The 72,089-nt window shown below is 32.6% G+C and overlaps 2 protein-coding genes across 5 annotated transcripts in view; both read right to left on the minus strand.

The window, feature by feature from the left end:
* Window positions 1-14,132: 14,132 nt before the first annotated feature.
* LOC139485319 (sodium- and chloride-dependent glycine transporter 2-like) lies at window positions 14,133-57,322 on the minus strand. Of its 4 annotated transcripts, none has more exons than XM_071269737.1 (14): window positions 56,998-57,322; window positions 36,669-36,849; window positions 35,302-35,433; window positions 31,938-32,211; window positions 29,855-29,987; window positions 28,120-28,254; window positions 27,578-27,681; window positions 25,847-25,971; window positions 23,105-23,217; window positions 22,422-22,553; window positions 17,430-17,529; window positions 15,890-15,990; window positions 15,082-15,249; window positions 14,133-14,684 (listed from the first exon to the last, which is right to left on the minus strand). In XM_071269737.1, exons 1-14 carry the CDS (start codon window positions 57,019-57,021, stop codon window positions 14,523-14,525), a joined length of 1,884 nt encoding a protein of 627 aa, XP_071125838.1. In that variant the 5' UTR covers window positions 57,022-57,322; the 3' UTR covers window positions 14,133-14,522. The 4 variants fall into 4 exon arrangements, with proteins under 4 accessions (XP_071125838.1, XP_071125837.1, XP_071125839.1 ...); XM_071269736.1 differs by lacking the exon at window positions 56,998-57,322 and adding an exon at window positions 55,744-56,120; XM_071269738.1 differs by lacking the exon at window positions 56,998-57,322 and adding an exon at window positions 49,626-49,738.
* A 9,415-nt stretch (window positions 57,323-66,737) lies between these two features.
* Window positions 66,738-72,089, minus strand: part of LOC139485320 (LDL receptor repeat-containing protein egg-1-like) — a 16,189-nt gene continuing 10,837 nt past the window's right edge. Inside the window, exons 5-8 of the mRNA XM_071269740.1 lie at window positions 71,660-71,770; window positions 70,940-71,059; window positions 68,330-68,440; window positions 66,738-67,490 (exon numbers count right to left, since the gene is read on the minus strand). Coding sequence (XP_071125841.1) covers window positions 67,156-67,490; window positions 68,330-68,440; window positions 70,940-71,059; window positions 71,660-71,770 — 677 coding nt within the window. The 3' untranslated portion in view covers window positions 66,738-67,155. The remainder of the gene's footprint in view (window positions 67,491-68,329; window positions 68,441-70,939; window positions 71,060-71,659; window positions 71,771-72,089) is intronic.

Genomic DNA, 72,089 nt, shown 5'->3' on the forward strand with positions numbered 1-72,089 from the left:
CTCATATTTGATCTTATTCTTGAATTCATCACTTGTAGCAGTGTAATATCACTATGTATATCAACAATATTCCTACTTTCGAGGTTTACACAATGGTTCATTGCGACACCATAGATTCAGTTTTCATTCCGTACCAATACTAAGAACTAATTTCAATGATATATCGCAATATATGATCGTCATGCAATCGATAAAAAAAAAGACAACTCGTTAAAACACTAGGGCTCCGAAGCGCATTTGCGGATTTACCTTCTCCATGAACGACCAAAAGCCGAATATTTGAAGGCCAAAGGGTTTATAATAACTTCAATAGCTGATTAAACAGTAGAGTTCGAAATTTTTACGTTCAATAATTTCATTTGCCGACACAATTGCAGTTAATAGTAAAAGTCGTAAATAAAAGAAATATAAAAGCAAATATGAGGGAATACACGTATAATCAACAATTTGATGCCTTATCATGCAGTAAAAAATATATAAATAGTCAACCCTAACATAATATTTAGCTCGATACGAGTTGATTAGTTTTCACTGTTACTCCTAAATGATGGTCGTTTGTAATATATCAGAACTGTGTTGGTTTGAAAATTCTTTAACTTGATTTCTGCATACCACTATCAGAGTAACACATAACATTGTTTGTAGTAAACCATATATGACAACTGAGTTGATTAACATGGTTATGTGCACAGTAATTTTAAAATACTTTGATAAAAGTTCGTCTAAATACTCCAGTTACGATATAAATTACAAGTAAGAAACTGAATGGGTCTATCAATGCCCATTCTACGTCAATCTTTAAAGACCCAAAGGTTGCAAAACACCTATCCTACCTCCCTGACAAATATGTTGTTGTCCCCGCAGATAAAGCCCCAAACAACATCGTTTTTGTGTGTAAAACGCATTACATTAACTGCGTGATAAACGAATTAGGTATTGACACTTCTCTTTGAAACTCAACATACACCCTCACGACACTAACCATAGAGGAAATCCTGGATAATCATAGGTCTGTTTTGTGTTCCTTTGGAATTTCAACCAAAGATGAAGAACTTGATCTTCCATCACTGTATTGGATACCTAAACTACATAAGTTTCCTTACACACAACGGTATATTGCTGGGTCTTCCAATTGCTCCACGAATCATCTTTCTAAATTATTAACAGCTATTTTATCAGCAACCAAAGACAGGCTTCTAAGTTATTGTGAAACTGCCCATTCTAGAGGTGGCGTGAATCAGATGTGGATGCTTAAAAATTATAAAGATCTTTTAGAGTTCATACAATCTAACTCTCTTTCATCTTGCAATAGTATTAAAACTTTTGACTTTTCTACACTTTACACAAGTATTCCACGTTCCAAACTGAGAGACAAATTGAAAGAGTTGGTATTGCTTTGTTTCATTTAAAAGAATGGCCAACGTAAATACAAGTATCTTGTCTTAGGGAGGGATAAATCCTACTTTGTAAAGGATCACCCTGATTCAAACAAAACATTCTCTGAAACTGACATTATCAAGATAATTGCTTTTTTTATTGGCAACATACTTGTTACGTTCGGAGGACGTGTTTTTTAACAGACTGTCCAATGGGAACCAATTGTGCCCCTTCTTCTTGCCTGCTTGTTTCTTTAATATTATGAGGCTGACTTCATACGGAAAAGAGATAAGAAGTCAGCAATATCCTTTAGCTGTACTTTCCAATATAAATATAACGTTCTTTCACTTAATAATTCAAAATTTGGTGACTATGTAGAACTCATCTATCCCATCGAACTAGATATAAAAGATACAACAGATACAGTTAAGTCGGCCTCATATCTGACTTACATCTAGAAATTGACAATGAGGGTCGGTTGAAAACAAAACTTTACGACAAAAGAGATGACTTCAGCTTCAAAATTGTGAACTTTCCATTTCTAAGTAAAAACATTCCAGCAGCACATGCATACGGGGTATATATCCCCCAAATGATAGGATAGTCCCGTGCTTGCATTTCCTATCATGATTTTCTTGATATAGGGTTGCTGCTCACTAGGAAGCTATTAAACCAAGAGTTCCAAATAGTAAAGTTGAAATCATCATCCTTTCGTTAATTTTACGGATGCCATCACGATTTGGTTGACCGTTATGGAATAACCGTTTCATAAATTACATGAGCTAAGGCTCCGTGTTGAAGGCCGTACTTTAACCTATAATGGTTTACTTTTTAAATTGTTATTTGTATGGAGAGTTGTCTCATTGGCACTCACACCACATCTTCCTATATCTATGTTCCTAACGTCGTTATTACAATCCCCTTCCCTTTCATGAATGTGACCTACCGAATAAGACTATCTACCGGATTTGTTATAACATAAGCAACACGACGGGTGTCAGATGTGGATCAGGATCTGCTTACCCTTCCGGAACACCTGAGATCACCCCTAGTTTTTGGTGGGGTTCGTGTGGCTTATTCTTTAGTTTTCTATGTTGTGTCCTGTGTTCTATTGTTTGTCGGTTTGTCTTCTTTAATTTTTAGCTAGCGTTGTCCGATTATTTTCGATTTATGAGTTTTACTGTCCCTCTGGTATCTTGTGTCTCTCTTTCAAAGTTACGACCATCTTATGTCGGTTACGACTATCATCCAAGATACTAAAGTTGACATTACAACCATAACAAATTTAAAGTTACGACATTTTTTCGAAGAAAGGAAGGATTTTATGTATCAAATTTGGTTTCAATATCAATGCACTCACAATAAGTGTATATGAGAAAAGCGATTTGACTCAACTGATCCTTTTACTGCACGAAAATCGGAAAAGAAAATCTTATTCCTTGAGTTGTCTCCCATATTCAAATGGTCGTAACTTTACGTAACTACCATCTGCTTACCACCAGTGTTGTAGAAATAATTATATAATTCACTAGGAATAGGTGCAGTTTTACTTTTGTTTCCAACCTAAATTATGCTGTTTTGAAATAACTATCTATAATTAATTTGATGTCTTCGTGAGGCCTGATTTGTGCGTATCCAAACTATCATATTTGACATGAGGCATATATATCTTTCAGTTGATACCATATCTTAGGGTTTTCGTTGACAATTTTCATGGTAGAGAGTTGCCGAGCAAAGGGAATTCGAATGTATAGAATCAACAGAACTCCCATTGATAACGAAGAATAACTTTTTTCGAACGTACAAGGGACACCATCGTGATATTTTTTGCTGTACTGAAATATCTATGAAACAAATGATTACGGATATGTAACACTTTTCTTACCCCAAGCATGAAGTGACGTATCTGTATCTTGGCACTTGACACATTTAATTAACATATTGTATTGATTCGTCACAGTTTTTCTTAATTTTTACTGTAATGCTCTTTTCTTCGTATTGGATTTAGCATTCATTAGGATTTGGGCAGCACTAACAGTTGTTCTGTTTGTGAAACATGCGTTTGGCATTCCGAATGATAAGCTTGGCATCTTAGATGAGTTTTACAATTACTGGTCATTGTCATTGCTGATGGACGTTTCGACACCGATATCCTAACCAGCCCAATACTCAGCATTTATGTTTTGACAGGATATATCATTGATATTTTCTTTAACTGTAAATTACTTTTAAATTACTGTTTATAAGTATACGGAACACCACGATTTTCTACTGAGGCATAGCGTGAGAACAATATTTTGAATTGTTGGTTTCCAATGCTCTTAAATTTCGTGTTTGATTTGACTGTTTTGACAGAAGTGCAGACGTAACGGATATCCGACAAAATATGACCAAAGTATTTTAATGGGTTTGTAAACGCTGGTTCAATACCTCTTTAGTCAGACGTTTCATCCCAGATGAAATTTTCAGCTCATTAGTCAGCATTTAGTGCTTTCAAGACATGTCATTGATATGTTTACTCAATATAAATTTGCTGATTATCAAATATTTAAATATTTGAAACACTAAGCTGTCATTTCCCCCATGTATACATTGCGTAGGTCGTATTTGAAAGAACTTGCATACATTTTAGGTTGCCAATGCTCAATGATTTAAAGCGGCTCTGATGAGTTTTGTTGTATTCATACGCAAGTCTGGTATACCAAATTATCTTACCCCTATACATTTCTAGGTATCTGATTGGTTATAAGCAATTGTGTGGAGACCGTGTATATTCCATATGAAGTTAGAGGTCAGGGCTTATTTTAATACACGGTTAGTAGTGGTGTTATATCCCTTTATACAATTAACACGGTGTTTAGAATGAATGTCAAAGGTTTCCATGAAATTGAAAATGAACGATGGAAATAAATTCATAAAACACATTTGCATTTGGTTTTGTATAGCCCAATATAAGTAGGTTCCTATTACAAACGGTATTGAAGACTTGGTCACTTTTGTAGGCTGCTAGTCTAAATACCACATGATAAGATAGTCGATGAGATAAGTTGTACGCGGGTTGCTATTCATAATGAAGCTATTAAACCAAGAGTCTCAAATGGTGATGTTGAAATCATCCCTTCATAATTTTTATGGACGCAATCACGAGTTGCTTGACCGTTATGGAATAACCGTTTTACAGATGATATCGGATAATTTTCTAACGTCTTAACTACAATTCCGTTCCTTTTTCATGAATGTGACCTACCGAATTAGACTATTTACCGGGTTTGTAATAACATGAGCAACACGACACCATCGTGAGCAAGATCTGCTTACCTTTCCAGAGCACCAGAGATAATCCCCAATTTTGGTGGGGTTTGTGTTGCTCAGTCTCAAGTTCCTATGTTGTTTCTTGTGTACTAGTATTTGTCTGTTTATCTTTTTCATTTTTAGCCATGGCGTTGTCAGTTTATCTTAGATTTATGAGTTTGACTGTTCCTCTTGTATCTTTCGCCCCTCTTTTAAATGATGTGCTAGGGACCTAATACGATATTTATGGTGTTAGTAAATTCCACATAGGATTATTGCCCTAGTATCTTTTGTGGCCTTTTTTTACACTTCTGGATGGCTGTTTATTTCGTCCTTTCACCTTTAGACATAGTGTTTCATATTTTGTTTGCAATTGTCTTGTTGATTTCTTTTCTTCTTTTTACAATATCATAGAAATTACTTGATATTATGTCAGTTGCGTTCTTGTTGGGCTCAGTGTATCTCAACTCTTTGTAAGACAGTTATCGAATTAGGATGAGTATTGTCTTTGTAAAATTGTCTTTCGGTAAAATTTAACGTTACACTAGCTCTTCTAATATTTAAAAAACTGCTGAGCACATAACGCTGATTTGAATTGCACATTAGATTCTAAATTTTCTTAAATGTTATTTTCATTTCATTTTTCTTTAGGAACAAATAAACTTTGTGTAGTCTTTACATATATTACCTTAGATGTATTTGGCTAATACTTTAGAGCGTCACTGATGAGTTCTTTGTAGACAAAACGCGGGTTCTGATTACAAAATACTGATCCTGCTAGTATCTATGGTGAGTCTATTAGCATATAGTCACATAATTGGTTTTACATTAGGAACTTACGGTAGCGAAAGTTGTCTATACAATATTGTATCATTTTTTTATATTACACATCATAATGGTTCTTCTTTTGAAACTCTTTTTAAAATATGGTCCCAGAAAGGAAGAAATCACGAATTGTTCCAATTCTACAATATGTAAAACATGGTTAAAGTCCCATAACTCAAACATACTTGTGAATAGTATGATTATCAAAACATCATCGCAAAATATGAAGTATGGAACCTTACAAACGGTTAATAATGGTCAAATAATGGTCTTATTGACAATCATACAATATTTTCTTCTTTTTTTTTTATATATTACACATCATTATATTAAAGCAAATGGAACAAAGAAATAGGGTAGTAAGCATCAAGTTCATATCTAAAGGCGACAAGGTCAAATGAGCCCTTGGCTTTGGTGTATTGTAACACATGGATAAACTTTACCTTGATAAACATTTCAGTTCAGAAAAGTGACACATGACCAGTCACAATTTTTTTAAGGGCGAGTAGGAAACAAGATAACTGTTCACATATGCTTACAATTGTTCATTGGTCCTGCTTACTCAAATTGCCTTCTTGAACACGAAATCAGTCAGCTTCATTTAACAGTAATGAATACAAAAAATATACAGTTCGCGTCTACATATTGAAATTTGAAAACAAAAATATTTAAACACTTTAAAAGCCAACTGTTTTGTTTTAAATGTTATTCTATTGTTTGTCAATATTGCAACATACCGTTATAAGTTAGTCAAATACATTTGTTTTGCTAATTTGACTTGTTTTATTTGTCGAACAAGCCATTGATATCTTGTCTTAAAAGGGGCGCTTGCAGAACATGCAGAATTCATTTTTTTACTGTGTCGGTTAATGCTTCTAGTTTTAAAGAGCGTCGAATATGTAGCATACGTCATAGTTAATTGATGAACAAACATTTTAATGAAAATGAAGATGTACAATTTGTTACAAAGCATTGAAGTTTTATCCAAATGTTGACTGGGGAATATAAATGTAACCACCTTTGTTTTCCTCCGACTGGAAGTAAAATCCGTGTCCATAAGACTGTGTAGGATAAATAAATATGCAGTCATGTCCGGTGATGCCTCTTGTTGAAACGTTGCACACGCTCTATACGTCATAGCTTCTTGCAACAACTGTTTGAGGGATTCAACGATGTTTTTGTTACAAAGCCCAATTATTTATCTTCTAATAAACGATAATTTTCCATCGTCACTAGACAGTCAACTCTTCATTCTGATTGACCCTCTATTACAGAACCTATGGTTTATTTGTTCTTTTCAAGTAAGGTATGATCTTTTATTATAGTCCTGCGGCTTCATGAACAATTGTGCACAACGTGTTACAAGCATGAAACTTGCCACAAACCTTCCTCTAGTATTACTCTTTAATTTCAGATAGGGAGGCATTTGAAAAAAATGTCTCACTTCCGGTAAAATTCTAAATGGCGGACAGTATACTTAAATCAGCCCAATATCGAAGGCGGGTATGTGAAAAGGTGTTAAAATCATGCTACTATAATTATATTTGGCACGAACAATGCTTATGTGTTACTTTTGGATACAATTAGAGATTGTAAGTCTTTTGAAGCCCTACTTCTGGTAAAAATTAATATGGCGGACATTGTTATAATGTAAGCCTATTTATTTGGGAGGATATTTGTAGTGTATTTGAATGTACTGCTACTATCATCATATTGTACAGGAACCTTTCTTTGGTGCCTCTCTTGGATACAATATATAGGCCACATGTCTATAAAATCACAACATCCGGTGAAATCCAATATGGCGGACATAGAATTTTTTTTTTTTTTTTTTTTTTTTTTTTTTTTTTGAAATGTTAAAACATTTTTTTGTGCTAGTCATTCAACTTTTGACTTTAAGTTATCCTCATTCCCAAATATTCACTATATCTAAAAGAGGGACGAAATTTATCAATAATATGGCGGCAACACATTGATTTCTATTCACAATCACCTCCACAAGCACACAAAGCAGTGCACGGGAGACCTGATTTGCCACATTTACAACGACCACCGCAGCCTTTTTTACATCCGCAATGCACAAGCTCCTGACAAGATGACGATGCCTCAGAAAGTGCAGTCCAAAAGGGTTCCCATTGATCATCTTTGTCCCTTTTCCATCCATAAGCGCCTGGACTAGGTAGTAATGGAACCAATTCCAAGCTCGATCCGCATACACAGCCGCCTTGGAATATTGCACGTTTAACATGTTGGAAAAGACTAGACCGAGTCGGTGGAATAGCCGCAATTAGTCTTCCCTTTTGCGCAAACAGTTGTTTTCTTGCTTCATTAACCCCATTTGATGTGTTCGTTCGATCGTACATTAAAACCACGTATCGTTCTATCAATGCCATTATTAGATCCATATCAGGTGATGTAGGTTGATCAATCATTATTCGGAATGCTAAAGTAACATCTTCAAATGCCATCCATGTCTCCCACGCAGTCTTTTTTCCTTTTCGAGCAAACGAAGAGACGGTATCACAACCGGTAAAAGCATGAAACACAGGAAGTGTGTGTGATATCTCAATGCCTAGTGCATTTGAAAGTTCATGAATGGATATATATCTGAAGCTTTTTCCATTCCCAAACACTAGCCATAGTTCGTCTGCCCCAATTTCACGAAATAGTGACACAGCAATGACAGCAACATCCGTATCAACTGTTCGAATTATGACTCGTTTAAGTCCATGGTTTACTGCATCCGACACATGCACCATATGATTCTAGTGTCAGCCTCTTCATGTGAACATGGGGCTAAATTTAAAACATCATCATGTGGTGGATAACATAACACATCCTGATCATTTGTTGCTACAACTATCTTTTCTGCAAAATGTTGTTGAGCAGGATGCTGAGAAAGAAAACTTAAAAGTTCCTTTTTATTGTCATCATCTCTCACAAAACTTTGCCAATTTTGAGGAATTTTATTTTGACCCTGGACTCGTCTGCGTATTCCCTTCCCTCGTTTGCTTCTGGTGGCAGCTTTCAAGCTGTTGTCGATGTACACATCCCAGACTACATCCACTCTTGCTACAGTTTCCAGTTGTTTTCTAATATAAGGACAGAATATCAAATCAGCATAATCGTCAAAGGTACGAGATGTTGATGGTTTAAGCATATTCACAATTGCGGCACCGTCAATAACTAAAGCATCCACCTCAGGAGCATCACATGTCGTTGTTGTCAATGGTTCTAAACACTTACTGAGAAGATCTGATTTGGTTCAAAGACGCATTTTCCCATGCTGGCTCAATGCTGGCGGATTTATATTGTTTTCATGGGCAAAGAAGTCTTCCAAGTCGCCACCTCTTGTCTGACAAGATATATAGAGTCTTCAAAATAACGACACATCACTTTTCAGTATGCTTATTTTGTCCTTCATTGCCGAAACAGTCTTCCCGTGTGGAGTTCTAAATAATGCCAATGCATTTTTTTTTATCGGTTCAAAAATTGGAACAGTTCTTTTTATCAGTCTGTCTTCTATGTATTTTTCATACTGTGTTTTACCGATCTTCTCTATTTTGCGGATAGTATCAACGACAGATGTCGGTGCTATATCCTTTGTTTCAAGGACAAGCAAATCTTGACTATCTTCCATGAACGGATTCCCTAACTCATTCATTACTTCTACCATCGACCAAATATCCTTCAAGAATGACTTTTGTACACTTGTCTTATTTTCGTGGTGATGTTCGTCTTCTTATACCTCAAAATCACTTACAGTGCTCTCAAACTCTTTTGTCAACCTCGCCATTTCAGGTCCTGCAATCATCCATCGTCGTAAAGCTACAGGATTTTCAGTTAATCCAACTGCACCACCATCTGACTTTATTACTGCATTATTCTGCTCATGAGCATGGTCTATTGCTATTGCAGAAAACCTTTTTTTTGTTTTGTGCACAACAAACTTCCCCGACAAAAACTCAACATGAGCATCAGGATTGGTAGAAGAAAGAGCGGTCATATCACGAACATGAACCGGTAACCATCTTGAGTAGTGGATATGATCTAGTGCAAAGAACCAAGGGATGATTCTAGTAAGTGCATCTATATAGAGTTTAAAATGCCCTTCTCTTATGGCTCTGATGAAAATTAGCGCATCTAGTTCAAGTTTCAGAGTTAGGAACCAGTAGTGGAACTGAGGTCTTTCTGTAGACATTTGCAAGCACCACTCCTCCATGTCCAGTTTATGATCAAATTCCTCACTATCACTGTATTCCTGGTAAGCAGCCTTAAGCAATATGTACAAACATGCTGATATTTGATGAGCACGTCTGGTCCTTGTTACGTGACTAGCATTTAAAAATGCCTCAGCTTTACCAGAAGATGCAACATTGGCTTGTGTCAGCACAGATGTCCAACCAGATCCTTCCAACCAATCTCCAATGGTCTTAAACGTTGCCATTTCAATATGAAGTCCACCGAACATTACTATGAACTTGTTTTCACCGTAGATTTCTGGCCAATTCCATTGAATTTGCTTAGCAACTGCAAACAGAGGTTGATCAAACGCTATGACTGGATTCTGACCAGGATTTAATGCCTCGACACTAGTCTTTATAACATCAAATGAGTGCTTTATCATTGCCACAGATTTAGCCTCTTCTTCAAAGAGTGGTAGAAGTGCTGATACGCAGGGTTCAAAATCCTTGATGGGTTCATGTTCTGCATGATAGGCTCCCCAAGAAACCAATGTTCTTTCCTCTATATCACATTCCTTTGAATTGGAAACAGTTTCAAGCCACCTGTATTCGTTCTGGACTGCTTCATGTAAGTCACCAGTACATCCTTTACATGAACTATCTGTCACAGGAATTACAGGCACATTTGTCTTCAAAACAGCTGGTTTGACAACAGCATATGAATCAGGCAAACTTTCAGTCACTCGTCCGCCTTGGATGCTAGTCAATTGGAAATCTAATCGCTGTTGTCTGTTCATTTGAGTTGTAACATGTTGAAAGAGAGAAATTCCTGTTCCATGAAATGAATCTTTTGCTGTCGTTGAGCTAGCGTTATGATCAATATTATCTACGGCGGCAGTGGTGAAAAGGCCTAACCGTAACGACGGAGGACAAACATATCCGTCTTCTTGATACTGCTTACATAGTGTATTTGTAAGAGATGCTGATACTGATAAAATCCGATCATATGAGACTGACAATCCTAGTTTATACAGTTTGTCGATTAACCCTCTCTTCCTTGTTTGACAATGAATCACTATTCCCAAATACATCTGTGAAGGTGTTTCTCTTGATTTTGCATGTCTGTTGGACTTTTGAATTCTTTTATGACTATTGAAAATCAGCATTTGAGCAATGGATAACGTTTCTTGGGAAAAGGAATCAGTTGTTATGTCTGGTCCATACAGTAACATATTCACTAACGTTAAAAGAGATCGTGGTACTGATTTTTCCTGACAATCGGCAGCAAATGTACTATTGAATTCTGAAGATGTTGCCATCATATCACTTCTAACAATCTTCACAGCCTTATATATCTGCATATAATTTGAGTCAAAATCTTCCTCACATGCCCTTCGTAAGGCTGGCCCAATGTCATCTTTAAATGCTAATAAATTTTCTCGACCTTGCTTATAGGCCTCAATATCAGGTACATACGTCAATAATCTATTCTTCAGTCTCGTACTATGGACTCTACCTTCTTGATCAGCTCCCGTTTTCTCCAATCAGTTACCATACATTTTTGAAAGATCTGACATCTTGAATACTGGTGCAACATTATCTTCACTTCTAGATTCTTCTATAAAGCTTACTAATTCAGCTAATGCAATTCCGTGGCTGATTCATGACTGTGTTCCTCCTTCAGACTCGTCGTCATTAGCCACTCTTGATGCTTTTCGATAAAGATATATTAAGCATTTTACGTGATACTTTGCCTCTTGGGCTACAAGGTCTCCTGCACTTAACTTTGCTAGTAAGGCAGTGTCTTGTAGCTTTTGAGCACATTCACGAACACGATTGTCAATGCCGTAGGTCGCTGCTTCACGTAACATCTCATCTTCCTCAATAGATTCACAAAAGAAACAAACATAATCTTTCAGACCTATTTTACAGGGTAAACTCAGACGTGTTGATTTTCTTGCCTCTTGTAATAATGATGCTTGCCCATAATCAGATATGTATCTATGTTGTCTCTTTTGAGCCCTTTTGAGTTCCGTAGTATTGAATTTTAGACTACATTTTTTATGCCATTTAGCATTGCTCTTTATCAGTGTGTTCTGAATACCACTCCCATCATTTAAAACCGAGAAAGGAAATGGTGAATATGTCAAAGCGACAACCACCCGACCATAGAGCAAACAACAGCCGAAGGCAACCAATGGGTCTTCAATGTAGCGAGAATTCCCGCACCCGTAGGTGTCCTTCAGCTGGCCCCTAAAATATGCATAATAGTACAGTGATAATGGACGTCATACTAAACTCCGAATTATACACAAGAAACTAAAATTTAAAATCATACAAGACTAACAAAGGCCAGAGGCTCCTGACTTGGGACAGGCGCAAAATTGCGGCGGGGTTAAACATGTTTATGAGATCTCAACCCTCCCCCTATACCTCTAGCCAATGTAGAAAAGTAAAAGAATAACAATACGCACATTAAAATTCAGTTCAAGAGAAGTCCGAGTCTGATGTCAAAAGATGTAACAAAAGAAAATAAATAAAATGACAATAATACATAAATAACAACAGACTACTAGCAGTTAACTGACATGCCAGCTCCAGACCTCAATTAAACTGATTGAAAGATTATGTCTTCATCATATGAATATCAGGTACAATCCCTCCCGTTAGGGGTTTAGTATCATACTATCATAAAATATATGAGAAGAACATAACCCGTGTCATGCCAACAACTGTTTTTTTTAGAAATAAATGTGTTTAGTTCCGATGCAAAGACCCTATCAGTGAATCAATGTTAAAGCCAAAATATGCAATCTTTAATGACCTGACCACAGTATCGTAACTATCGTAAATAGTTTATTTAAGTCTAACCAAGAAGGTAAGGAGTTAATTTCATTAAATTGTTCAAGGTTTTCGGATAATGTTTTATATCCAGCACTCGTGTCATTCTGCCTTGCGGAGGCAGGACATTGGAGTGTGTCGAGACTATCAGTTTGACAAAATATGCATTTAAACCAGTCCACATTTTGGTCATGTCCCCCTATTTTAGAAGATGTTGGTACTTGTTCATCAAATGTATCAATGAGCTGAAACGATTTGTTGGACATCTCTAGTGTAAACAATATTTTATTATAATAATAAAAGTTTAACTATGAACACATTCACAACTAGGATTTATAAACAAGCAACACAATTAAGTACTTATATTTATAGTCTGTCTGATCAATCAGTTCTATAAATAATCGGGTGAATTTGATGTCGGGGAATGAAACGAACTATCATATACTTACTGCAAAAACATCCGAATACCAACATCTTTTTACAAAACAATATACAAAAAAATTTCCAAAATTTACCAATTTTTTTTTTTGTCTGCCATTTTTTACTTAACCGGAAGTATGGAATTTTTATAAAGGTGTGCTTAATATGATATCAAAAACACACACAAAAGAAAAGTTTGTGCCAAATTTGATGCAGTTATGTTTAGTAATACGCCTATAAACATACTTTAAGTCGAAATTAACTTGAGTAGGAGATGATGTCCGCCATTTTGGATTTTACCGGAAGTGAGATATTTTTTTTAAATGCCTCCCTATCTGAATTAAAAGAGTAATAGTTGAGGAAGGTTTTTGCCAAATTTCATGCTTGTAACAGGATGTGAACAATTCTTCTGAAATATGCTTGTAGCCACCGGACTATTTGTAGGTTTTCTTAATTAAAAAAGACAAGAGCATCGGGGAACCAAATAAAACTCAAATGTTCTAAAGTTTTCTTTAGTTTGAGATCTTTACTTCTGTTTTTTAGAAATACAATAATAAACCATTGTTTTATCCAAGAACATTCTAGAACTCGTAACTTATAGTGTCCCTTTATGCGAAAAGTGAAACTCCCTGTAGTTTATCTAAGCAAAATAGCTGTATTATACATGTATCGATATTTATTCTTCGTAACTGATACTCTGGCGGAATTACCACAATAGAATTACGTTTTATATATATCATTAAATAAAGGCTAAATTTTAATTTCAAATCTGAAGCTTGGAACCAAATGTTTTTAATGGAATCTTTTATATCTTTTTTTTATCAACCATTGTCTTTTTCCCCCATTACAGTATACAGTCACATAGTACATGTTTGTTACCTCTGCTTTTTTCTGTAAAACATATGTTAATAACAATACCAAACTCCAAGATAAATCCAAAAAGGGGAAATCCATAAAATTTGACAATACATGTACCAAATAGTAAACTATTTCATCAACGGTACCACTGGACACAACCGACATATTGCTGACTTGCATTTGGTAAAAGAATTTTCTGCAGTGGATTATACCTGTTGTATAACTATTCTAATCTCATACTTGAAATGCACAAGTTGTAACTGTTTGTAAATATTCCAAAAGTCTATACTTTTACGCTGAAAGTAATATGAATATCATACACTTTTAATACAATGATTATTAGGAACAACATTTATTTTTTTCTTATATTGGATTTTGGAACCTTAAGTTAAATGTTAAAAGTTAAATATCAAAATTGAATATTGAAACAAAATTTTCAATTCTTTAACAAAGTGTTGAATATATAAAATTTATTGCATATGAATGTTTAATATTGACCCATATGACAATACATTGTAGAACGACCTACTATCTGTTTAATTTAATTTTGCAACATATTGCATATGGGATTGTAAACAATAGATACAGTTTAAAATTGTCTTCTAATAATAAGTTATCTGCATCTTTTGGTATCTGTTAGAATGATTAATGTCTATTTTTTTTTTAAATGGTACCAAAAAATTAAATGAGGTAAATGAACATGATTACTATAGGTCAAACAGTTATTCAAATCATATTCTGCTTTTCGTTAAACACATCCGGCTGATTAGACATATCATTATCCAAACGTTCAGTTGTTGTCAGCTGAAGAAGTTCAGCTGGTTTGATACAATTTACTGCTAGGGCAGGTCCGTAGTCCGACCCTGCCGTCAGCCGAGTTTTAATTCTCTGAAAAATAGGATAATATTATTATTTGATAGTTTCAAATTGATGCAAAATGCTGTAAGTAGTATTTTAGGAGAGTAAAAAAAAACTCTTTCAAAATTAAAATCACAAAAATACTGAACTCCGAGGAAAATTCAAACCGGATATATAAAGTCCCTTATCAAATATCAAAATTAAAAGCTCAAACATACATAACGAATGTATAACAACTGTCATATTCCTAGCTTAGTACAGGCATTTCCTCAAGTGTTTTAAGGGAACAGTTTTTTTTTATTGATTTCTTCTTTAAAAATTTACGATACCTATGATTGCTCCACTGTTTAACACTTTACTTATTAATAAACCATTATGTAGTTTATATTAAATAAACGAAAATAAAAGAATAGTGTAATATACAAACGTGTAGGAGTGTTCCTTCAGCAGCCCATAAGTCTTTGGTGATATATAAAGGTATTGGTATAACTGAGGCAAAGCCAATCATCCAGCCTACAACAACTGCCCAAGATGGATACTTGTACGTGCCATATGAAACTGGTGTGAATTGAATCAAATTAAAAACCACCATCAACTAAAATAAAAGCACTGTTGAATCAAAACGTATCCGGAGTTTAAAAGGATAACCTTATATATAACTGACATAATGCCAAGGGTTTTTTTTAATATCAGGAATATTTGAAACATTTGATGATTTTGCTTAACATGCATATATTTGTCTATTAGGTGTTTTTCTTTTTTTGCCATGGCATTGTCAATTTAATTTCAACTTATGAGTTTGAATTGACCGTTGCAATCTATAGCCTGTCTTTTAGAATACGATTACCAAGGTTTAACGCTTGTAAAAGTACTAAGTTGACTGAGAAAATGTCGGACTGTTTCCTTTTTTCAACCCTAGGTTAGTCTTGGATTAGGCAAACCACGACTATCTTGAATTAACATATGCTAAGTTGTGGCCTCAAGGTGAGGACAGCTTGAATATACTGCTTTTGTTTGTAGATCATGTCGTTCTATTGGAACTCAACTGGAATCTACTTTCAATCAAACGAGTTTCACATACCTTTTAACACGCACTAATGAATTGTAAACACCGATAGCGGATATGACCTGAACAAAAGCCTTTTATAATCTTGACAATGAAAATCATTATTAATTCATGAAAATCTTTTGAAAACAATTAAGACAGAGATGACATTAAAAAGAAGTAAACCTACCACTACTGACGTTGGTGTTATAAATTTCCAAAATATACCCCATATCGGGGAGGGTCTTCTACCTGTCATCATTTCTATGTCATCATAAAATTGCTCAGTACCTAATAAAAAAAATAGTTTAAACACATGTAAGCTAATGCAGTATTTTTAACGTATTTCTGAGTATTGTTTATTTCTCATCAACATAACCTTCGTATTATTTTTTACTTCCTTAACATATGTACCTTTGTATTATTGTAGACTTCTTCATTCTTCTGTGTACTTTTGTATCTAGCGCAGTTTATCAGAAAAACGTATACCAACGTCGAATTAAACAACTTTTTAAAAGTCTTTAGAAATAAAGTTTCAACAATTCATTCCGATAGATCATTATAAATTTTCGACTTATGAGTTTGAATGTCCCTTAGGCCTCTTTTGCCTTATTTTGAGTGTGGTAAAGAAAGAATCCACACGCCTCTTCAGTCTTAACCAAGATTCTTAAAAGTATAAAATGTTAACAGGATCTTTCTTTTGGACCCATCAGTTTATGAGTCAGTGTGTGAAATTTGATGCGACTGTCAAACAAGTGAGAGGTTTAGCGCTTTGAAAATGCCTGTACTAAGTCAGGAATAGGATAGTTGTTGTCCATTATTTTGGTGTGTTTTATCATTTGATATTGCCATTGGATTAGGAACTTTCCGTTTTGAATTTTCCTCGGAGTTCTGTATTTTTGTGTTTTTACGTTTTTCTGTTATAATGATAACTGCAATTACAATTAAAAAACAATTCTGTTCTTAAAACCAACTATAGGTGTAAGATCGGGTATTTCACTTCTCAAAAAAGATATTTGCCGTAATGTTCTCTGTTGAAACACCGGACGTTCGAAATTTCATTTTACAATGCATGTATGTAATGACCAGTTCATGAAGGTCATGTGCTATAATGTCTCGGAATAGAATATCGATGTTTACTTTAAGATAAAATTTAATTTATCAAAAATAAATGTAAAATGTCAATAATATAATAAATTTGCTCTTAGGATCAAAACAAAGTATTTGATTGTTGAACTTAACCTTTATCGAAAAAAAATAATTATGCAAGTCCTTTATGAAAACAAAAATCCGTATGGATACTACACCAAATTGCATGCACAATGCATAATATAATAGTTAATAGTCTTGTTTCTAACACACGCATACAGTATGAGGTTTCTTGGGATGAGAATTGTATACTGATGAATAATGTACTCAATGATATATAGGAAACACTTTTTATATTGCTGCATTATTGAAAAGACAAAATCTCACCCAATTTGTGGAAAAAGCTTTTAAAATAAGAGAAAAATGACATCCAAAAGATATTCTTTATATATAGAATGTAATGCAAGTCGTCTATAGAATGTAATGCAAGTCGTCTATAGAATGTAATGCAAGTCGTCTATAGAATGTAATGCAAGTCGTCTATAGAATGTAATGCAAGTCGTCTATAGAATGTAGTGCAAGTCGTCATAAAAAGAATTGAAAAATATATCATACTATAACTAAAATGTATTTAATATTACCATAAATCCATCCAATCAAAATACATTCCATTATTGCAGCTATCATTGGAGTAATCAATCCAACGTACCAGTCTACAGTTTGTAAAATATAAATTCCGCCCTAGAATATACAAATACAGAAAACTTCTGTACCAAACAAAAAGTTTCTTGATATTCTGTCCAACGGTAAAAGTACTTATGTGCAGTGCAAAAGCTGATACTTCCTAATATTCACATTCAGTATAAAACAATATCAAAAGACTGAAATTATGTTTTCATATAAATATTAACCTGTTCTGGTTGGTAAAACCTAATCGAGTTCACACATTCTTTTAAAGATCAGGTACAACATGACGGGTTTCATATGTGAAGCATGATCTGTTAACTCTTGCTGCCCAGCGAGATCACCACTGGTTTTGGTTTGTTTTCATCTTGCTCAGTCTATAGTTTTTTATGTTGTGTGTACAGCTTTTTTTTTTATTTATCATGGCGTGTCAGTTTATTTTTATCCCATTGATATGCCAGCTTTAGTTGGCACTTATGATAGAAGCATCGTTTTGGAATAAAGAACGATAACTTTCTCTTCACGACCCATCTGAAAAGTTTCGTCACTCGTTAAATCTTGTACGATTATTTTTTTTAATGGCTGCCGAATTTAACGTTTCAACGCGAACTAAGAAAAAACGGAACAGATCGGAATAATTTCGATGTTTAATACGACATGAATTTTTATTTGTTTAATAAAATAAGAATTCACAAATTTTGGTAACTTGTGTATATATTTTATTTAAATTGTATTGTACAACGGAAATAACCGAAGTTTTGACAACAACATCTGACGCCATGTTTCGTCTGCTCAATTTTTCCATTTTCAGTGAGGTCAAAACAAATTTCCTAAATAATCATAGGTACTTCAATTAAAAGTCACACAATCGTAACTAATGATGACATATTTAGGGTAAAAGTTCCGTCCAGCCATGGGAACATAGCAAAAATATCTGCAAGCAATACATTTCGGAATTTTTTTATAATGGCCATGCGACATGCCGGGTAAACTCCGTTGCACTGGTTGACCATAACTACTTATGTTTAACTGCCACATACATGACATAATTCCCCATATCAAGGAACAGTGATAATGTCGTTGGTTATACTGTTGAATGTGATCACGGTTATTCGTGTAGCCCATAGACTAATGTAATTCAAAACTTAAGATAAGTTAAAAACAAAGAAAAATATTCAAATAATTCACAATCTTCTAATTCTGTACTAACAATGTATCTTTGGCAAACTCTCAACAAATCTTTTCACTGATTATGTCACATATCAGATATCTACCTTATACAGTCCCAGGAGATGAAAAGTGTTTTGTTTTCTCTCTCTAAGTTTAATCATGAGGAGACTTGCGTCTGAGTAGTACATTTAAGTACAGACCATTAGTATGCTCCTATATTGTCCAAAATTAGATTTTATAGGAAGATGGAGTTAATATGATAACCCATGATAATACCATGACTTTGATAGGTATATACAGGGCAAGTTACTTGGAAGAATGTGGGCTATATCCTTTAAAATTCAAGCTGCAGCAGTCGCCTTTATATTTAAGCAATCTACCCAGTACTTTATCACTATATCAGGTTCACATTTCAACCTATTTAGCAATACACACTTATGGTTATATAACATCACAGTACCAAAATTGCACTCAGTAACCAAATTGCATCTATTCAACAAAAAAAGCTGTGGAACTCTTACAAGTTTTCTTTCACCATGTGAAGTTATCTAATTATCATCTTTTTAAAATGAGCAAATTAAATTTCTTACCAGCTCCTTTTCTTCAAAAAATAATAGTTGAAGCATGGCATACAATTTCAAATTGTTCAAAATATTTAAAGAAATAAAACAAAACATCTGTTTATATTCCAGTTTTAAGGATTTGAAATTAAACATGTAATGCTGTACGGAATTTGGATACTGACCTCATTACCGAATCAATAACAGTTCAAACCCATTTTTCTGTGAGTCTTCATGGACTCAAAATTAAATTGATGTAACTATATTGTAAACAAGGTCAGTCTACAAAATAAGCACAGAATGGACTTTTGTCTGGTTCATAAAAAATGTTGGTGAAAAAACTGACAATATACAATGAAAGTGTAAATTGGGTACTCTCATGTAAGCAACTTCACAACTACAAATTTATTTTCATGAAGAAAATAAATAAAAGTACAAAACGAAAGGCAATAAAATGCTTCGCCATGCACAGCCTGATACTACCACAGATATATATTTAGCATTTATAAAAAACACCAAATTTTTAATGTCTGTTGAAATCAAGCATTTTAATTTTGGACCCTTAAAACTTTAATAGAGACTTATTTTGGAAAAAGTATCAGGTCAACCCAACCATTTCTATTCAGCAGCAGTCTCTAACTACATATCTCTTTAGTTTTAAATGATAATTCTACAAAAATATTGAAAATGTGTAAAAAAAAATTCTTCTAGCTTCTCTCATGTGAAAGCGGTACCTTTTTGGTCATTAATTATGTGTTGCGTCTAAATAAGAATAGTAACACTTTATAGTGACTAAACAGGTTAACCAAATACTTGGAACAGCACCACCCATGCCAGTATATGTACATGTATGAATTACTAGAGGCTCTTAAGAGCCTGTGTCGCTCACCTAGGTCTATGTGCATATTAAACAAAGGAAACAGATTGATTCATGACAAAATTGGGTTTTGGTGATGTGTTTGTAGATCATACTTTACTGATCATTCTTGCTACTTACATTTTCTCTATCTGTAATGAACTTGGCCCTTTAGTTACAGAGGATCCATTTCGGTCATTTGACTTATTTGTAGATCTTAATTTGCTGAACATTATTGCTGTTTACAGTTTATCTCTATCTATAATAGTATTCAGATAATAACCAAAAACGACAAAATTTCCATAAAAAATTACAAATTCAGGGGCAGCAACCTAACAACCAGTTGTCCAATTCATCTGAAAATTTCAGGGCAGATAAATGTTTACTTGCTAAACAAGCTGACCCCTTGTAAGATTTGCTTTAAATGCTTTGGTATCAAAGTTATAAGTCAAAATCTACATTTTATCCCTATGTTCTATTTTTAGCTATGGCAGCCATCTTGGTTGGTTGACTGGGCCACCACATTTTTAACTAGATACCCTAATAATGATTGTGGCTAAGTTTGATTACGTTTAGCCCGGTAGTTTCAGAGTAGAAGATTTTTGTAAAAAATTACAAAAATTTACGAAAAATTGGTAAAAAATGACTATGAAGGGTAATAACTCCTTAAGGGGTCAACTGACCATTTTGGTCATGTGACTTATTTGTAGATCTTACTTTGCTGAACATTATTGCTGCTTAAAGTTTATCTCTATCTAAAATAATATTCAAGATAATTATCGATAACGGAAAATTTTCCTTAAAATTACCAATTTAGGGGCAGCAACCCAACAATCGATTGTCCGATTTTTCTGAAAATTTCAGGGCAAATAGATGTCGACTTGATAAACAGTAATACTCCTTTTCAGGTTTGCTTTACATGCTTTGGTTTCAGAGTTATAAGCCAAAATCTACATTTTACCCCTATGTTCTATTTTTAGCCATGGCGGCCACCTAGGTTGGTTTGGCGGGTCACCTGACACAATTTATAAACTAGATATATCCCAATGATGATTGTGGCCAAGTTTGGTTAAGTGTGGCCCAGTAGTTTCAGAGGAGATTTTGTAAAAGCTAACGACGACGGACGACGCCGGACGCCAAGTGATGAGAAAAGCTCACTTGGCCCTTTGGGCCAGGTGAGCTAAAAACAGAATAGCATTGACGATATGTTAGTTATATGTTTTTGTAAATATATAGTGAGAAAAGTTATCAATAATTCTGCAGATAATGCAATTTTATCAAGTGTTTTGTACATTTTCTGTTAAAATTTTCACTAAATCAATGAAACATTCAAAAGGCTAAACTAAATTTTTATTACTGAAAGTTTTAAACAATGACAAGTGTTTTATTTACCACATTACTCATGTGTTTCTATGAGAAGAAAAAAGTATGTGCAATTTTGGGAATTAAAGGGAAAGAAGATCCTTTTGCAGCGCACTGACAAATGTCATTTAAGAATATACTTGCCAAATATATTTTCTTTATCATGATGCTGACGTCGATATTATCAAGGAGTACACGTCATAGGAAAAATGCACAAAATCATATAAAATAATGTTAAAAACAACCCTATTTTGTGTGCATCTCCTGAAAATCTATATATACTAGATGAGTAATAATCAAAGTAAAAATAGTAATTTGATGAAGAAAAACCTAACATTTTGTAATAAAAAAAATATATATTGTATCATAACCCCAAAATCAATTCTTAACTTCCTTTTGTGTATTGAACCTTCTAGTACAAACTTCACCTAAAACTACTACTGTGTACAGACTTACCTGTGCGGTTTGTGAAGTTTTAAATGTTTTTAGATATGTAAAAGCAGGAACATATATATCAAATAATTAAATATAAGTTATACTGTTCCAACATAAGAGTAAAATTTATTTTGCATATCTGAAAGATAAAATCGTTTTTGGTGAAGATCTGGATTCAAATATCTTTTTTTTCCTCTACTTCAGACAGAGCAGATTTTTTTTTCATCAATTTGGGAATTGATTATAAAAAAGAAAAATACCATACCCCTCCTGCTTTTAAAGTTCAATGACCGTTCACTAAACATTTTCCATCTGAACATATTATTTTATTTTAGACAAAAACTATATGTTAATGTTGCCTAGGACATTCTTCCTAAACATGCATGCAATATTTGCCACTGAACATTAAACAAACCATAACCAAACAATATATAGGACATTGTCTTGGTATAAAGCTGGCATTTAAGGTAGCGCCTTTCTCATATTATTTTATGGAAAGTAGACAGATCCTTTCACATAATAGAAAAATTACTTATGTATTGTTGTTTTTCATTTTAAATACTTACATTCATTATATACGGTATGCCTGATAGGAATCCAACACAACATATAGCAGTCATGAAAAGAGTTTTCCTGTTTCGCAATAATTTTGGATATTCGTCTACTAATGCACTGTGCACTGTTTCAATTGTTCCAAACTGTAATAGACAAGACAATTAAACATTTTCACAAAAAATTTTAATTTTATTTTTTTTTAAATATGCAAGTCTTTGAGGATCAGAATACGGCCTACTTTGGGAGGAATGATATATTTTGGCATTAAAATTAGAAAAATTATATCATAGCGAACATATGTGCTAAGTTACCAGTTGATTGGACAAAAACTTTAACCTGAATCGGGAAAGACGGACGTACGGACAAACGAACAGATTCACAAACCTAAAAACGTAATGCTCCTTAGTAGAGCATTAAACAAAAAACATTGTTCATCAAAATACTGATGCAGCTATCAAACATAATAATCTTATTCGTCTATTCCATGACGCTATTTCAAAATTATGTATTTTCTTTCACATGCTGAATGATAAAATACAAAATAGATATTAATTTTACTGATAATGCAAACTTGAATTCAATAAGAGATATGCCAAACAATGTATTTATTATTATATTGTACAAATAAATATTATATATGTCTTTTATACTGGCATAGCAAAATTTTCAAGAAATGAACAAATAGTATACTCACCTGAGTATCAATGCCTAATGTAAGCATCATAAGAAAGAAAAGGACCGCCCATAACGGTGACACTGGGAAAGTTGATATTGCTTCTGGATAGGCCACAAAAGCTAGGCCAGGACCTTTAGAATAGACAGAAGCAGTTAATAAAGCTTATCTATAACTAAAACGTATTGGGAAAAAACACTGCTTACAACCGTAAGTTATCTCCGCAGTAAGCAATTTCTAATCATATTCTGTTCATGGTGAGGGATTTAGCTCTGAGTTATTTTAAATAGATTACTGTAAAATTATCATAGATAAAGTAAAAAGGGCCAAATGAAGTACATAGTTGAAGAGCATTAAGAACCCAAACATTTCGAAAGTTTCTACCAAAAACACAAATGGTCATCTATTTATAGAATAGAAAATCCTTAGTATTTTGGAAATTCAAAGTTTTATTCAATTTAAAGGGGCACTAGCTGCCAAATTCATGTTCACTGATTTGACTCAAATTCTCATATTTTATTTATAACAATGTAAAACATTTTTACAAACAAACTATCAAAAGTATAAAATAAACAATTTACAGGACATAGTTTTAACAAGTGAAACTGCGAGCTACTGCTCACTGATGATACCCCCGCCGCAAGTGGATAATATTAATTGTGTAAAAATATGCAAGTGTTCGGTAAATAGGAAGTTGTCGAGTGATGAATCTGAAAACGCATCACACGGTATAGCTGACTTATATTAACCCTTAAACCAAATTTCAGAAATCCTTGCATTGTAGTTCCTGAGAAAAATGTGACGAACAATTTTCAACTTGGCTATCATGTGTAAAATCAAACAAGTGTTCGGTAAACAGAAAGTTGTTGAGTGATGAATCTGAAAACGCATCACAGGGTATAGCTGACTTATATCAAGCCTGAAACCAAATTTCAGAAATCCTGGTAGTGTAGTTCCTGAGAAAAATGTGACGACAAATATTCATGGGACGGACGGACTGACTGACAGACTGACGGACTGACGGAAGGACAGACAGAAGTAAAACAGTATACCCCCTTTTTCAAAGCGGGGGTATAATAAGATGTAGCTTCGTCTCGTGTGCAATTTAGCCAAGACACAGATATAAATGGAGTAAGCAACTCGTGCAATTGGACTTTTATAGGTCTGTTAAATTTTGTATTACTGATTTAAATTGGATTTCTATCGTCGTTATGAACTTTACAAGAATGATTTTTTGTGGATCGAATCAGTTAATCAAATTATTTACCTTTGTTTCACTTTCAATGTTGACATTCTTTCCCTTTAAATAACCGTACACGGACAATGCATGCGTTATTCTATCTTTCTACGGGGTTAAATTGAAGTTCACATGAATAGGGATTTAATGAGGTCGAATTATTCACTTGCAAGTGAATAATTCATTATCTCAATGTTTATTAGCTTAATTTGACAAACTTGAACCATTTTAGCTGATAAAAGCAAATTATTATTTCCCTATTTCACTTTCATTAATGATGTTTTATATATCTCGTAGCTAATGCCCCTTTAACAGTTAATTTAATATTTAGTATGACCATATCAATGATAATTCATGTTAACACAGAAATGCTGACTTCTGGGCTGGTTATACAATCCGTATCTTTGCTTCGTTTTATTGTTTTGCCAAAGTTTTCCGACCAATACAAGGTATATCACATTAGGAGTTTGTACATATTTCAATTTTATAATAATAGAAATTCAGGAAACCATGGAAATAATAACTCCTTAGCCTTAGAGTGCTCACATTTTGAGAAAGAAAGTAAAACGTGGAAGTCACTGACATCATTATTTTTGTCGACATTTTGTAGTATACAAGTGAAATAAGCATGTGTTAGATTCTAGAGACATTTGTCAGATTATTTTTTTCAAACATAAAGATATTTTTCTGCTTGGAATTTAATGATAGGTTGACTTACCTAAATATAATGCACAGCATACCTTTGAAATATTGTATGGTTACCTGTAGATAACAAGAGTTTTGATTCTTGTTTTGAGATTTGCCTACACCTCTTTTTAATCATATACAAAATTGTTCATACTGTTAAGAATATACTATCTCCTAGCCACTATAAAACGAAATATTTGTCTACAAAATTATTGGTACTTAGAGCACTAAAATAATTGATAGATTTTGTAGAAGCTAAGATATTCACAAAAACATTATGTCATGGAATCAAATTTATGGGATTTTTATTAGTCGCTCTGATCATTGACTTGAACTTGATGATTTGCCAAGGTCATAATGTGTTAACTTGAAGTGTCCAGGAATAAGGAAATTACCTCACTTTGAGCACCCCAAACAAAAATGATATCGTTCAGTTCTAATATCTAAACCATCATTTAAGGAAGTTCGCTACTCAGTTTCAATATAACAAGCCTTTCATAACACTAGTATATATTGATAGGCGTTAGATAAAGTAACCAAAGAATGCAAAAACAAATGTAGGTCAAAGTGCTTGTTTTCGAGATATTAGCCATTCTAAAAAACTGTTCAAAAATAACAAAGATTTTGTAAGACTTTTACAGATGGTTTATTGTTAGACATATAAAAGATTTATCAAAAGAAAAAATGGGGGTCAGTGGGCAATTTCTTTTTAGGCATTCAAATAGATAAAACCAGAGGATTCTGAAAATCTGACCAAATCCCAAAACATTGACAAGCGAACATCCTTAAGTACACCACACTCGACTTTTTATTAGAAACACATTTTTATATGTGTATACCTTGATCTACAACTTCAGCTACTTGCATTCCTTTAACATTTGCCATGTATCCTAGAATACAAAATGCAATGAATCCCGCCAAAATACTCGTTCCACCGTTTATGAAAGGCACAAGTATGGCCTCTCTGAAAGATGAAATTTAATAATGTTTGAAAATATGATGTCTATTATTATTTCACTGAAAATGCTGAATAAATGTTAAAATGGTTTTATTACATCATGATCTTAAACATGACACCTGGCTACTTCTAATGTAAATAGATAACACAACGAGTAGCAGACAGTTCTTTTCATCTGAAGTCATTGCATAAAATGATGAACCAATCGAAATGGTGGTCCACCAGCAGCGGCACCGAATGAGTGTTAGTCCAAGACGTGTTTTTTTTGTTAAATGCTCTAACAAGTGTTTCGGGGATGAAAATTATAAAAGAAATTAATAAAATTGAATAACAGCACTTAAATTAAACAAATATTTATGTATCTATGTATCTATATATCTATATATAAATTCAATTCCAAGTACTATCATTGTAATATTGAAGGAATTCATTCAAAATTTAATGTTACAACACAACGAACAAATAAAGGCAACAGTAGTATACTGCTTTTCGAAATTCATAAATCTATTGAGAGAAAAAACAAAACGGGTTACAAACTAAAACTGAGAGAAACACCTCAAATATAAGAGAAGAACTACGACACACCAGAAACATAACACTAAAAGTAACACAAACAGAAACGAATTATAATATAACAATGGCCATTTTCCTAAATTGGTACAGGACATTTTAAGAAAAAACGTGTGACAAGAGCTCATATTCTCTTTAAGATGTCGTTATAATGTAATTTAGTTTGTTCGGTGTTAGTTTGTAACCCGGATTTGGTTTTCTCTCAATCGATTAATTATTTTTTAACAGCGTTATACTACTGTTGCCTTATCTATATTGTCATATGCCTATGTGCACTACATATACAGTGTCTATTTTCCTTTTGTTTGTCCTTTATTACAAATTAGTTTTGTTTATAGGGATGAAGATACTGATGATACAATGTTGACTGCTGTACCCCAATGTTTAACATTTCTAACAAATATGTCTGTTTTTTCCTCACACAATGTTGTCAACATAAAGGAATTGTATATCATGACTCTTATACAATTGAGAGTTTTTGCTATAAATAGTACCATACTTTATTCATTGTTTTAGCATTAGGAAATGTATGTACCATTCGGGAATATTACAATTGTTTTGTATTCGTTTGCTGTGTTTGATCTTTTGATTTTGCTATTTGTAAAAGAACTTTCAATTTAAAATTTCCTTGGAGTTCTGTATTTTTGTAACATTATTTCTCCATATAACAGACTCTCCGGTATTTATTATTTCTCATTCTTGATTTATGAAAATAACATAGTTAGTATGCAAAACGTCTGCAGATACTATCTCGAAAAATCAGCTCTTAGCCATTTGTATCTCTGTTTATTCTTTAACTGTATTAATCTATAAATAGTTTATAGAACTATTAAACCTAATCATGTAAAAATATTGTTATGTATTACATGACTATATGGTGTCTTGAATGACGTAGTGAGTTTATCGTTTGATACTCGTTTTAAATGATGACTTTTCTTTGTATATGAATTCTATTAGTATTTAGTATTTTCTCATTCCTATTTATCGAAAATATGGCGATGTTTTTACAACATTTCAGAATTGAAAAGTAATATATTCTAACCTGTATAAGTTGTGATTGAACCGATTAAAACTGGCAAAAGTTATATAACCTCCCCATCCAACAGCAGTCGAAAAGAAAATCTGTAAAGCAGCCTCACCCCATACCTTAAATGACAAACAAAAACACATTATTCATGACAATTGGAAAGGTTGTGAAGTGAGATTTGTCAAAAACAGGGTACTTTAAATCGTATTGCTATGATATATGGCTAAATTGATGCATATCTCATCAAATAATGTATGGTATATTACTAATAGAAAAACAAAATATTTTAAGAACAAACATCTCAAGGCAAAGTTCATTCTGTCGGAATATTATTTGACGCATCGTGAATAAATGTTTTAAGCAAGTCTACAAAAGAGGAACGACAATTCTTTCGGGAAAAGGGGAGGTAAGCAGGTATAAAAAAAATGGTACTGTCATATTATAAAAGAAAATAATATTCTTCCTTACACAAGACAATAATCTGCTGAAATTATTCGACTGCAAAAAAATATTTTTGCAAGAAATTAGTCTTAAACAGTTATACAACTTCAACTTACTTGTGATGAGAGCAATTTATGCCACTTTGGAATGAACATAAATTTGATACCATCAATAGCTCCCGGCAGAGTAACTGCTCGTACCAGAAAAATTAGTAATACAACATACGGAAACGTAACTGTTACATAAACAACCTGGAAAAAAAAATTTAATGTAATAATTTAATCAAAATTGTTTGAAAAACTATTAATATAATGTGTTTTATCATTTGATTTTTCTGTTTGATTAAGGACTTTCCGTTTTGAATTTTCCTCGGAGTTCAGGATTTTTGTGATTTTACTTTTGAATAATCGAAATATGTGTGTGTTGTGTGTGTGAAAACATTGTACACAACATGTAGCTTGAAAAAAAGCAAAATTTTGTTGAATAAATTGAATTTTTAGAAACTAAGATTCCATCTCCATCAGCAAAAGTTGAACTGAGATGCCGTTTCCATTTCTAATCGGTCCCGTTTGATCACATAGCTCTTCACATTGATTAACAATGATGTAACTGTTGTAAACCTCATTCTTCAATGTCCTTCTGGTGAAACTATTTTGCATGATATCGTCTCATTTGCAATCATACCGCCTCTCAAAATGGTTTCATACTTCACAGAGCTTCTTCCTTGGTCCAAAGAAGTTATGCTATGTATGTTCAATCAAAATACAATACAAGGACCGTTTAAATGCAACACTTAATAGGTATAAGCATGAACATGCCTTCTCAAATAAACATGTGTGCATACAATTAATAGGCACTCTGAATTTGATCTATATCAGAATAAAGCATCACTTATATGATCGGACCAGTTTATTTCATATTGATGTTTCTAGCATTCATTTGTCGAAACAACTAAGCATTGCAAACACAAATTCTAGTCTATAACATAAAATGCAATTTCAAATACCTAAGGTGACTTTCTTACCAATATACTACAATTCATTTTTATTTTATCAATTAATTATTGCGGGCCCAATTTAAATACTTCAAATAATATAAGATAACACCGGTCGTAGTAAACATTTAGTTTAAGATGTTATATTATTTGCAATTTATTATATTTCATCTACTTAGTTATTTCATTCCATCACTCACTCTTCATGAGTTCTGTATTTACAGATGAATACTTAATTGAAAGCTTGATACATCAATAACATTAATTTTGTTTAATCTGAGAATTCAAAGATCGAAACTTTCAACGAGTGACTGAACAACATAACTATATGAATTTAAAAGGGCATATTTCATCTACTTAAGTTATTTCTTTCCATCATTCACTCTACATGAGTTTTATATTTGCATATGCATAATTAATATAAAACTAGATATATCAATAACATTTGTATAATCTGAGAATTTAAAGATCGAAACTTTCAACGAGTGACTGAACAACATAAATATATGAGTTCAAAAGGGCGTGCGGTGCGGCACTGCGACTGTTGTTTGTCACGAGTTCATTATTGTTCGATATGTGATTCGGTGCATTAAGTTTTATTATCATTACCTTGACTTTTAATGTTTGTAGATAAAAAAAAAATGAAAGGATATCTAACTTGTGTTAATATTCATACTGCGTTTCAATGATACAACGTCCTTGACAAGGTCTTATGGACTCAGTCATATGATTTCTTTAACATGTGAAATTATCAATTTTGTAAATGGGAAAAACAACTTTTTTCAATGTAACCAATCTTATACATTGGTTTCCTCAAAGCATTCAAATATGCTAAAACATAATAATTTACAACTCACCTTGCCAGATGATTTGATACCTTTACATAAGCACAGAAAAACAATTAGCCATGCGATAAACAAACATATTAAAAGTTCTAGTCTTATTCCTCCAATATTTTCTATACCATCAGTGATCTGTAATACTTTGTGCCTGAAAAGTATTGAAAGGAAATATGATTATTTCTTGCTACACCAGGCATAATTTATATGCGACCTTCAAAAAAGAGAGAGGTTAAGGGCATATCCAACAGTTTCAGGGGAGGTAATAACAAACGTAACCGTCGTCTATAGTAAAAGCCACCGCGATTTTGTTAGAAACATAATAAAAAGGAAATATATGAAATGTTATATAAATTCCAATTGATATTTTATCGTGTGGTTTTCTATGTTATGCTATTGTTTCAGAAAAAGGGAGAAGGTTTGGTACCATTAAAACGTTTAATCCCGCTGCAAATGGTTGCACCTGTCCTAAGTCAGGAATCTGATGTTCAGTAGTTGTCGTTTGTTTATGTAATTTATACGTGTTTCTCTTTCTCGTATTTTATATAGATTAGACCATTGGTTTTCCCGTTTGAATGGTTTTACACTAGTAATTTTGGAGGCCCTTTATAGCTTTTTGTTCGGTGTGAACCAAGGCTCCGTGTTGAAGGCCGTACATTGATCTATAATGGTTTACTTTTATAAATTATTATTTGGATGGAGAGTTGTCTCATTGGCACTCATACCACATCTTCCTATACCTATGTTCACTACTTGAAGTAAACTTATCAACGAGTGAGCATAGCTACAACAAAAAATAAATTTGGCATCACTGTCGAAATAAATACATTTATCCTGCAATTGGGTGTTCTACTATACAGATGCAGCCCTACAGATATCGCTATGCTGTATCTGTATACTATACAGATATCGCTTTAAAGCTCCGCCCCCTGCCGGACTGAGTTTTGAATGAACCTGCGTGACCTCTGAATGTGTATTGCGAGCATTCCAATGACGTATTAATTGCAAATAAACGATTACTTTTATACCATGTATACGTTCTGTTAGTTTTCAAACATTTCTTTACAACAATAAGAATCACACAAATTTTCTGATAACATACACACATGAACAACCATCGATTTCAAAACTTGAATGTGTATGATTGTGTAACAAAAACAACCATGTCAATTTCAGCATGCATGTTTAATGAATGTCGAGTCTGAAGCGTAGGACAACTCGTACACTGCTGTTTCAAATTGGACAATGTTTTGTTATTTGTTTTTACTGTTGAAATTATTTGTTATGTTAAAATAGATAATTATTCCCCTTGAGCGATGTATTATTGTTGACCATTCGAGATTCTTTTTTGCGAACCCGTCATCAGCTGAATGTGTTATTACTGTATCGTATTACTACACGGGCCTCAAGGAATTTCAAATCGAAAATAAATGCAAAACATTTGTTTTTGTGTCTTTCAAAACACAAATGATATGCAATATTAATTGCAGGATAAAGACAATAACTGTTTAGTGTCTTTAAATATCAGTTGTATTTGTACTTGGCTCGAAACAAGTGTAATAGCTCGCTAAAAGCTCGCATACACCTTGTTTCATAGCCTCGTACTAATACAGCTGATATTTAAAGACACTAAACGGTTATTGTCTATGTATTAGTATTGCTTTCTTTAAGAGTTCATATCCAGATATATGAAATCGAGAATAGTTTATTTTACGTGGTCTTCAAGATTTGGATACAGTTTTCAAGATACAATTACATTTATACATCTTTTTCTTTTCAAGATTCAATCATTTTCATTATTTATTCGTTATACTGAATTAGATATAAATTCCTGTAATAGTTTGTTCAACGGGTTTTTTTCTTCAAATATTCTGTTTCAAAATACTTTCAGTGTCTAATTTAAACCTCAATTTCCACCAGACGAAAACTTATGTTCTTTGGTGTTCAAAATACCACCAACTTAAAAAAAAAAAAAAAAGAAGATAATTTAGTACGTCCAAACAGTTTTTTATACTTCCGCTGGAAATGGGATTATTTTATTTATCCTTTTAATAGGTGTTACTTAAGTCAAGTATTATAAACAATCATTCTGTATTCTTACGTCCAAAATTCCTCACTGGCAGTTTTCTTGGTTGCGTTTGAAGTTAATGTGCCATTTTGAATACCGAATGAGCTATTATATACCGTTCCATTTTGAATACCAGATGAGCGATTCTGTATATCAAGGCAATTGATTGTATTCCATTCGTTGTTGCAATGACTCCATGGAAGCACTGACGTAAATGATTGGTAAAGAAAATACAGCACCCAGGAAATAATAACATTGACGTACGTACAGTATATAGCTGAAGCAAGCAATGTGCCGTATCCAATACCTAAAATACAAATAAAATACATGTAATCTTTAAGAACAGAAATATAAAAAGGCATGTTTATTCAGTCATAAGATGACGAAAAGTTAATAACATTAAAAGCCTTCCACAGTTTTAGTTGTCATATAGACCACAATAATTTGATATTTAGATTTTACATTTGAAAAAAAGTAATTCATTCAATGACATGACTCAGCACACGTAAACACGGGATAATAGAACAGAAAATTCGGTCTATGTTCTTTTAAACATCTATAGAATTAATACAGAAATAAAAAAAGAGTCAAAATCGTCTGATAAAAGAGTACTATTTAGCCAGTGGTACGTTATTTGAATACATATTATCTATTTTACATTGAACGTCGCCAAATCAAATAAAAACCGACGAGTGAGCGAACTAATAAAATTGAGAAAGGAAATGGTGAATATGTCAAAGCGACAACCACCCGACCATAGAGCAAACAACAGCCGAAGGCAACCAATGGGTCTTCAATGTAGCGAGAATTCCCGCACCCGTAGGTGTCCTTCAGCTGGCCCCTAAAATATGCATAATAGTACAGTGATAATGGACGTCATACTAAACTCCGAATTATACACAAGAAACTAAAATTTAAAATCATACAAGACTAACAAAGGCCAGAGGCTCCTGACTTGGGACAGGCGCAAAATTGCGGCGGGGTTAAACATGTTTATGAGATCTCAACCCTCCCCCTATACCTCTAGCCAATGTAGAAAAGTAAAACAATAACAATACGCACATTAAAATTCAGTTCAAGAGAAGTCCGAGTCTGATGTCAAAAGATGTAACAAAAGAAAATAAATAAAATGACAATAATACATAAATAACAACAGACTACTAGCAGTTAACTGACATGCCAGCTCCAGACCTCAATTAAACTGATTGAAAGATTATGTCTTCATCATATGAATATCAGGTACAATCCCTCCCGTTAGGGGTTTAGTATCATACTATCATAAAATATATGAGAAGAACATAACCCGTGTCATGCCAACAACTGTTTTTTTAGAAATAAATGTGTTTAGTTCCGATGCAAAGACCCTATCAGTGAATCAATGTTAAAGCCAAAATATGCAATCTTTAATGACCTGACAACAGTATCGTAACTATATCCCCTTTTAATAAGTCTATTTAAAGGTTTTGTTAGTTTCTGAGGAGAATACTGACATTTTTGTGCTTTATAAAGAATATTTCCATAAAATTTTGGATGTGAAATACCTGAACGTATAAGATGTCTGCATGTTGAGTTATATTTACGAATTATTTCCTTATACCGGTGATAAAATTTAGTAAATGTTTTGACCAGTTTGTGATATCGAAAACCCTGGTGTAATAATTTTTCAGTAATACATAAATTTCTCTCGCTAAAATCTAATACATTGTTACATACACGAGCGAATCGTACAAGTTGAGATATATAAACACCATAAGATGGTGACAAGGGAACGTCACCATCTAAAAATGGATAATTAACAATAGGAAATGAAAAATCATCTCTTTTATCATAAATTTTTGTATTAAGCTTCCCGTTTATGATATAGATATCAAGATCGAGGAAAGGGCAGTGGTCATTGTTATCATTAGCTTTATTTAAAGTAAGTTCTACAGGATAAATTTCTTTAGTATACATACTGAAGTCGTCATTATTTAGAGCCAATATATCATCCAAATATCTAAAAGTATTGTTAAATTTTTGTATCAAATGTTGTTTTGATGGGTCTTTGCTAATTTTAGTCATAAATTGTAACTCATAACAATACAAAAACAGGTCCGCAATAAGTGGTGCACAGTTAGTCCCCATTGGAATAAGCATATATGTAGGAATTCTATTGAATATTGGATAAAACTCATTTTAACAGACGATTTATTTTGAAATAAGTTTACATATTTTTTGTTGACCTCTTACAGTTGATGTGTTTTCCTCGGTTTTATGTGTGCATAAATTTGTTTTCACGTATTCAAATAATGACTATTAAACAGCAGTATACTATTGTTGCCTTTATTTACACCCCACATCAAATCAATCGACATTAATCGAAGGTTATGATGTCCCAAAGATAAAATTTCAAAATAATAACCTGAAGGACACCTACGGGTGCGGGAATTCTCGTTACATTGAAGACCCATTGGTGGCCTTCGACTGTTGTCTGCTCTATGGTCGGGTTGTTGTCGCTTTGACACATTCCCCATTTCCTTTCTTAATTTTATTAATAATCTTTTTTTGAAATTTTAGTCTTGTCAAGGTTGAAACTGATGTGACATATATTTTATGAAAATGTTTTGCAAATGCATTTAGCAATAGATAGGTATATATCTTCTCATCTTTTTATTTGTATAAACATTTGTTTTGGCAATCAAATCCCTTACTTTTACTACCAATTATCAAAACAGGGAAACCGTATCAGAATTATTGTAGCTTGTAGATGTTTTTTTAAACACAGTCTGTGTACAAGAAAAAAAAGACCATTCGTTTTGACATCATGTAGTTAAAACGGATTTTTTTCAGCGTGATGTTTTGTTTTGTATGAACTATTTAATAGACGTCAATTGTTTAAAAGTAGAATTTCCTAAAGATTAGTTGTTTTTAGGAAGAATACATCTAAGTTTTCCTGATTAAATAATTCATAAACTGAATGTATCAGTCAAATGATCTCCGTACTACTGGTTGCATTTTGGTGTTACTATCGGGAACTTGCAGCCAATATTGTACAAGTTATTTTCTACAGTTTATGTAGCAAAACATTATTTTGTGTAAATGTCATTTAGAGTTGAAGTTTATTACACCCAGAATTCAGTACGTAGTACTAACTGCTTATGTGATTTTTTTTGGTTTAAAACATAACTCATTTTCTAAAAGCTGCAAACTCATATAAACTTGAATTAGAAAAAATGCTATGGATTATGGTGCATATTTTTTTTCCAAGACAGATGATTTTGATCCATATTCACAGTAGGTATATAACTAGACAACTTAACAACCAATATGAATTTGTACAAAAGTCAATGTTAATTGTGTTGAACATACTGAGTAAACCTATTAGGAGGGGGTTAACCCCCATGATAATAGTGTATACCTTTCAAAAGTGGCGATATCTTCCAAACCGTTAATACACCACTGCTGGAAAACTGACCTAAAGCATACTCAATGAAGATTAACGGTAAAACACAAACAACCAGGAAAATTACGTATGGTATCAGAAAAGCACCTGCAAAGAATAAAAACAATATTTATTAAAGACCTAGGAATGCCCCCCCCCCCCTACACACACACAAAAGCAAATTAACAGCATGGTATATCTGATCAGTTATTACATCAAAGAGCATGTTACCTTAATCTATGTTAAGTATACTACTCCAGTCATACAACACACTACATTAGTGTAAATAAAAATTCTGATATATGAGGAGGTGCTCATAAGTTGTATACCAGTATAGAAAACAGGATTATATCGATGTTCAATTGTCATACATCAAATAAGAAAAACGAATCCATGTTACACATACAAACTGAGGGCATCATGAGGTTATAATACTTTGAAAACTTATGTACGACAACTGCCTGAAATTATTCTTGCCTTTTGTGGTTTGAGATAAATGTTGGGGAAACATTTACGAGTAACGAAATACGAATGGTAAGTGATTGGCTTTGCTCACATCAACTCTTTTTTCTGGGTTTTTATTTGAATATGAAAAATTTTCGGTGTGGTAAAAGTGAATGCCACAAAACGATATACAAGTTTTTGTGTTGATAATTAATTAAATATCATGGTACTGAAAAGTGTGAACAAAAGTTCAAACACTCAAACAAATGGAGAACTGACGTATTCCTGAAATGATACAGACGTTTTCTTATGTAAAAAATGGACTGAACCTAGTGTTATAGCTAGATAAACATCTCACTTATAAGCCAGTCACATGAAATTATATTATATTGACAAAGATTTGTGAAAAAAGCAAACATACATAAAAGGTAAAAATGTAAAAATAGGGGTACAGCAATCAATGTTGTGTATTAATCTTAATTACTTTACAACAAACAACTCACAGAATGTTTGAAATGATAATTTGTTTTAGAAATGAAACAATGCCTTATCCAATAAGACACTTCGATAATATTTATGAAATTAAATTGTGAAAGGGGCCATCGTATTTACAATCTCATAGACAAATCTTAGAAAAAAGGTTAAAATGATGGATGGGTTACATACGAACCAGTTTTGAATACCGCGTTAGATAGGTGATTGCTCAAGTATTCATGTTTGGAGCTAGTAAGTAAACAATTGAATGTTTTATAACTAAGCATCCATCAAATATATGAGTGACAGGATGTTCAAATGTGTATTTTTGTTTATCGGTCAAAGTGAACTGGGACAATAGTAAATTTTCAAACGATGTATACTGCCTATAACTAAACAATAATAATGTAAAGAATATTTCAAACCTCCACCATTTTTATAGCACAAATAAGGAAATCTCCATATATTGGTGATGCTGACGGCATATCCTACACAGGACAATAAAAAATCCAAATTTCCGCTCCATTTGCCACGACCATCATCTTCATTCTGGCTTTCTGTCTGACTCTCTGTCTGGCTTTCCGTCTGCAATCTTCCGTTCTTTTCCTAAATAAATACACAATATACATTTTTTTTTTAATATTTGCAAATGAACAACTGAGGTCCTGACCTTTTATTCATATGCTCTTCTCAATACCACTTACTTTCAAAACAACTGAGCTTCGTTATGTCGAATATAGTTCTGAGGAATCTCGGATAAGTCGAGGTATCGTGTCAGTCCCCGAAAAGTTCGCATTCGACCATTCTTTTTAACTCGGATAAATAAAGTTGAACGGGTTTGATTCAAAATCTCATTTCACACGTCGAGTATGTGTCGTAGTTTCCCAGATAAAAAATGAAAATAAATTAACCCCGATATAAAAAAAATATGTGGAAGGAAAAGACTTTTGTTAAATTTAAAGTACTGATTTAACTATAATTCTAAATATTTTTTTTTAAATTTAATTATAGTGTATCGATATGAGTTTCTTGAATTTTTAATATGAATTAGAATGTTTGTGTTATGTTATTGTTTGACAACAACTTTGATGATTGACCATGCCTAAACGCGAAGTTTGTGGAACACAATATACCTAAAATAATTATTGAACGCATTTATCGACCATTCTCTATTAAATCTGTTATGCTGAATGAATCCTGATGAACTTATACATCCATGACGTATCTAGTCAATAAAATGGTATTTTCATATACTGTGGATTCATTATTATTCGTTGGATACGATAGCAAATTTTTCGTGGATTTCGAGGGTACAGTTAACCACGAAATTAAATGTTCAACGAATGACAATATTTCCATAGGCTTTTACGCAGATCTCGGCAAAACCATGAAATTAAATATCCACGAATATACAAGCGTTCCTCTATCCACGAAAATTAGTACCCACAAAAATAAATGATTCCACAGTACTTGAATTGGGTCGATATTGTTGCTGGTGGACTGCTTGCCATCCAGTGTATTATCAACTCGAACGGACAAGATTTATAAAATATTATTCTTAAGATATCCGTTGATATTTTTTATATTGTATAGAAACTTACTTAATAGGTTTAATATCCCTAGGCAATAAAGAGCAGAATTATACCAAAGGGACATTCAAACTCATAAGTCGAAAATAACAGACATGGCTAAAAACATATATAGACAAACAGACAAAGTAACGGCAGTACACAAAACAATACATAGAAAACTAGAGAATATGCAACACGAATGTAAACACAAACTGGGGGTTATTTCAGGTGCCCCGGAAGGGTAAGCATATCCTGCTCTAATTTGTGTACAAATCCAGTGAAAAGTATAATTCGGTAGGTCACGTTCGGAAAAAGGGGACGGTATTGTAGTTACGACAATTGGAACATATCCGTATTTAGCTGTGAAACAGATATTCCAACACTTGGAACTCTTGGGTTTAAGTATCTTCGATTTGAGCAGGAACTATATATCAAGGATAGAATGATAGGAAATACAAGCACTGAAATATGTACGTATGCAGGTGCTGCTGGAATGTTGCTACATAGAAATTAAAAGTTTACATTTGGGAAGCTGAACTCTACTCTTTGTTTTCATTGGCCCATCTCTCTAGATGGAAGACAAGATATGAGGTATCTGTTATATCCTTTATCTTAGGTTCGATGGGATAGATGCGTTCAACCTACAGTGTAGTCACCAAAGTTTGATTATTTAGTGGGAGAATAATTTTTTTAGCGGAGAGTGAAGTTAAAGGATACTGCTAACTTCTTTTCTTTCTTCCTTAAAAGTTCCTGCATTTCATGAATAAAAGGAACAAGTCGACAAGAAGAGAATCACAGTCGGTTCTCATTGGAATGCTCATTGTTTGATGAAAAATCGAATCCACCAATAGCAACAGAAACGTTGTCAACTTAAAAATCAAGCATATTGATTATGTCAGTTTCAGAGATAAATTTGGTTAAATAAGCTCTAAAATATCTTCGGAATTTTTTAGTATCCAAATCTGACACTATTAAATAGCTTTGCCTTTTATACCCCTTTATGTCATATAGATCACCACGTTTGCTCTCTCGATCTCAATCACGAATGCACAATTTAACATAACACAGCTAATCACAGCGTATTACTGAGATACTGAAATACTTCTTAACTATTAAATGTATTACAATAACGATCAGTAATGCATTGTACACAGATGAAACTTGGGTTTCTCTAGGCAGTATATCTCATACCTCTTTACCTCAACATGAATGATGTTTCAGTAATGCCCGCGTCACACTGTCCCGATTTTTACGCCGATGGCAACACGATTATGGAAATTTACAAAATCGGGACTGATCGTATCCAGATCGGGCTATTCGTAGTGCCATCTTTAACCATCGTAGAACCATCGGCCACTTTTTCTAGCCTTCGGGGACAACTTCGGGAAGGGTTCTAAATTTTTTAACATGTTAAAAAATCCCCGAAGGTGCGTCCGATGTTGAGGGTTCGTATTGAGTTCGTATCACCATCCTCACCATCGTAATGTCACCGGGAATGCATCTTTGAACATCGTATTGCATTAGTATTTCCATCGTTTCCATCGGGCAGTTTTGACATTACGATGTCTACACGAATGAATCACGAAGCTACCCGAAGGTCTAACGATGGCAACACGACTTCGTAAAGACCTCGTAATCCCGTCGTGTTGCCATCGAATAAAAGTACGAAGGCGACAAGATGGAACTACGACGGCAATAAATCCAGCTAAATGTAAGTTAATTTTCGCGGTAAAATACATTTAAAGTGTCATGCGCGATATGCACTGGTCAGTCTTATACGACAGTTAAGAAAGGCGTTCACAAAACATGGAGCTCATATCATATAATTCTATGAGAACAAGAAAGGCGACAGCGTTGTTTCTATTAATCCAAATGGAACAAGAAGAGCATCTATTACAGGCTCAGGATTTACTTTTACAAGTAAAATTTTTTTTTTGTCAATTTTTCATATCAAGTAACATAATGAAAATCATAAACGCGCCTCGTACACCAACACTGCATGTACACGTATATAGGGAAACCAACTTTTTCTTCATTATTCTGATTTTTTTATGTATCGTCTGAGTTGTTGTCATACGAATGTTTACTCCATAACCATTTTGTTTTCTATATGTCATATTTTGCCGCATTTATTGCTTTCCCCACATCCTTCCTTTTGTCTATATTATTATGATATTCTCCTGGAAAGAACTCTTTTTGAATAAAAAGGATCAACGAACCCATTACCTTACCTTTAAGATAGATCAGTCAACATGGGAATAATTATTGGTGATTATTCAGACTAGTGCACCTATTTTACAGTTCAAACAAGGCAATGCCGAGCGTGGCATCCCCTCGTTTGTAACATATTGGGGACAAATATGGACACTATATTTGTATATGACACATGCAGAAAATGGTAAATTAAATATGCATATTTGATACATAAACTATTTTTTTAGAAATCAACCAAAACATTCAGTAACTGGAAATACCTTTAATATTGTCTTTAGAACCAGCAGGTAAAAAAATGAGCAACCAATTTCCTGTGTATTATGCTATTTCAAGGAGAAAAAAACAAGTCCATCTGCATGACCTTGACCTTTTGCCTTGAACGTAAAAAATGCCAGATCATTACAAGGAGGAACAATAAATATACCAAATGTGGTTAAAATCTTTTGAAGCATATTGGTTTTAGAGTGTCCACAAGGGTGATATTGCCTTGTATTACAACTGCCACTGTGACCTTGACCTTTGAACTTTAAATTCAATAGCGCTTAAGATATTCGTAACAAGTAACACCATACCAAATTAAATGTACAATATAATATATATTCAATATTGATCAAACAATTTAAAACGCGTGAGGCCTTCGGCATATAATTTAAATGCATCGTAAGCTGTACACGACGTCTTTTAGACATCGTATGGCCATCGTGCCATCATCGTAATCCATCGTGTAGCCTTCGTAATCTATCGTGTAGCCTTCGTGATCCATCGTGTAGGCTTCGGCTGAGATATGAAGCTTAAATACCCGTCTTCGGTTAAACTTCGTATGTCCATCTTTTGATATCGTATATAATTTCGGCACCATCGTATAGACTTCGTTATTCATCGTACTTGCTTCGGTCACTTTTTGGTATTTTAACGAGATCGGGACCAACTTCGTACGAACTTACAATTTTCGCATTCGGGTGTTCATCGTATATAAAAATCGGGACAGTGTGACACGGGCATAAACGATATATCAACATTCTTTATGTAAAAATAAGAATGTTATTTACATGGTGAACAGTTTAAATATAAGGGGTAACTTTACAATACATTTCTGTGGATTAATTCATTTTCGTTCGTATCCTACGAAGCCCCGTTATGGACATATGCGAAGCAATAATTAAATTGCGAGCTCAATATAACAGTACTGTACGAGCACGTTATTATTTAGTGTTTACAAGCAGTATAAGTTTCTAATATCTTCAGTTCTAAGATATACCAATACTTCAATCAAGGAAAAGGTTAGGGGTAACATTTGAGCAGCCAGTCAAATGAATATGTCTAAATGATTAAAGGGGGTTATAAGAATTTGCATTGGAATAAGATTAGATTTTTTAAAGTATGTTTTATTTTATTAGAATGTGTTTAGGCTATCCGTCCTTACGTATAGTTTTTCATTTGCTTTAATATTTTACTTTTGACAATGACAAAGTCATAACCACTGTTTTTTTATTTTCCCTGGGAATAAAATTGTTTTTATGACCAGTATAAAAACTTATACAAAATAAGAAATTAAGATGCATTTATCTATATAAAAGGCAGAAATAATATACATGCCAGAATTATAACCCAGCTAACACATAATATTTTCATGATATTATTGACTGGTTATATGTATGTTTGTCAAAAATATTTACCAAAAAATATTTTATAGACATTTTTTTTACATCAGAAATTATACATGAAAGATATTCTAACAATAATATTTCATCCCAATGTTTGATTGCTAATGTAAAAACAGTTTTTGTAAATATTTTTTTATAATAAATAAATAAATATTCTTTGCTGATGTTATTAAAACGTCAAATAGACAGTTTTATAAATGAGAACAATTGTATGTCGAGCAGATATTTCTTTGCAATAGTCAATCAATATCTGATGGACATTTTTATATTACATTTAATATATATATATTTTTTAGATGTGTAAAAGAAATATTCATAAAACATTTTTTATTAATATCTATGTAAAGCATAGGTTTGATGTATAATAAAATATCTGTTTGATGTAACATCAATATAATTTTCTTTTCCTAATTAAAAATATAAAAATGGTAATATCTAATGAATATTTCAATAACAACATAACAACATATTTGTTCGATTTTATTTAGAAAACATTAGTTAAACACTGTTTCATAAACATTTTAAGATAATATGATAATTAGCTATTTGTAAGATGTTTGATACAAACGTTTTCCAAATGTTTGTTAGTGATATTTGAGTGAAGCACATGTTTGATATGAAAAAAGAAATATTTTATAAACATTTTTACATAATATTTCTAATTGATATTTGTAAGATGTACGACAAATGTTTTTCTAATGTTTGTAAGTGATATTTGTGTGAAGCCCATGTTTGATATGAAAAAGGAAATACTTTTTTATATAATTTTTTAATCAGATTAATATGAATGTCTCCTCATTTTTGGTAGAAGAGTTTTAACAATTCTAATCTAACTTAGATGAAAATTCCAATTAAGTCAAAAGAAAAATTATCTAGCGAATAGCTATTGTATTTGACGAGCATTGAGGAATTAGTAAAAATTCAAATGATAAAGTCATACCAAATAGGACTACAATAATCTGTGCCTAGAACAGAAAATTCTCTGTATTTTGCCTTATTCAAAGTTTTTAAAACAGTGTTTATAAAAAAATATCATTGATATTCCATGCCAATAAAGAAATATAAGCCAACATTGTGCCAACAATATGCCAACGTATTAGGTACTTATCCACATAATTGAAAATTTATACCACATAATTGAAAATTTACTTTTTTATATTATTCCAACGTTCTGACAAAAAATTGTGCTCTTCATTCTCTTTATCTAACATTTTCAAATCTGTGTAGTCATTTAAATGTATTTACCTAAATGATTGAATAATTTTATGCACAAACATAAAATATTTAAAACCAGCCCAAAACAACAAATACAATTTGAATATACTTTCATTTTTTTCATATTATTTCAAATCAACAGATTAGTGACAGGAGTGCATTTTCTTGACAGTTGTGAAATTACTGAATATATATAATATCTACCAGTAGATTTCATGAGTTGTCTTATAATCATTCTATACAATGCATCAACATTTCATTAAAATGGGTAATTATATGGTTGACAGACTGTATTTAAAAAACATTTGGTAGACATCCATAAAACATATCCTAGACATGAGAAGAATATTTTGTCCAGATGTTTGAAAGATGTTGTCTGGATATTTTCAATTGACACTGAATAATATCAAAATTATGTTATTTCAATATAAAATCAAGATATATAAAAATAATGCTCTTTAAACATTCAGAACAAATATTTCCAGAAAATATGCTATTCACATGAGTAAAGCCAGACATATCACGTCAAAAACATGTTTTTGAATGATATTTTGGTGACATTTTGCAATATATTTTAAAAAATATCAAAAAAGTGTTTTTGTGCTACCTGGGAAAGAATTCGAAATATAAGTTTAGATGGTAGATTTAGAATATATTAGAAATCTACTTTCAATTGCGTATCAAGGATTTTGCAAAGAGTGTGCACCAAGCAGCGTCAGTAGTGGGTGGCACTTGCAATAAAACTATACATTAACATATTTATATGTATTTTTTGTGTATTCAATACTTCTGTCTGTTTTGTCATGATCGTATATTTTTGTAATCTATATTTTGCAAGTGCATAATTTATTCAATAGTTTATCGTGCATAAATTATTGATAAAAACATAAAATTTCTGCTCTATAGATTTTTAGAAATAGAATGATTAAATGTTAATAATAGGCATGTATGAGGTGTTATTTTGTAAACTACTTGGAAACTGCTCTGTTTCGCATCCATTATGGGTTTTCAAGTTGGTTAAAAAATAAAATGTTTAAAAGCTTTCAACGAGACAAATTTGTATACTAACTGCATTACAACATGTTTAAATTATGTTTTCCTAAATATAGCAAATAACTGTTTGTTTTTTTAGTCAATGTCATGCATTTGAAAATTGTATTTATTGCGCCGTATTAAAAGATTGACAAATTGGGTTCATTGCAATTGTACGCTACGTGGAAAATTGAATACCCACCAAATGAGTGTAATATTATTTCAATCCCCGAAAAAAAGAAAAAAAGAAAACAATCACGTTCATTTACTTTCAATTACACATTATACAATCCCCATTTATAACATGTAACAACAGTAAAATATATGGGAGTAACAATCCGTTCTAACTTTAAATAGGAAGTTCACATACACAAAAGAGGGGCGAAAGATACCTAAGAAAAGAACTCTAAGCTTTATAAGAGGAACCTGAATATTATTCCAACATCCATTAAGATCACTACCAAGATGCTTGCTCTGTTTGGTACTCTTACAACAAGACATCAATTGTATTGTATTGCCTCTTTGACAGTAGAAAAGATTTACGATTGGTAATGCTGTATAAAATAGATCACTAAAAAATAGAGAGATAATTCAACAAAGAAGATAAAAAATATAATTTGTTCTTTATAAATTAGTAAGCTCGTTTATCAAAAAGGTCAAAATCGAATACGGAGTCTCTTATGCCAAAATTCTAAAAGACTAATTTCGTTGCTGTTTCAAGAAATGATATCATAATAACTTAATTGACTGAATGATTTCTGTATGTATGTTCAAGAAAAATATACGAAAATACTTTTTTACACAAGGTACCCCATAATCCTTGAAATATAATAGCTAGCCTTAAATATATGAAAAGATTATCATTTCATCATGAAAATCTAAATTTCTTCTGGTTGAAGTATAAATTAAAAGCACTGCACTGCTGATTATATCTCAATTTTCAAATGTTGGAAAAATTGTGTTCCTTCATGCACCTCTATACATGTACAAAGTTGTTACACAAATCTCAGTTTGGTAAAATCTTTTTTTAAATCCACATAATGGCTCAGGAGGATGCGCTTACATTATTTATCCACAGACAGACGGCTTGGACTATTACTCTTACCCTCTCGAATTTGTTTGTGAAGTTAAAACATGGTTATTTCAATCTGTGGTGGTTGTTGTCTCATATGGAGTCATACCAAATTTCTTCGTTTATTATTCCTAAAATTTCATAAGCAGAAATTTTAAGTTAAAGATGCCTGCTCTTTTGTACTGCCCAAGAAATATGCGATAGTCTGTCAACTATCGTATATATTAACTAAACAAAACAAACACAAAGAAGATGTGGTATGAGTGCCAGTGAGACAACTCTCCATTCAAGTCACAATTTATAAAAGTAAACCATTATAGGTCAAGGTACGGTCATAAAAACGGAGCCTTGGCTTCTTATTCGGGCAAAACGCAAATTAACAATTAGCTAAGAATGGAAACGGGGAATGTGCCAAAGAGACAACAACTCTATCAAACAGCGGAAAACAACACTTTGCCACCAATGGGTATTCAACGCTGCGAAAAAATCCCTCACTCAATTAATATCTGTTTAATACCACCTAATACGAGGCTTTAAAGTCTCTTGCAATTAAAAGATTTTTCGGTGGCATATCATATGGTCTATTATTGTTTTTTCTCTCTAATCTTTAAAATTTTGGCCAAATGTCACGCATTTGCTTCGTGAAAACTGGGCAGTACTCCGTAATGACCAGCATTAAGGTTACCTTACCATGTTTTAGGTGAATTTATCAGAAAATATCCCTAATGTTACTATTTACACTTTAAAACAACTTGGTATAGAAATGATTGTCTAATGTTTTACTTACATAGTTTATTACACAATAATAAACAAATACAAGTACAAGTGATTAACCCAGCTCTGGAACATAACAAAACATCTAACAAACAAAAAATCCTATTATATATAATTAAAACAGGTTGATGAGTTGTCATATATATGTCAAATAAAATGTATAACAAACATCGCTGCAATGTTTAACTATGTTAGATTTAATGCTTGACAAATGTGTAGTTACTTTGATTTATGCTTTCGTGTGGATAGTACATTTAAGTATAAGGTATCATATGCATCTGGTATTAAGCCGTTGAAAATTTCCACGGTATGACACTAAAAAGTATTATTAGCTTAACATGCTCTTCTAAAATAAAAATATTAAATTTAAAGCCACTTGTAAAAACAACTTATTTGGTGAAATTCTTTGTTCAACCAGAGACATATATACATGTTGTGTAAAAGTTGTAATGTTGTACAAATTATAATTTATCAGTGTTTTATGAACGGCTTAACACAAATGGATGATGCATTGTTCCGAAAATTTCTGTCATATTTTCACAACTTCGTTATACAGTCTAATACTGAGCATTGATACAAAAACATTATAAGACCACAAAAAGACTTTTTATGGGTATAAATATGGTATAAGGAGAAAAATAAAATTAGAGTTTAAACCATTCAGGTATGCTCATTTCCAGTTTGAGGACAACGAGACTAGCACTAACTGTTAGGTTGACGTATATAAATTTGAATTTAAAACATTAAACTAGTACATTTTAGAAGATAAAACTGTATCACCTGGTGCAAGAAAGTATGTGTCAAAAAAATTATAACTTGCACAAAAAACCTTGTACAAGTTATACTTTGTACAAACTTACATCTTGTACACAATATATACACTGCATAAACATATGTCTCTGGTTCAATTTTCAAAGAGCATTATTGTGTTAAATATTTATAATTTATAATACAGTATAATTTATTCTTTATAGCTTCTTATAAATAGGTAATGATTTGTTAGTTGCTTTGAATTAATTTTAAAAGAAATAATTCATGCATGAACTCATTGCATGAATTTGTTACAAATTTATAATGTCCTAGACAGTTTTATGTTAGAATTATATCCCGAGCGTTAGATTGTAAAGATTAGTTTTATGGTTCGCTACTCAACCCCTACGACAACCAAGACAGCTTGAAGGACACCGGATTTTAATAAGTTGAAAATAAAATTCATAAGCATAAATACATAAATAATTCAATCCAATTATAAATGATTACTGAATGCTGATATATGCTGTATATTTAAGTTAAATACCAAATAATAACAAAGACTCTTTCTTCCGACGACGATCCGGCGGCCAGGAACAACCAACCAAAACGAGTCAACTCGGTCAAACTACATTAAATACTAAATATGTAAAAAGTTGGAAACTTGGTCCAAACCGTTTGCTCGGAAGACTCCAGAGGTATACTTGGACAGTATAAAAAAAATGGAATATAGATAATTATTCGAAACAAAACACAACTAATCATGAGCAGAAACATGAATTAAAACTAAAAATGTTACATATCTGAAATATGTAAAATTAAAAAATAAACTTGACGACTGTAGAAAATATTTTCCCGCACATGAAAATTTTTACGTGATTAATTTAGAAAAGTCCATACGCATCGTTAATACAAATGTTTCCCGCTATTCGTTGAAACGCAGGAAAATGTAATTATATGGTTCGCTACTCACCCCCTACGGATCCTTAGAGGGTTAGTAAAATATGCGCAATACGGAATCAATAACAGTGTTAAAAAAATGTAAAATTGAAAGGGTTGAGGGGGTCAGTAGTGAATCGTAGAACAAATTTTATCGGACTTTTCCTGTCGCGTTTTGTAGAGAAATAATAAAAGAATGAAATACAACCTCAGTAGACGTGAAGTCAAACAAACCCCTTTACAATGTACTAACCCCCTACGGATCCATAGCAGGTCACCACGTGAAGGCGTTAAACCAATAACAACGTCATAATTTATCCACGGTGCAATTAAGTTGTATTTTGTGACAGGAAAGATTATTATTATAGGTAAACTCAATTTCAGTGACAACTGAATTTGTCAAGCATTTGTCAAGCAGTAACAAAACATAGATGTGGTTTATTATTTGCCAATAATCAACCATTTTATTTTTAAAAAACAATTATTGATTGAATTGCCTGTGTAGAAAATATTGATATTTGATCAATTATTATACATAAATTGTGATTGTTTTATCAGTATTATAATAAATTCAACTAGAACTCGTGGCAATTACTACAGCATCACTATTGAACTAGAACTCGTGACAATAGAACCAGCAAATAAAACAATATATCATAAACAAGTTTCTACTTTTTGAACAAAAAACATTTAATTAAAACCTTCCTAGCCCAAAATATCTGTTGAAGACAAGAGAGTAAACTAATGTGTGTTAAGGTTTTGCACTCAGCGACATTCATATCAGATAAAAAAAAATGTATATGAAAGAAACTACTTATAATCCAGTTAATCTAGCATAAATTTGACCCTATTAACCTTAAAGTAGTTGCAACAGGAGATTTTTTAGTTTACATCTTTAGCATTATACTCCAACTAAACACAGAAAAAAAGTCCAACAAAATATAACTTGAGGAAGACTAAAAAAATCATGATTTTGAATTCCTATGGAGATTTCCATTGAAATGGGAGATAACTCTGCAAAAACGGCAGAAATAGCAATACAAATTGATACAAAATTATAACTTTCCCGCTTCTGTTCAGCAAAATGTATTGGTTCTTGATATTTTAGCAGTCTTAAGAGTATAACAAACAACTCCGAAGCTGTTTTCATATCAAAGTATCATTCTTTACATCAATTTTAAGAAAATCAACCAAAAGCTGAGGAAAAAAAGACTCGTTTTTGCGGAGTTATCTTCTCTTTCCAATGTTAATTTCCATAGGAAATTTAAAATGCTGATTTTGAATTTTCCTCAAGTTAGATTTTATGGGACTTTGTCTATGTATATTTGGGTCTTAATGCTATAGATAAGAACTAAAACATTTTCTGTTGCAATTAGATTGAGGTTAAACCTTTAGTTTGACTGTATTATTGGATTCATGTTCGATTGGTTTGTTGGTTCCAGTTCAATGAACTAAGTATGCATAATTTATTTTTCTATTTTACCTTATTCAATCAGGCAAATATTAACGTCCTGAAATCCAAGTATTATGAAGTATAGTAATTATTAATATAATCCATTTCAGAGTTGTCACTTTAATTATTTCTTAGAGCTTATGTTTTTATTTTGTATGTTTATCTCTTGTTTCACGTGTGTTGGTGACAAAGGGCTTTAGATAAAGCATTATTTAAGCGGATTAAGGGGAAGGTAACGGGGGTTTGAACCCCTCCCCCTAACTTTTTGACGATCAATGCATTTGTATAGGGATCTATATGGTTGGAAAATGGGTGGCTCCGCCAGTATGTACATTATCAGAAAGTTTACCTCAATTTTATCTATGATTTCAATTTTAAGTCATATTAACATTTATGTGAGCCATGAGACTCGTACATAATCATTTTAGAATAATTTTCAAAGGCCAGAAATAAAATTAGTAATTATTAAATGAATTGTATTACCATAAGTACATATGTTTAGTTAAACTCCAAAAAAATAATAATTTAAAAGATTAAAAAAAAAATCTGAAAGTAAAAGTAAAATCAACATCACGGCGTGAAATCAAATGAATGCTCCGGAAATGGCACTAATATGTTCCTTATTTGTTCTGCCTTTTTTCATAATAAATACATGTACAAAAACAAATTATACGAAGATGTTAAATAAAATTTCTTACCATCTTCTGTCGGAGTTCAATATATATGTTCACAACTGTCCTTAAATTGTAATAATAAACTCGAAACTTTTAAAAGTCTGAAAAATGTATATGTTTGCTCACCTGGTGCAAAAGACTTCACATCATTGACTAAGTACAAAATTATAAACAGATACGACGGAGGCACACGCTACGTCCGATTTAGTCAAATAGCCTTGCCAGACGTCATAATTATTTGGACTACGTCCGATTATAAAACACAAAAAGTGAACATTTTATGTATATTATTGAACGAACTTAACACTTTGTCTTATTGTGAAATTTATTGAAATGGTCTATCATTTGAATATTTTTTTAGAACCAATCTCAAACAACTGACATATTGAAACCAAATCGAAAGGTTTCTTGTCTGTATTACTAGTCTATCGAAGTAGGGACTTTCTATACTAACATACATAATGGTTATTCTAATGCAACAACGTTTGTAACGTTCATTTTGATTGGATAACGTCACTTATTTACATGGCATCAATTGACAATTGATGCTATGGGACTAACGCGCAAGCGCAGACGGCATATGACAGATTTTAAATACATGTTTTAACGTTGTTTTCTGTCAGTTTCATTAGAATGGAGATACCAATATTGTATTTTAAGCTCCGACGGCATCAATTGGGGATTTGATGGTCGCAAATACCCGTTTACTGTCTCCGCTAACGCGTCGCCAGTAAACTTAATTTGCGACCATCAAATCCCCAATTGATGCCGTCGGAGCTTAAAATACAATACAGTTATCTCCTAAGTATAGAAAGTCCCTGATCGAAGGCTGATTCTCTTCCTAGCCATATACGGGTATCTGAGTCACTTTTGTTGTCATTCGTCACAGCTCGGTCGATTCCGTACCTCAAGTAGAGTAGCGGAGTCACCCGAGGATTGCCGATTGCTTTGTTGTCCGTCAGAGCCAAAAACTGTAAAAATTCAGGGAACTAGCTTGTTTAATATCGCCTCGGAAGTAATATAACTTCCATGATATCGCTAATATAGTCGTATTTCCGTAATGCTGTCATTTTCCAGCCGCGTCGATAATTTGTATTGTACACGGTATGCAGTCGGCTTTCCGGAATGTAGACAATTGTTTTTGAATTTGTTTTATAGTTGTTGTTTAATGTTGATACTTTTGAAATGTAAGCATGATTGTATCCAGGTGAGCAATTATACATTTGCCATCACGCTTCATGCATTTAAACGTCCGACATGGATTATAATCACACGAACAATTGAAAGTTAAAATCTATAGGATATCTTGTTAAAAGCATTTGTGTATAATTATCTATACTATTGAACGAGAAGACATCATTTTGTGTGTCGCTTCACTTCCTTCCACGATTAATTAATCATCATGTCTCTGTGTCTAATCTATAGGTAACATGCATAGTCGCATTTGTTATCCATTCTTATGATTATTCAGATTGAGTTATTTTTGGAGTAAAACGACAAAAAAAGAGGCCGGATATTGATTCCGTCATCAGACTGACTTTTAGTCATAGGAAAGACTTCTGGTTTAAACATGCACAAGTACAACCAATCGTCTGATAGATAACAAAACTGAAAAAAATGCTAATCAGAACGTTCTCCATATCATGGTGTTTAGGTCGCAAGAACTACAACTAGTATACCTCCTTATAGTGTACAATTATTTTTCGCGTTTATCTACATGTAAACTACGATTATACTACTTCAATATATAGAGACTCTCAGTATTCTGTCTGCTGTTTTCTTTGAAATGTTTACTATTTAAGGGATCATACCAGTTGCATATATATTAAAATAAGTAAAACATGTGGAAACAAGAATGTGTCCATAGTACACGGATGCCACATCGGCACTATATTTACTAAGTTTCGAGTTGATTGGACTTCAACTTCATCAAAAACTACCTCGACCAAAAGCTTTAACCTGAAGCGGGACAGACGGACGGACGAACGAACGAACGAACGAATGAACGCACGGACGCACGGATGCACAGACTAGAAAACATAATGCCCATAAATGGGGCATACAAACTTATTGTTGAAAGTGACAGTAGTGATTTGGCAAAAATGAAAGTAGGGTAGAGATTAGAGGGAGGCAGGACCTTTTTCGGGACGTCGAGATCGGGTGTTTTTTAAGCTAGGGATTTGGGGATTGATCCTTACGGGATGCCGGAACATATTTTTCGATTTCGGGATTTCAGGATATGAATTTCTTTAAATTCTGCATCTCGGGATTTCATTTTTTTTAAGTCCTGGATTTCGGGATCAGGACCCCTCCGATTACCCCTCAAATTAGCCTTAGTCGGTCTTAGTCATTTATACACGAGTTGGTTGACCGTTATGGAATAACCATTTCACAAATGATATCGGATATGTTCCTCACGTCGTAACTACAATCCCCTTCCCTTTCATGAATTTGACCTACCGAATTAGACTATTTACCGGATTTGTAATCACATAAGCAACACGACGGGTGCCGCATGTGGAGCAGGATCTGCTTACCCTTCCGGAGCACCTGAGATCACCCCTAGTTTTTGGTGGGGTTCGTGTTGTTTATTCTTTAGTTTTCTATGTTGTGTCATGTGTACTATTGTTTTTCTGTTTGTCTTTTTCATTTTTAGCCATGGCGTTGTCAGTTTGTTTTAGATTTATGAGTTTGACTGTCCCTTTGGTATCTTTCGTCCCTCTTTTATACAAGATTCATATCCTACCATGGGTTCGTGTTGTTTATTCTTTAGTTTTCTATGTTGTGTCATGTGTACTATAATAATATTGTTTTTCTGTTTGTCTTTTTCATTTTTAGCCATGGCGTTGTCAGTTTGTTTTAGATTTATGAGTTTGACTGTCCCTTTGGTATCTTTCGTCCCTCTTTTAATAAGGCTCTCAAAAGAAAAAGCACTGATGGATTGTCCTAGAAGCATACTTTATTAGAATAATAATGGTCTATATATAAGCAGTTACATTTATTTCATGTTTGAAGCGGTGCAAATTTTTAACTTAATTTGACTTTTACCAAATTTAAAGATGCATTTTAGCAAAGGAGAAGAATTATTGTGGTCTGACGCCAGAAACACGGAAATAATTGAATTTAACAGAAAGGAAACACATATCGGACTTTGGAAAAAGGGAGAGGGCTTTTGATACCTTTTATGAAATTCTCCATACATAATATCTTTTACAAAAAATCATCCTACAACAGTTTACAAGCTGCATATGCCCGCGATTTCGCGGGTGAGTTCATTATGACAAGTAAAAATGAAATAAAGAGAACAAAAATGTGAATGTGTTTGTGTTTTGGACCGTAAGATGTATGTGGATAACGAAAAATGGTAAAGTAATAGAAGTATGTAATGAATTTGTTTACCTGGGTTTATTGTTTAATTATAACGGTTTATTTACTGTAACACAAAAGACACTAACTTAACAGAAAGCTCCTTTCGGCTTACTTAGCAAATTTTATGAGGAATTTTTAATATTGAAACTTTTGTACTTATTATCTTTATTTGATACTTATGTTACAAGTATTGTGAATTATGCCAGTGCATTTCATTAAGCGAAGATATAGAAAAATCGTATTTATATTATATGAAAAGAATTTTAAAAGTAAGGAAAGGAACTGTTAATCACATGGTAAATTTTGAGTAGGACAGAGTGCCCTTGTATGTTAATATGGTAACCTACTGGTTTAGACTGTTAGACAGATAGATAGTTTATTATTAGATAGACACAGAGAACTGTATTTTAAAACATGTAAATAAAGATATGTACGAGTCTAGTTGTGCGAAGCCAAATCACAAGCTAAATTGATTTTGTAGACCTCTTCAGTTAGCCACTTGTACAAATGAAATGAACTGTCAATCATTTTAACTGTTTTCCCCTGCTCACCACGGGGAGATAGAAGAAGTCATACAAGAAAAATCTCAAGACTTTTTCATTGACCGTGCCCGTAGTTCTTTAGCCTCTGTCTTTCGGGCTCGTTCTGTGTTTTAGTCAGCCTATCAGAATCCGTGGTGACTCTGGCTTTACACGATTTTATGGTACATTAGTAAGATATGTTGTTATGTTTCAGGAGACTGACCTTCCGGTATATATGGCCGTCGATGATTAAAGAATTGACTCCTCGGCTCGTTTTAGTGTTCAATGTGTCCATCATGTTTCAACGAAGTTCCAGAACAATATAAATCAAAATTAACTAATTTAACATAAGTGAACAACATTTATAAACAGATTTTACCAATGGTATTATATAGTATAGTACATGTACAAGTATTGACTTACCTGTAAATCTAATTAGGAGAAAATATAAAATCGGCGCAAATGAAAAAAGGAAAGCGGCGCAAATGAAAGATAAATATTAAACCTGAATGGTAAAATTATACAAGAAAAGTATTTAATTATTATTTACAATATAAAACTCCTCGGCGTCTTTTAGGAATAAAATTACAGGTTTTGGCACATATATAGTCTTATAATATCTTGATTCGAAAATAAAAATACCATTTTCTGACAATCTGTAAGACTATTAAAATATTCATCAATTTTAAAAGACTCAGTAAAAAGAACTTGTCTAAGATCATTATAAACAGGACAATGTAAAATAACATGATATGCATCTTCGACAGTATTAAAACAATTAAAACAACATCTCTCTTCCAGCGGCAAATTTGCATACCTCCCAGTTTCCAGTCTAATAGAAGCCACCCCACATCTAAATTTTGCAAAGGCGCTTCTTTCACAAAAATTCATTAACAGTTTGCAGTAGTTTTCAACAACTAATCCTGCTTAAAAATATCATAGTTTCTTTATTTATTACGCCAATATCCCCGTCTGGAAGAGGATGAACAAACAATACTTTTCCAATTTTCAATATAATTATCAATAAAATTGAGAATGGAAATGGGGAATGTGTCAAAGAGACAACAACCCGACCAAATAAAAAACAACAGCAGAGGGTCACCAACAGGTCATTCTTGACATGACTGTATCAATAAACATATTTTTATTAATATTAGCGTTTGTATTACAAAAGTCAACCAATTCAAGTGCCGTGAAATGGTTTTTAACAATGAAATTCCAAGTTTTCACAGTTCTATGTTTCAGACTGACCTCATCTGCCCATATGAATATTTTCCTATTTATAAGATCTGGCTCCATCTTTACTAATCTGTGCCAGTGTCTTGCCATTACTTTCCATTGAGTATGGTAAATATTGGAATCCACCCCATGTCTCCCATAATAGCTGGATTAGGTGTATATTTACCAACACCAAGGAAGAACCTACAAGCCCTCATCTGAATCGCATTAATAAATGAGAAATTTTTGCAGCCCCAAATCGCGGCACCATATTCATATAGGATTCATATAGACAATTAAATATGAACTTAATTGCCAATAGCAAAATGTTCACTTAATCAAAATTTCTAAAAATCAATATTTTTTTTTTAATAAATGTTCACCTAAGATTAGCTAATATGGTCCAGTTCGTACTAGAACGTACGAGTATACTCATACGGTCCGACCGTACGCGTATGGTCGGATCATACGAGTATACGCATACGGTCCGGATCGTACGCGTACGGTCCAAATACTAATATGGTCTAGAATATAAATAGTCTATTAATAATTTACTAATATACATATAAACTTACAAAAAAGGGAAAAAAATTATAACATTTTTTTGTACAGTTGTATTCAATATGTCCCCGTATCGGTTTAAAAAAATAAAATCTTGCACTCGTGATAACAATTAATAGATCGAATGTTTATTGTTGACAAATCATGATAATCCCTCAATCAAGAAAGATTTAGTTGTGAGCATGAAATGGAGAATAGACAATTGGATAAGAATTAGATATATTTTGCAAAATTAATATAAAAACTGCGTGTTATTTTATATGAATAACCATGCCTATCATAAGACCATCATAAGACACCTCTCGTGTAGTCCTAACTTTATGCCCAACTTTAAGAGATGTCCAAACTTGTGTCTATAGTATACACAGTTTTGGTTATAAAAGAACAGAATGTTCACGAACATTGTATATATTACGCTGAATCCTTTTTTTTTCATATAGACTCATTGAAATAATGAAAGGAAAAGACCTTACCTTATTCTCTAGACATTTATTGCTATATGTGCCGCCGGGTTCTTGCACTGATGTATAAACCATGTCCGTTTTTTTCATAACCATTTGGAATTTCTGATAAATTCTGATTTTTTATATGCGAACAGTGTCAACAATTTACAGCCGAAATCACACGTTGGAATCGTTTTCGCTTACAAGTTGTTGGCAATGTATATATAGTCAGTTGTGTGCTATCCCTACAAGCATTTCCCCCTACTATTGACCACCTGAGGAATGCTTCATATTACATTATTGTGACTATATAGAGTGAAACACAACATTCATAAACGTATTGATATTTATTAAGGTCATGAAGGTACACATGAATGGTTGCTGTGTTTAATTTATCACTCAACTATGTGTTACAGTGAAGCATGACGGGTGGGAAGCATGTAATTAATTATGCATTAAGCGTTATATTCTGAAAGGTGAAGTTAACTTTGAACAAAATAAATCGATTCTCATTCGATGAAGACATTTATGTTTAAAACCGTTAAAACAGACCATCGTTGTAAACGATTGCAATTACCAGCATATCTGTTAGTTTATCTAGTATCGGTTGACACAGTTTCAAAATAACAAGGATTTCAAATGACTGTTATTAAAAGGTAGAACCTGAATAGAGAAACTAAAACAAATGAAAAAAGGTACGGGTCAGTGTACTTGTTTTTTGAGGCCATTGAGAATTTGGCGGGAAACGATTTTCTCAAGACTTTTCATTCATTTAAAATTGGCCACTAATTGAAAAAATAACAAGGATTTTCAAAAATGGCATATTAAAATATAAGGAATGAAAATATGAAGAGAAAAAAAACCTTGGGTAAATGGGTAAAAATGTAGAGACACTTTTACGGATAAAACCATAGGATTCCGAAAAGATGACAAAATATCAAAGAAATGGGTAGCCGAATCATGAAAGTATGAAGGTTAGATCTCAGGGGACTCTCATTGTCAACTTCTAGATGAAAGACAATAAATGAGGCGAATTTTCAATTAAAAGTAGTCACCAAACTTTAAATTATTTAGTAAGAAGAGAGCATCATTAAAGCGAAACATTAAGTTAAAAGAAAACTGCTGGGTTCATTTCATTTTTCTTTCAAAAAAGTATGCTTAAAGTCTGTTTATAACTCCCCTACAGTATGCATACCTTAGTTAAAGAACTTTTTCACTGTTTATCAGACAACATGTTTTCATGTGTACGCACTTGAATAAGAATTAATACAGTGGCCACATTACCTCTTTTGAGTAAATGTTCAACATTTTGTCCTGGTAATATATAAAATTAATATAAAAGTAGTCCTATAATATAATACTTCGAAGGTTCCTATCATTTTCATTCAACGTTTTTTTTATGGATATTTTGTTTTTACTATCATTGTTGAATTTCGATTAAACTGACATTAAAAGAAAAATTAAAAGTCCGATCCGTGTAAATACTAAATCAGGAAACAGATGTTCAGTAGTTGTCGTTTGTTTATGTGATTCATAAGTGTTTCTTGTTTCTCGTATTTTATATAGAGATTAGACCGTTAATTTTCCTGTTTGAATGGTGATACTAGTCATCATTGGCTCTCTTTAAGACCGAACTTTCACCTATACTGGTTTACATTACAAATTGTGACTTGGATAGAGAGTTGTCTCATTGGCACTTTACCAGTATATAAGGAAGGGCATCTTCTTCTTCTTCAAGCATGCAGAAGCAGTCGTTTTTAGTTCTCTGTTTCCTCAAACACCTCTACCTAGTTTTCCGTGTTGCAGATTTTGAGGCTTCATATGCAAATTTCTGGATAAAAAACTACTTCAGACGAGTTCCTCCCGTATCATTTTTGTTTTTGTTTTATATAGAATTGAATTCCTATCATGGAATTTTACCAAGTACCAGCTTCTTACTTGAAATTAATTGATTTTGAAACTATTTTTTCATCAAATATAAAGTGTCGCTCGGGGTGCCAGATTTTGCGTCTCAATGGGTAGAGGCTTTTAATAAAAAATAGAATAAATTTGCATATAAATCGGTCTTAATGTGATAATTTTTAGTTCAAACACATCTATTTTATTATGATAACACATTATACAAACTGAAGGTACTTCATTTTGTCTGTTTTTAGTCTTATTAGACATGTGCTTTTGATTTCATAAAAAGTAAAAAAAAGACTTTAAATATTTTGTTTTAAAGCTGGAAAATTATTTCTTTTCCTCTTCATTTACCGTCATGGTCGGAAAAAGTCAAGGCTGTGGTTCAATGCACCGAAATATGGAGGAAAGTTATAGAGTAGACTTCTATAAAAGATTTTCCCGAAGCCACCAACAGTCAAACTTCTTCAAAGTTCATCACCATGTTCTTTTCAAAAGCACCCGTGCACGCCGCAAAAAGCCCTCACTCCAAAACGAACTCAATTACTCTCTCCAATGAAGCACTCACCGGCATCTTCAACATCAAATGACAATACAGCTTCAAGGAGATCTGTAGATGATGATACGATTTCAAAACAGAGATTTAAAATCTTAAAATTATGAATTTTAATGTAAGGAAAGTTTGTTCACAAAACAATTTTCACACTAGATGAAAATAAATTGTAACAAAAGTTTGTATTTGCTTGCATTTTATCACCTTTTTTTTACGTGTTAAACAATGTTTTTAAGTAAGATCCTCTAACAATCCATTCTATAAAATAACAATTCCGCCAAGTTTGTTCATCATGTGAAAAAATACAACCAAAGAACAAAATAACATTTACAAAAAACATTTTATTAAAGTCACCTTCTAATACAATAATTTTGTCACTCATCAAAACGGTTTCTTGAAGAAGAAAAAAAGCATTTTCAAATTGATTTTCTAACACTATAAACAATACATATAACACAACCATTTTTCTCATGTTTGTGTTGCCTCCTTTAGCACTAGTTCAATTAATTAATAATGCTCTTTGTAAGTCTTGTTTTTGTTGCTTTTATGCATTTTTTTTTCAAAAGATCTATTCCGTCTTTGTTTATCGGCAAAATGGACGTCTGGTGTTACTCTTTATCTTCCTAACATCAGTTTCAGCTACAATTAAAATGAAAAGAAAAAAAAACCAAATAAAGTAATGCTTCTAACGCTTTATAGATCATGCCCCAATAAAAGGACCAAACTAAACAACTTAATAACCTCATCCTATGTACAAAGTGCAAATCAAGAACTTGCTTCATGAACTAGGGGACTACTGAAACAACAGTTTTTATAATTTCCAGGTTTCGGCGTTGATTTACAAGTTGTTGTTTTCTAAGTCGGATATTATTGCTTGCATATGAATATAATGCAACACTTCGCTTATGGACGATCGACGATAAATATACGAAGCAGAATAAATGAAGACATTACCGCATGTTATCTGCTAAACAAATCAATCTTGTGTCCGATGCGCACTTTGTACGTAGTGATCATATCACGGCAAGATTTTCGAATAAGAGTACTATACTTGTTATTTCTGTTTTCGGTAACTTAAGCCTCCATCACGTTATATGTAGGATATACAAGTCTAAATTGAAAACTACGTTCAAACCTATGATTGCGTTGGATAAAAATCGCAATTTTTTAACGTGTGCATGTAAAACAAATTTTGTTGTAGAAGGGTCTAAATATAGCACAAACAAAATTTTCAAAAAGACCCAAAAAGTGAAAAAGTATATTTTAACAAAACGCATTTGACTAACAGGTCGAACAACTGGTGTTCTTAAACCCTGCTGACTGCCATTGGCGATTGCCAAATAAATTGATCACAAGATGTAACAAAATGGATCTAAATATTAATTTAATACTAAATAGAAAACAATAAACTTGCGGCAAAGATGTTATACCACAAACATGAGGTGCAAAAATTTGTACACCAGATCTGAATTTCGACAATTAATGTCTCTTCAGTGATATATATATATATATATATATATATATATATATATATATATATATATATGTGTGTGTGTGTGTGTGTGTGTCAGTTATTTGTACCATGTGTATCCCAATTTGCCATAGTTTTACTCTGAATAGACATGTTAACTACAAACGTACCGCTCGATACCTATAAAAATGGTACAAATAACTAAGATATGATTTGGAAAATCTATAATTTATGAGTACTAAGGGGAGGGGGCTCAATACAAGTTGCTGTCCTTACGCATGCACCTTTGTTTGTATATTACTGTTTTACTGTTTTACTGTTTTACTTGTATATTTACAGATATTATAGAGCGGTGTAATCGTTCGATCTAAATGAATTTTAATTGTACTTTCTTCTTTTAAATTCCATTTGTTTATCTACTTAACGGGTATCTTGAGTACTAATTTGTCTTAATTATAATGTTGCGCAACCCTTGCCTAGCCAAAGTTTAGAACATTTTTAATGGTTATTTACATCCATCATTAATTTGGTGTTGATGGCTGAACTTTGGTATTTTCTATAAAAAAAAATTGTAAATGGTTCCCTGGAACCTATTGATGCGACTACGATTGCTGCTTTTAGTGTAACAGTCTAGTATTGACTATAAACTAGAGGCTTTCAAGAGCCTGTGTCGCTCACCTGTATTTACTGATGCTTTGTAAATCATGTAAAATAAGATAAAATCATAGTTTATAGTATTAGATATTATATATTATCAGATACTAAAATGATATCTAAGATGATAGCCAAAAACTGCCAAATTTCCGTAAAATTACAAACTGAGGGACAGCAACCCAACAACGGATTCTCAAATTTGTCTGTAATTTTCAGGGCAGATAAATCTAAATCTGATTAACATTTTTGCCACCTGTCAGATTTGCTCTAAATAACCATAATGATGATTATAGCCAAGTTTGGTTAAATTTGTCACAGTAGTTTCAGAGAAGAAAACGTTTGTAAAAGATTACAAAAATTTACGAAAAATTGTTAAAAATTTACTATAAAGGGCAATAACCATTTTGATCTTGTGAGTTATTTGTAGATCTTACTTTGCTGAACATTATTGCTGTTTACAGTTTTTCTCTAAAGGATATAAGCCGATAACAGTCCATTCTGTGAAAAATTGTACCTAACACTACAGGGAGATAACTCTGTAAAATCAGCTAAACGTTTTAATTACGACGTAATATTAAGCTTCTCATTGATCAAATAGTGTTTGTCAAACTGCTATATAACCAGTGTAATTTTTCTGATAAAATGGTTGGTTAAAATTTTTTGAAATATTGATATTTTTGTCAAATGGTCAAAGTAAATTCTTTTTCAAAATTTTATGAAAATTAAACGAGCCAAATTAATTTTAGTGAAGGTGTTTAGGTACCACCTTAAAACATTATTTTACACGTCGAAAAAGTTAAAACAAAAGAAAAAGCAAGCAAAGATTTATGTTCATCAAGTATGAAAAATGTTATGTGAATATTAAACTTTCTTTACATTAAAATATATCCTGCATTTTGACTTCCTTTAACAGTATCTTAAATTAATAGACAAAAAGAAAGTACAGATGAAAGTAAACAATATGTATTGCTACATAAAAAATAATACATGGCAAAATCCGTATCATATATCGTATCATCCCGAGACACCGATATCAGCCTAAGGGCCTTTAGGCCCGAGGGATGGTATTGGTCGATGGTGATACGGTATGTGATACGGATTTTACCATGTTTTATACGCTTTATCATATATTTCAACAGGAGAGTTATATTATATGAACTGTTTTCTGATCCATAGCACTGGGTTACCTTCAGTTCGACTAAAAGCCTTAAAAGTAACTGCTCAATTACTTATCCAAAGCACCTGGGTTACCTTTGAGTGAGGTGCTCATTTTCGCCACAAGTTTCCATGTTTTCTGCACTTTATGTTTAGGTCTTTATGTTTTTGAAGTATACTGATATTTCAATATGAAAATAACATCAAAAGCAAAATAATTTTAGCTTGAAAACGTGTTTCTTTTTAAAAAAAAATCATCTGAAAAGTTAGATTAAAGGCTGTATGACAATTCCTGATTTTTTTTCAAAGGAGGACACATCTATTTAAAACCAAATAAATGCAGCTTTAAACAATATTTATCAAATCAATTTCATTATAGATGGATAGCAGACATTTCAAACGTGTAAACAACTGAAATTTATAGGGCAATCAGTGAAAGAACTACTAAGAAATATTTCTTTGAAATCATGTTTTTCATTCAGGAAATTGTCCGAAAATCCTAGTCCGTTTATCGGTCCTTTGCGGTAAGTGCCGAAATTTTGTCTAAATTTAAAAAATAACCATATTTGTTATAAAAATATAATTACCCGGCATATTCCTTTCATTTCAGCCTTCCTTTGAAGTTTTTACACCTCAAAATCATAAAACGGCGAAATTGTGTACCCGGCGAATATGAGCACCCCACTCTACAATTTGCGTGCTGTTGTTTAAAAATATTTTGTTTATTATTGTATTTTTTGTGTGTTTTGCATTTTTTATAGTTGCATTTAGTGTGCCAAAAAATACGAAAACTTGACGTTCCAGACGTCACATGTACATACCAAACAATGACGTCATTCAATAAATTACGTCAATCCCGAATGACAGTTCTATTGGACCTATTTTGAGGAAAAATATTTCTTAAGCTTACATAAATAAAAACTGACTTTTTGTAAAAAAAAAAAAAAGTAGGTGTGTGATAAACGGTATGCGATAAAGGGTGCGCATCAAAGTTGCGGGATATGAATTAAACAGCAGGCTATTTATCAAATATTCAAAACTACTGTATTTACTACTAAACATATGATAAATATGAAGAATAAGCTGACACAGGGTATGCGTATCATGATTTTTCCATGGACAAGGACTACTCATATTTTCCGTTAATACCTTTACATGCGTTTTGTGTTTCAAAATGGATAAAGTGATGAAAGTATATTCTTAATGCAAAAAAGAACAAGGAGATGTCGTTATTAGTGACTGTGTTGTTTCAAACTTTTGATTAAGCAACAATATCATTTCAGTGTGGATATAGTCAAAGCAGCTAATAATGGCAAGCTGTATATATTATATTTTAAAATGTATTAGTTTCTTGTTTCTTCTCGGGTTTTATTTTTTACTAGGTGAATGAGAATAAAAGAATATAGCATATGAAGACAGGTTCTTATTGAACCATATCGAAGGCACCGCAGTCAATTTTATTTCAAATATATAAATATGAACAATTGAAGAGATAACAACATTCAATCAGTTATATTCTTTTGTTGGAATTTTCATGGGACTGTTATTGTTTACCCAAATGGTACCACCTGAATTCAAACCACCCCCCTTTTTTTCAGGTTTTTTTTTCTGCAAGGTCGTGTCGCTCCTTTTTAGATTATTTGTGTATTGAGTCTCTTGTGTTTTTTTAAATGTTACCGAACTTAATTTTTCTCGATTTTCTTTTGGAAAAAAACACTTTAATAAAACGATCACAGCGAACAATGTGTGAATCGGACACACGATTGGTTTGTTTGACAGGTAAAATGCGGTACTGTCTTCCTATATTCTGTTTCCTATATTCATCGTCTGTCATAATCAAAGTGTTGCATTATATTCATATTTAAGCAATAATACCAGTCTTAAAAACAGCAACTTGTAAATAAACGCCGAAACCTGAAAAGTATATCAAAACTATTATATATAGTTCCCTAGTTCATGAAGGAAGTTCTAGATTCGCACTTTGTACACAGGATAAGGTTTTATTATAAGGTTGTTCATAGTCCTTACATGTACATTGTGGCATAATTTATCAAATTTAAGAAGCAATACTTTATTAGTTTTATTCATTATAATTGTAGTTGAAAATGATGTTAGAAAGAATAAGAGCAACACCAGATGTCAATTGTGATAATTTTGAAAAAGAAATTCATTCAAGCAACAAGAACAACACTTGCAACCAGAATAATTAACTTATTGAATTAGTGCTAACAGAGTCAACCCAAGAACAAGAGAAAAATGGCTGTGATATAAGTATTGGTAGTGTTAAAAATAAATTTGAAAGTACTTTTTTTTCTCGAATGATGAGTGACAAAATTATTGTATTGGAAGGTGACTATAATAAAATGGGTTTTTTTGTCATTTGTTCTTTTGTTGTATTTGTGTTAACATGATGAAATCAATTGGGGTAATTAATAGTTTTTATTTTTTTTATTTCAGTGATTGAACTATCATTTACCTGTAAGAATAAGTTATGCTATTTTTAAGAAAGAGGAGCGCTATTCTTAAAAAATATTGAACAGCTAAAGGTAACATAATATAAGTTATATGGTTCGCTACTGACCCCATACGGATCCATAGAGGGTTGGTAAAATCCATAGGGGGTGAGGCCGGAGGCCGAATCCCCTATGAATTTTATTCACCCTCTATGGATTCGTAGGGGTCAGTAGTTAACTGTATAACGAATTTATCGGACGCTGGACTTTTTCTGCTGCGTTTTGATGGAACACAACAACAGCAATATATGACGTCACCATTAACGCGTCATGAACCCCCTATGAAACTTACTAACCCCCTAGTGATAATTGTGGCAAAGTGTGGTTAAATTTGTCTCAGTAGTTTCAGAGGAGACGAATTTTGTAAAAGTTAACGACGGACGACGACGACGACGGACGCTAAGTGATGAGAAAAGCTCACTTTACCTTTCTGGTCAGGTGAGCTAAAAATGAGTCCAATTATTAAAAATAAAAACTGAATTAACAAAATCTTATTTTCTCCTAAAATAGTATTACTTTCTTTAGAAGAATATATCAGAGCGTATTCGAAGTTTTATAACAATCCATGAATGTTTATAATTTTTTATGTCACAATAATCAATTCCATCTTGATTACTTAGTATGTATGTTTAGTGAGAGAAAAAAAATCTGTCAGTAAAGTACTGAAAAAAACAACGTTTAAAAACTTTTGCGTTAGACATTATATCTTACATGTAATCATGAAAACCCCTCTGCCAAAGTTTCAGACAACTCTCTGAAGGTTTTATCACGCCATTATTGATGTGCAAGAAACTTTCACCCTAGACTATCTATTAACAGAAAATAACTAAGTCCCTTAAGGATTATGTACCCTTGTATTGATTCAATGCTAAACATATAGAAAATCCACAGCTTTTCCCCTTGTACTCTGATATTAAGCAATTCGGTGCTTGATTGATAGAGGATTATTGTATGCAGTTCTAACAATGATATCCTTAACACAAGTTTATAAATTTAGATATTGGTTAAAACAATTATAAATATGGACCAATTCCAGTACACCTTCTAAAGTGCGCTCTACTTTAGTGACTCAGCATGAGTTTTTTGGAATTAATAGGTTGTATAGGACTTTTTTGTAAAAAAAAAAAAGACAAGCACATCATGCCAAAACAAGTGAGTGAACTATGTTTAAAATTTTATAACTAAAGTCTTCATATTACAGTCTATGGATTTCTACAAAAGTCTTGATTTTAGTTGCATCAAAATCCTCCTTCTCTATTAAATGCAATGGAACAATAAATACTAATGTTTTGCAAGAAATTTCCACTTGGTATAATATGTACAAAATGGCACATCTATATTATTCATTATCTTTGCTGTTTTGATACTATTGCTGTTTAAAAATTTCGTATAATTCACATTGGGTCATAAACCTTAACAGCTTAACACGTATAACGAACATGATAGTTTTTCCTAATTTTCCTTTCAGTACTGCCACATACAAAAAACTGTCGAACTACGTCCTTCAACATACGTAAAATTACACTTATGTTTGACAAAGTTAGTGGTGACTGAAAAACAGTTATCTTAGACAGTATATAAATGTTATCTGTGAAAAAAAAACCAGTCAATTTATCAGTAAAATTGTGCTCTTTTTTTGGGGTGTATTTATATCATAAAATGAGCTTCCATTCAAATTTCATAGAATTCTGCAAAGATTTGGACACGAAGTCACAGACTCGACAGAAAGAAGAAGGAGATATAAAGTCGACACCCTAACAACTAAAACCGAAGAAAAATTTACTTAACGCCATGACAAAAACGACAGACGACGAAAATACAAACAAGTCCAAGTAACCAGTACATTTCAAAACTAAGACTTAAAAATAGAAATCCCATCTTAATCTAGGGTCCATCGGTGCACCGGAATGGTAAGTGCTGCTATACTAGTGGCATCCTTCAGTTTATTTTCGGCGGAAAGTCCCATTCAGTGATGTCATAATCGGTAACAAGAGGAAATCAGGGGACGGTTTATTAAATCATTGTATTCTAAGATTTTAAAAGTTTTGACATATAGTATAGACAGCCATTCACTTACATTCATCCTGACATATAAATGGTTTTTTATTCAGACACTTTCAGTACAGCAAATTATGCTGATTATTAGAAAAGAAACTATATGAGATAAACATCCATAACATAAACATCAGAACATGCACAACAAAACGCACAATTGAAAAACAATGGAACAGTGCTTTCGATCCGATCCTGTTCATCACTTCAAAGATACAGTGAGGCCTCCACTGACACGGTGTAAAATCTTTGAACTCACTGCAAGTTTAAGACTCTCCATAGCACTGGTTTGAGTGGATTTCTTTGCAAATTGTTGATTAAGCGACACAACTGTGAATAGGAGAACAAAGCAATGGAGTAAAATCAGTAGAATAAATCTGGCAAAGTAAACAAGCATTTACTGTTTTAAAATCAACCCAACAATCACACTGAAGTGTGCAAAAAAAAAAAAAAAGGCTTCTATAATTTCATATCTGAACTGACATTTTGGATCACCTTCACGATTAGTGTTTTTGATCTCCTTCTTATTACTTTATAAATCGTTTCTAACTTTCCCATCGAGCAGCTACTCCTGTTTTGACGACATTCTATGGCACAATTTGTTTTGTAAATGTTTGACTGCAGGATGAACTAATAGTAATAAAAAAAATGCAGGACCGAATAGGGTAAAAAATCGAATGGTAGCTCCTTAAGTGTATCGATAATTGTTAACCTGAACATGAAACTATTTGCTATATGTTATTTATTGCGTAAAGATAAAATATGCTAATACACATTACATTGATACGTTATAGGAAGTAATGAATTCTAAATCAAGAGCTGCAGAATATACAGGACACCAACTCAGTCACAGAGCCGAGTTGTTCCAATATATGACATCAAATGAAAACTAGAAATATAAATGTATCTCAATTGTATAACAGATACTATGCCTGTATCAGTGGGAACATTTTAGATCTTCATAGTTGAAGAAGCGGGTTTACTAGCGACAGTGATCCAAAATAGAATAAACACAACCGACGTTATCTTTGGAATAATGTTATAGGGAAATACAGAAAAAAAAGAAAAAAAAAGAGAAGTATGTGAAGCAATAAGATACATGTCTTGAACAGAAAAAGTTATTTTGGCTTCCTGTCCTTCACTCATGGTCTTCTTTTATCCATTTCTCTACGACTAAGTATTCTGTTAGCTAATCTGTCATCAGTCTTTCTGTGTAATAGATAATTCATCGGGTTGTCCTTCAAATTAGATTTGCCTCGTCTCAGAAATTTCCTATGTGCATCAATATTTTTATTGCTGCGGGCTACTGTATCCTCATCTTTCTTCCTCCTTTGTTCTCGGGCAACTGTGTGCACTTTACTCTCATCTTTCTTTCTCCTTTGCTCTCGGGTTATTGTGTGCACTGTGTCCTCATCTTTCTTCCTCCTTTGTCCATGGGCTTTGTGTAAACTTCGTGCTGGTTCTTGTGGTGGTGGTCCTTAAATAAAGAAGTAATAAAGGATAACCACATATATATGACATTATAACATACCTCATCAATCAACAGAACTCGGCTTCTCCGAATAAAACAGACATACAAACAATAACAAATAACAACGAACGATATATAATCCGGGATTATAATGAGATTTGTATATTGACAAATAAACAACTCACTATTTGAGCAGAACAAATTGCAATCTTGTATTCTTGTACATAAAGAGAAGTAATAGAACAGTATGTAGGTGCTTCACTAAGAGACTTTTATAGAAAAAGACAATCTTAAGCTTGATTGACATAATATAATATTTCATAGTGCGAATAGAAACGATTGTCACTTGGTCGTAAGTCGTAATTTGAATACTTGACAGTGACATTTGCGCCAAAAGTAATATGGAAAAATTAGAATATTAAGCGGGTTGTTTTTGGAAAAAAATATCATTTCATTTATCGTGTATCGTGTTTCAAATTAGTTTTCTTGCTTTCGTGATGGTTGATAACGTATGGATTCCAAGATAATATAAAGTTATAAAAAATAGCTGCAGTGTTTGGCCCAATGACCAATGACATCTTCACCATCACTGCAGTCTGGAAATGATTTTACGTATAAGATAAATATTTTTACAAGACAGCGATACAAAAATAAAACAAAAAATAAGAACGTTAAATTGAATACAAGGATTTACAGTTCAAGTGCTCTTTCTCTTGCAGGGATTAAATATAAATTGTACCTAACTCTTAACATGCATTAAATAGAGAATAGAACATGACAAAATCCGTATCATATGCCGTGTCAGCCCAAAATACCAGTATAAGCCTGAGGGCCTTTATTATTACCTGTACAGTCCAATTCATCTTCACCATCACAATCATCAATTCCATCACAATGCCATTCACTAGGGATACATTTTTTCTCTATTGGACAGTGAAAGGCTCCATCATCACATGCTATAAATTTTAAAAAGGTACATAAAATATTATTTCAGCTCAAAATTTGAACATATAATGAACTACCAAACATCAAATAGAAAAACAACTGTATTTACATGAGATATGTTCTGTCAGCTTATTTGATGGGCACAATACAGGTTGTACATATAAAGCACCAGTCGTTTGTTATTATCGTTTTAAAACAGTTTTAAAACTTTAATATGTCTTTTCTTGAACAAGTTTGTTAATACCAATTAAATGCTTACAGCAGATTCCAACGAGTATGACGCTAAATGTAGATTCTTTGGTAAGCTTCCTTGCTAGCTCAACCATGAAATCAATATTAAGGAAAGGAACACAAGCATTTGGGTGGAGTCAATAGTTAAACAGATAGCCAATCAGAACTAGTGACAGAATATAAACATTGTAAAACTTGTTTTACAAGTCAGTTTAAAAATAAGTTTTCAATCTAAATTTAAAATTTATTGATAAGTATAAGCTAATTCACAAGCATGTTGTAGGTGTGTTTGATTTGCCAATTTTATTTCAATCAATTACTCAGTTCATTTTATAAATCCAGATATGTGTATGTATAAGGTTAATGACCCCTTTGCCTTTGAATTACGAATGTTTCAAACTGCAATAATATGAAAACAGCAAAGATAATCAATAATAGAGATGGGCTATTTTATACATTTACAATGAGGAAACTTCGATCAAGCATTATTATTTGTAGTTTTATTGCATTTAAAGGTTAAACGGGATTTTGTGGCAAATAAACCAAGATTATTGTAGAAAATCCACAGATATTTTTGTTATAAAATTTTAAGCATAGATTACTCACTTGATTTTCTATGATGTGCTAGCGTTTATTGTTTACAAAAAGTCCTATATTTATAAACTTGTTTCAATGAAATCATTGCTAGCACTGCTTGCAAAAATCCTCCATATATCAAGTACTAAATTGCCATCTATGAAAGTGAAAGGGGAAATGCTGTGGATTTTCTATAAAATTTCCATTTGTTTAGCATTGAATCAACACAAGGGTACATCATCCTTGAACAAAAAATAAACCGTAACTCCGCTTATAATTTATTGTAATACATAGAATTTTTTAATTCAATCAAAAACTATAAGAAATGAAATTTAATTTGCAAAGTTGTTTAGGGAAACCTGTTTGTATGAAACATACATATTATAAATAGGCCATTGATATGAGTGTTTTCATTGGATGATGAATTGGTGCTATGTTCCTCCCAATTTTGAAGTAATAATCATTTCATGGTTGAGCTAACAAGGAAGCTTACCAAAGAATCTACCTGTAGCTTCATACTCGTTGGAATCTGCTGTAAATGGGGCCATGGATTAAGCTTTATGTTTGAAAAACAATAGAAAAAAGCCTGCCCTTTTTCCTCAATACATAAACTCTGCTAAAATCTTTGATTCACATAGTAAATTTAGACCTTTAACAAGTATTGAAGTGCATTGAGTTTACTTCTACGGCAGTGTTTTTGTTTTTTGTATTTTCTTTCCACGTTTGAAAGATTAAATAAACAGCTGTTTCGGGGAGCCTATTATACAACTGTCCAAATCATAGTTTGGGGTCCTGACACACTGATGGCTATCACCGACAGTATCCTATGACAAAGTATTTGGTCAGGATACCAGGCTATCAAAATCAGTGAATGTGTATAGGTTATGAAATTAACTGGATTATTGAATAAACATAAGGCTGCGGATTACAGGCATACTTAATTCATGTTTGCGATCAACGTTCTATAACTCGGAACTTTTATCTGAAAACGGCCAAAATCATCACAAAGCTATAATAAGAGTTGTGAAATTGTCACAGTATTTCATTTGTTCGGGGAAATTAAAATAAAGTTTTTACATTCAAAGACTATATTACATTAAAATGTCTGATCTAACAAAATGATCAAGCATTCTTTAACTTATTGTAAGACATATAACAAACTATCTACCTTTCGACGATTTTGAATAGTGAACCATGCACTGCAAACCTTTCAGGAGCACCCGTGTTTGTCCTCAATTTGTGATGACATTCGTTTTGCTATATGTTTAGTTTGTGATGACTGTCTGTCGGTTGTATGGACCATATTTTTTGTTCTTTCTTTCTTTTACCCGCGTTGTCTGCATTTCTCTGTTTATGTTTTTTATTGTTGGCTTGGTTTCTTATTACGATGTATTAGTGTTAATTTGATGATTGTTTGATGAAAATTCCTATTAGATCAAAATATAGATACATTTATTTGTAAGTAAAGATCAATAAACGGATAGTTTATATTTTTTTGTGTATAATTCTGTTAACAAAAAATAAAAGAAAAAGAAACCAACGAGGCCTCTGTAGTATTCAATGTTTGCAGAGCCTTTTGTAATTTGACAATATGATTAAGATTTGCTAATACAAATTTTCATCCAGAAACTTAACGTTCATTTTTTCAGATGAAAATGGACCCGAACTAACACATGTAACAATAAAAGAATAAAGTTTCATACAATCACAATCTTCTTCTTCGCTTTGTAATGGACAATCTCTTTTACCATTACACACTTTACCATCTTCCCGTCCACAAAGACCATTCGGACATTTCAGTAGGTTATCTGGACACTCATAATCTGCAATAAAACAGAAAAAAAAGTTAAAACATAGTGTATCACTTGATATAAATAAGAACGCTTCAAGTTCCACCTAAATAACGATGGAATTTAACATTATTCAGTATAATCAATGAAAAAAATGTGCACACACTATTGTTAGCGTTCTCTTTTTTTTATTGGTTACATGTACCACTATTTTGTAATGTATACGGTCAACAGTACTTTAAACATAAATATTTAGAAATTATATACTAGTATACTGCTCTTAATTTGCCGTTTCAGAGTATAAGTAGCCCATTTTTTCCAATTGGAACCAGTCTACAATTGGCAAGAGGAAATACCAGAAGGGTTTAGAGGGCAGGGTGTGGCGTGCTCCCTTATAGATTTTCATATATGAAAAATGCATATAGACTTTTTACTCAAAAAAAAAGTATCACAACGCACGTGTGGCGTGTATACAAAATCTAGTCATGGTATCTATGAGTTTATTTATAATCAAAACATTGGCTTGCCAGAGGGTCCTTCTTTTTAAATGACTGGATCCGCACATGAAAACTAAAAGTGTGTGATAGCAAAATAAAATCAATAATATCATAACACATTAAGACTTATATTTACCCGCACAGTCCATTTCATCTTCCCCATCGCAATCATTCCATCCATCACAACGCCATTTAATAGAGATACATTTTTTCTCAACTGAACAGTGAAAAGCACCATCAACACATGCTGTTAATAAAAACATACATACAATCTGATTTCTTCTCACGATTTGAACATATAATGAAATAACAAATACGAAAATATGAAAATATGAAAACTGTGAAATATACTGTCAGCATATTATATGATTATACATATGCATCCGGCGTTCGTTATATTTCAATATTAACATTTTCATATGTCTGTGCTTTTTTTCCGGAACTATAGTTCGTCAATACTAATTAAATACTTAAATTGGTCCGTAGCATACACTTTAAAATCGGTTATTTAAAAAAAAAAGCCTGCTCCCTTTCCTTTAAACACTTTTTTTTCCAAAATCTTTGAT

This window comes from Mytilus edulis, chromosome 8 (genome assembly GCF_963676685.1).
Source record: "Mytilus edulis chromosome 8, xbMytEdul2.2, whole genome shotgun sequence".
NCBI lineage: Eukaryota > Metazoa > Mollusca > Bivalvia > Mytilida > Mytilidae > Mytilus > Mytilus edulis.

Bases quoted from the DNA above. Each gene is read 5' to 3' on its own strand.
- LOC139485319 (XM_071269736.1), bottom strand. From the start codon at position 55,827: ATGGTTATGAAAAAAACGGACATGGTTTATACATCAGTGCAAGAACCC. The intron at 36,850-55,743 runs GTAAGGTCTTTT...GTATTTATTTAG, and splicing joins ATAAATGTCTAGAGAATAAG to GAAAAGAACGGAAGATTGCA. The intron at 35,434-36,668 runs GTTTGAAATATT...TATTCTTTGCAG, and splicing joins GTGCTATAAAAATGGTGGAG to GTGCTTTTCTGATACCATAC.